The sequence below is a fragment of the Hyperoodon ampullatus genome (assembly GCF_949752795.1).
Source record: "Hyperoodon ampullatus genome assembly, chromosome: X".
In the NCBI taxonomy this organism is placed as follows: domain Eukaryota; kingdom Metazoa; phylum Chordata; class Mammalia; order Artiodactyla; family Ziphiidae; genus Hyperoodon; species Hyperoodon ampullatus.
Window position 1 is genome coordinate 136,054,196 of NC_136913.1, and position 72,089 is coordinate 136,126,284.

The window sequence follows — 72,089 nt, forward strand, 5'->3', positions numbered from 1 at the left end:
CCGCTTGCTTGCTTGGCCAAAAAGGGCATATGCATTTTCTCCTGAATATATTCAGGAGAAAACGCATATGCCCTTTTTAACCAAGAGCATCATTGTCGAACTTGTGCCACTCTTCCTGTGCTTTAAAGGCGATTCCAATGTACCTCTTGAAATCTGGTTCCTGCTTTCTGGCCGAAATTCAAGTCCGCCTGTTTTCCTTCCCTCAACAGATTTTTGGACGATAGTTGTCCTTTATTACTCTGCCAGTTTGTGAATTGTTGTGCCCCTGAGCTCCATTTTTCAACTCGTTTTTTGTGAGCTGACCGCAAGTCCAAAATTGTGGTTCAGGACATATACTGGTTGCCGGCGGCTGGCTGATACTTTTGTTAATTCTTCTTCCTGCCGGGAAATTAGAGTGACATGTGCCCGTCCAAATGCCTAACAGCTACTGTCTCATTGGTTCTCCCTATTCCCTTTCATCCTCTGCCAAATTGGCAACCTGTGCGAACCAGGAGGTTAAAGGGGCTGTCTCTCCAAGTTGGGAGATTGATAGTAAAGCAGTTGGAAAGTCAAACCAGAGCAGCAGGAGAGGGACTATTAGTTGAGTTTTAGAAGCCTTTCGTATTCACAGTGTGTCCATTCTCTAGGTTTCCCGTACATGTTATAGCTGTAATAATATTCACTTCAACCTGGAGAGTTGGGACCCTTGGAATGTGTGCCATGCATTATTGCTTTAAATGGTCTGCATTTGCTCACCGAATATCACCAATCCTCTCAGTCCCAAGTGTCTCTCCTTATGCCACATCCAACTGTCATTGTAGATAGGGTCATTCCGGGTTTCATCAGAGACCCTGAAGGAATTGTAAAGGATTTCCCTGATTTTTTGTTTTGTTTGTGAAATTCCTTTTTAGAATGGGTTTGAGCTGATTCTCACTGCCATGTTTATGCGTGTCTAGACACACTTGATTCCCTTACGGAGACATATCAATACATAGGTTTTAAGATTTTTACTAGTCAGATATTTTCCTCTGCAGGAAGTATGGGGTTTTGAGTCCCTATCCCTTAGGAAGTTGTAGGTCTTTTCTACTCCGTAGTTGGTTTTTGGAACGGTACATGTACTAATATCAAACTCTGGTTTTATGCATCAACCCACCTCTTCTTCCCCCTTAAGCAGGCATAAGAGTTTTTTCTCAATGTGAGAGTCTGTTGTCTTTCCTAACTCACTTCATGTGTAGCCATGTTTACAGGACCTTCATAAGTGATATCTTATGATAAGTTTCTTTTTCTCTGTGACTTATTTCACTTAGAATCATCGTACCTGAATCCAGTCATTTTGCTGCTAGTGGCCTTATGACATTGATTTCATGGCTGAGGGATATTCCATCATACGTAAATACCACAATTTCTTAAACCATTTTTGTCTTTCCTGGGATATTTCAGGTGTACCCAAGTTGAGGTTCTTGTAAGCAGTGCAGCCCTAAATTTTGGGGTGGCTCTGTCTTATTGACTTTCAGTTTTCCCAAGGTATATTCCGCAGACTGGAAGTGCCCTTGGCTCTGTAGCTCTGTTTTTTACTTGTTTCAGGGAACACAATGCACTCCTCCAGAGAGGCAGTTGGCAATTTACATCCCGCCCATCAGCATAACTAGGCTCCCTTTTCTCCAGGGCCTGTGTTGCCTTTCTAGTTTTTACACATTTTGCGGATGTCCCTTTTGACCGGAGTGAAGTGATACTGCTTTGTAGTGCAGATTTGCATTGCCAGATTGCTTGCTCGGCCAAAAAGGGCGTATGCGTTTTCTCCTGAATATATTCAGGAGAAAACACATTCGCCCTTTTTGGCCCATTGCATCATTGACGAAGTTGTGCCCCTCTTCCTGTGCTTTAAAGGCAATTCCAATGTACCTCTTGAAATCTGTTTCCTGCTATACTGGCTCGATTTCAAGTCCGCCTCGTTGCCTTCCCTCAACAAATTTTTGGACGATAGTTTTCCTTTATTAGTCTGCCCGTTTGTGAATTGCTGTGCCCCTGAGCTTCATTTTTCAATTCGTTTTTTGTGAGCTGACCGCATGTCCAAAATTTTGTTTCAGGACCTATACTGGTTCCCAGCGGATTACTCAAACTTTGAATAATTCTTAATCCTGCCGGGAAATTAGAGTGACATGTGCCCGTCCAAATGTCTAACAGCTACTCTCTCATTGGTTCTCCATCTTACCTTTCATCCTCTGCCAATTGGCAACATGTGAGAACCAGGAGGTTAAAGGGTTTGTCTCTCCAAGTTGGGTGATTGATAGTAAAGCAGTTGGAAATTCAAACCGTAGCACCAAGAGATAGACTATTAGTTGAGTTTTAAAAACCTTTTGTATTGACAGTGTGTCCATTCTCTAGGTTTCCCGTACATGTTATAGCTGTAGTACTATTCCCTTCAACCTGGTGAGTTGGAACACTTGGAATGTGTGCCACACATTATTGCTTTAAATGGTCTGCATTTGCTCACCGAATCTCACCAATCCTCTCAGTCCCAAGTGTCCTGCCTTATGCCACATCCAGCTGTTGTTGTAGATAGGGTCATTCCAAGTTTCATCAGAGCCCCTGAAGGAATTGTAAAGAATTTCTCTGTTTGAGCTGATTCTCAGTGCCATGATTCTGCTAGTGTAGACACACTTGATTCCCTGATGGAGACATATCAATACATAGGTTTTAAGATTCTTACTAGTCATATATATTCCTCTGTGGGAAATATGGGGTTTTGAGACCCTTTCACTGAGGAAGGTGTAGGGCTTGTCTCTTCCGTAGTTGGTTTTTGGAACGGTACCTGTACTAATATCAAACTCTGGTTTTATGCATCACCCCACCTCTCCTTCCCCCTTAAGCGGGCATAAGAGTATTTTCTAAATGTGAGACTGTGTTCTCTTTCCTAACTCAGTTCATGTGTAGCCATGTTTACAGGACCTTCATAAGTGATATCTTATGATAAGTTTCTATTTCTCTGTGACTTATTTCACTTAGAATCATCGTATATGAATCCACTCCTTTTGCTGCTACTGGCCTTATGACACTGATTTCATGGCTGAGGGATATTCCATCGTATGTAATAACACAATTTCTTCAACCATTTTTGTCTTTCCAGGGATATTTTAGGTGTACCCAAGTTGAGGTTCTTGTAAGCAGTGCAGCCCTAAATTTGGGGTGGCTCTGTCTTATTGATTTTCAGTTTTCCCAAGGTATATTCCCTAGACTGGATGTGCACTTTGCTCTGTAGCTCTGTTGGTTACTTGTTTTAGGGAACACAATGCACTCCTCCAGAGAGGCAGTTGGCAATTTACATCCCGCCCATCAGCATAACTATGCTCCCAGTTCTAAAGGGCCTGTGTTGCCTTTCTAGGTTTTACACATTTTGTGGATGTCTTTTTTTTCTGGTGGGAAGTGATACTGCTTTGTAGTGCAGATTTGCATTGCCCGCTTGCTTGCTCGGCCAAAAAGGGGGTATGCGTTTTCTCCTGAATATATTCAGGAGAAAACGCATACCCCCTTTTTGGCCCATTGCATCATTGTCGAAGTTGTGCCCCTCTTCCTGTGCTTTAAAGGCAATTCCAATGTACCTCTTGAAATCTGATTCATGCTATTCTGGTTCCCTTTCAAGTCCACCCCGTTGCCTTCCCTCAACCGATTTTTGGATGATTGTTGTCCGTTGTTACTCTGCCAGTTTGTGAATTGCTGTGCCCCTGAGCTCCATTTTTCAACTCGTTTTTGTGAGCTGACCGCAGGTCCAAAATTTTGGTTCAGGACCTATACTGGTTCCCGGCGGGTGGCTGAGACTTGGGTTAATTCTTCTTCCTGCCGGGAAATTAGAGTGACATGTGCCCGTCCAGATGCCTAACAGCTACTCTCTCGTTGATTCTCCCTCTTCCCTTTCATCCTCTGCCAAATTGGCAACCTGTGCGAACCAGGAGTTTAAAGGGGCTGTCTCTCCAAGTTGGGAGAATGATAGTAAAGCAGTTGGAAAGTCAAACCGGAGCACCAGGAGAGGGATTATTAGTTGAGATTTAGAAACATTTCGTATTCACAGTGTGTCCATTCTCTAGGTTTCCTGTACATGTTATAACTGTAGTGATATTCCCTTTTACCTGGGGAGTTGGGACCCATGGAATTGTTGGAATGCATTATTGCTTTAAACAGTCTGCATTTTCTCGTTCAATCTCATCAATCCTCTCAGTCAAAAGTGTCCAGCCTTATGTCTCATCCAGCTGTCATTGTAGATAGGGTCATTCCAGGTTTCATCAGAGCCCCTGAATGAATTGTATAGAATCTCCCAGTTTTTTTGTTTTGTTTTTGAAAATCATTTATATAATGAGGTTGAGCTGATTTTCACTGACGTGTTTATGCCGGTCTAGACACACTTGATTCCCTTACAGATACATATCAATACATAGGTATTAAGATTCTTACTAGTCAGATATATTCCTCTGCGGGAATAGGGCTGTTGATTCCCGTTCACTGAGGAAGGAGTAGCTCTTGTCTATTCTGTATTTGGATTATGCAACAGTACCTGTGCTAATATCAAACTCTGGTTTTGTGCATCTCCCCACCTCTCCTTTCCCCTTAAGCAGGCATATGTATGATTTCTAAATGTGAGACTCTGTTCTCTTTCCTAATTCAGTTCATGTGTAGCCATGTTTACATTTCCTTCATAAGTGATATCTTATGTCAGAATGCTCCATGGCTCTTGTCATCATAATGCTCCATGATGCTCGTCATCACAATTATCCATGGCCATCTCATCACAATGCTCCACCGTCTTGCCATCACATTGCTCCATGTCCTGATCATCACAATGCTCCATGTACCTTGTCATCACAATTCTCCACCTCTTTGTCATCACAATGCTCCCTGACACTTCTCATCACAAAGTTACATGCTCTTGTCATCACAATTCTCCATTCAATTGTCATCACAATGCTCGCTGACCCATGTCATAGCAAGCTCCATTTGCTTGTCATCACAATGCTTCATGACATTGTTATAAAAATTCTCAATGTCCCTTGTCATGACAGTGCTCCATGCCAATGTCATCACAATGCTCCATGACACTTGTCATCACAATGCTCCAGGCCGTTGTCATCACAATGCTCCAGGCCCTTGTCATCACAATGCTCCATGACCTCTGTCATCACAATGTTCCCTGACAACTGTCATCACAATGCTCCATGCCCCTTGTCAGTACAGTGCTCCATGATTCTCGTCATCACAATTACCCAAGGTCTTCTCATCACAATGCTTCAGGGTTTTACCATCACAATGCTCCCTGCCCTGGTCATCTCAATGCTCCATGACCCTTGTCATCACAATTCTCCACATCCTTGTCATCACAATGCTCCTTGACACTTCTCCTCACAATGTGATATGCTCTTGTCATCACAATTCTGCATGCACTTGTCATCACAATGCTCCAGGACCCCTGTCATAGCAAGCTCCATGCACTTGTCATCACAATGTTTCAAGACCTGGTCATTAAAATTCTCTATGGCCCTTGTCATCACAATGATCCATGATCTTGTCATCACAATGTTCCTTTACCTTTGTCATCACAATCCTCCATGACACTTGGCATCACAATGCTCCATGTCATTTGCATCACAATGGAACATGAAATATGTCATCACAATGCTCCCTGACACCTGTCTTAACAATAATCCATGATGTTTTCATCACAATGCTCCATGCCATTGTCATCACAATGCTCCATGACACTTGTCATCACAGTGCTCCAAGTCCTTGTCATCACAATGCTCCATGCCCTTGTCATCACAATGATCCATGACCTCTGTCATCACAATGTTCCCTGACACCTGTCATCACAGTGCTCCATGCCACTTGTCAGTACAGTGCTCCATGATGCTCGTCATCACAATTACCCAAGGTCTTCTCATCACAATGCTTCAGGGATTTACCATCAAAATGCTCCATGCCCCTGTCATCACAATGCTCCATGCCCTTGACATCCCAATGCTCCATGACCGCTGTCATCACAATGCTCCGTGACTCCATTCATCACAATGCTTCATGATCTTTGTCATCACAATGGTCAATGTCCTCATCATCACAAAGCTCTGTGACCTCTGTCACCACAATGCTCCATGAACTTTGCATCACAATTCTCCATGACCCTTGTCATCACAATGCTCCATGTCTTTCTCAGCACAATACGCAAAGACACTTGTCATCACAATGCTCCATGCGCTTGTCAACACAATGCTCCACCAGCTTGTCATCACAATGCTCCATGCACTTCTCATCAAAATGCTCTGTCGCCACTGATATCACAATGTTCCATAACTACTCATCACAATAGTCCCTCACCCTTCTCATCACAATGTTCCATGACCCCTGTCATCACAATACTACATGCCCTTATCATCACAGTGCTACATGACCCCTGACCTCACAATGCTCCATAACACATGTCATCAAAATGCTCCATAACTTTTGTCATCACAAAGCTCAATGACCCTTGGCATCACAATGATCCATGTCATTGTCATCTCAATGCTCCAGGAACCTTCTCATCACATTGCTCCATGCCCTTGTCATCACAAATGTCCATGACGCTTGTCATCAAATTGCTCGATGCCCTTCTCATAACAATGCTCCATGCCCTTGTCATTACAGTCCCCCATGAACCCTGTACCACAGTGTTCCAGGCCCTTGTCATCCCAATGCTCCAGGCCCACTCTCATCACAATAATCCATGAAACTTTTCAGACCAATGCCCCATGGCCTTGTCATCACAATGCTCCATTACCCCTGTCATAACAATGCTCCATGATCGCAGTCATCACAATGTTCCACAGCCTTGTCATCACAAGGCTCCATGACCCTTGTCATCACAAGGCTCCATACACATGAAATCACAATGCTCCATGCCCTTGTCATCACAAAGCTCCATGATGCATGTCTTCAGAATGCTCCATCGCCTTCTCATCACAATGCACCATTCCCTTGTCATCAGAATGCTCCACGACCCCTGTAATCACAAGGCTCCATGCCCATTTTCATTAGAATGCTCCATGAGAATGTCATCACAACGCTCCATGGTTTTCTCATCACAATGCTCCAGGACCTTGTTATCACAATGCTCCTTTCTCTTGTCATCACAATGCTCCATGACTCCTGTCATCACAATACTCCATGAACATTTTCAGCCCAGTGTTCCATGACATTCTCATCACAATACCCCATGACACCTGTCATCACAATGCTCCATGACCAATGTCATCACAACCCTCCATGACCCCCGACAACACAATGATCCGGGACTCTTGTCATCAAAATGCTCCATGCCCTTGTAATCACAATGATCCATGCTCTTGTCATCCCAATGCTCCATGACCCCGTAATCACAATGCTCCGTGACGCTTGTCATCACAGTGCTCCATGACACTTGTCATTACAATGCTCCATGCCTTTGTCATCAAAATGCTCCATGGCCTTGTCATCACAATGCTCCATGCCCTTCTCATCACAATGCACCACAACCTTGTCATCAAAATGCTCCATGACCTTTGTCATCACAAAGCTCCATGACCCCTCTCATCACAATGCTCCAAACCTTTGTGATCACAATGTTCCATAACACTTGTCATCAAAACGCTCCATGATGCCTGTCATCACAATACACCATGCCCATGTCATCACAATGCTCCACGTCCTTGTCATCACAATGCTCCATTACCCCTGTCATAATAATGCTCCATGACACTTACCATCACAAGGTTCCATGGCCTTGTCATCACAAGCCTCCATGACCCTTGTCATCACAATGCTCCAAGACCCCTCTAATCACAATGCTCCATTTCTTTGTCATCACAAAGCTCCATGATGCATGTCATCAGAATGCTCCATGGCCTTCTCAACACAATGCTCCATGCCCTTGTCATCACAATGCTCCAACACCCCTGTAATCACAATGCTCCATGCCCCTATTCATCTCAATGCTCCATGAACCCTGTCATCACAATGCACCATGCCCATCATCATAATGCTTCATGCTATTGTCATCACAATGAAATCAAAATGCTCCATGACCTCTGTCATCACAATGCTCCAAACCCTTGTGATCACAATGTTCCATAACACTTGTCATCACAATTCCCCATGACGCTGGTCATTACAATTATCCATGGCCGTTTCATCACAATGCTCCATGCCCTTGTCATCACAATGCTCCAACACCCCTGTAATCACAATGCTCCATGTCCCTTTTCATCACAATGCTCCATGAACACTGTATCACAATGCACCATGCCCATCACCATAATATTTCATGCTATGGTCATCACAATGAAATCAAAATGCTCAATGACCTCTGTCATCACAATGCACCAAACCCTTCTGATCACAATGTTCCATAACACTTGTCATCACAATGCCCCATGACGCTGCTCATCACAATTATCCATGGTCTTCTCATCACAATGCTCCATGAACTTTGTCATCACAATGCTCAATACACTTATCACAATGCTCCCTGACAGTTGTCATCAGTATGCTCCTTGAACCCTGTCATGACAAGGCTCCATGAATTTTTCCTCACAATGATCCATTCCCTTTTCATCACAATGCTCCATGTCCTTGTCATCACAAAGCTCCATGACGCATGTCATCAGAATGCTCCATTGTCTTCTCATCACAATGCTCCATGCCCTTGTAATCACATTGCTTCAAAACCCCTGTAATCTCCATGCTCCATGCACGTTTTCATCAGAATGCTCCATGCCCTTGTCATCACAATTCTCCATGACCCTTGTCATCGCAATGTTCCAAGCCCTTGTCATCAAAATGCTCCATTACCTTTGTCATCACAATCCTCCATGACACTTGGTATCACAATGCTCCATGCCATTGTCATCACAATGGACAATGACATATGTCATCACAATGCTCCCTGACACCTGTCTTCTGAATATTCCATGACCTTGTCATCACAATGTTCCATGCCCTTGTCATCAAAATGAGCCATGCCCACTGTCATCACAGTATTCCATGAAACATGTCAGACCAATGTTCCATGCCCCTCTCATCACAATGCTCCATGCCCTTGTCATCACAATGCTCCATGACCCCTGTCATCACAATGCTCCATGACTACAGTCATCACAATGCTTCATGACCTTTTTCCTCACAATGGTCCATGCCCTCGTCACACAAGGCTCTGTGACCTTTGTCACCACAATGCTCCCTGCCCTTGTCATCTCAATGCTCGATGCCCACTGTCATCACAATAATCCATGAAACTTGTCAGACCAATGTTCCATGCCCCTGTCATCACGTTGCTCCATTCCCTTGTCGTCACAAAGCTCCATGACCCCTGCCATCACAATGCTCCGTGACTCCAGTCATCACAATGATTCATGACCTTTGTCCTCACAATGGTCCATGCTCTCGTCACACAAGGCTCTGTGATATTTGTCACCACATTGCTCCATGAAATTTTCATCACAATGCTCTGTGTCCCTTGTCATCACAATGCTCCATGCCTTTGTCAGCACAATGCTCCATGACACTTGTCATCAAAATGCTCCATGTGCTTGTCAGCACAATGCTCCATGACACATGTCATCACAATGTGCCATGCTCTTTTCATCACAATGCTCCACATCCTTTTCATCGCTATGCTCCATAAAACTTGTCATCACAATGCTCCATGCACTTCTCATCAAAATGCTCTCTCACCACATATATCACAATGTTCCATCACTAGTCATCACAATACTCGCTCACCCCTGTCATCTCAATGTTCCATGACCACTGTCATCACAGTGCTACATGCCCTTATCATCACAATGCTCCATGACCCCTGACATCACCATGTTCCATAAACCTTGTCACAAAATGCTCCATGACCCATTTCATCACAATGCTTCATGACCCCTGACATCACAATATTCCATAACCACTGTCATCAAAATATTCCATGACACTTCTATTCACATTGCTCAATGACCCTGTCATCGCAATGCTCCCTGCCCTTCTCATCACAATGCACCACACCCTTGTCATCAAAATGCCCCATGACATTTGTCATCACAAAACTCCATGACCCTTGGCCTCACAATGCTCCATGCCATTGTCATCACAATGCTCAATGAAATCTCTCATCACATTGCTCCATGCCCTTGTCATCACAATGCTGCATTACACCTGTCATAACCGTGTTCCATGACGCCTGCCATCACAATGTTCCACGGCCTTGTCATCACAAGGCTCCATGACCCTTGTCATCACAATGCTCCAAGACCTCTGTAATCACAATTCTCCATGCCACTTTTCATCTCAATGCTCCATGAACACTATCATCAAAATGCACCATGCCCATCATCATAATGATTCATGCTTTTGTCATCACAATGAAATCAAACTGCTCCATGTCCTCTGTCATCACAATGCCCAAACCCTTCTGATCACAATGTTCCATAACACTTGTCATCACATGCCCCATGACGCTCGTCATCACAATGATGCAAGGCCTTCTCATCACAATGATCCATGACCTTTGTCACCACAATGCTCATTACACTTGGCATCACAACGCTCGCTGACACTTGTCATCAGTATGCTCCTTGAACATTGTCATGACAATGCTCCATGCCTTTTTCATCACAATGATCCATTCCCTTTTCATCACAATGCTCCAAGACCCCTGTTATCACAATGCTCCGTGACTCCAGTCATCACAATGCTTCATGACATTTGTCATCACAGTGGTCAATGACCTCGTCACACAAAGCTCTGTGACCTTTGTCACCACAATGCTCCATGAAATTTTTATCACAATGCTCTGTGACCCTTGTCATCACAAAGCTCCATGCCTTGTCAGCACAATGCTCCATGACCCTTGTCATCACAATGCTCGATGCGCGTGTCAGCACAATGCTCCATAACCCATGTCATCAAAATGCACCATGCACTTGTCATCACAATCCTCCACATCCTTGTCATCAAAATGCTCCATAAAACTTGTCATCACAATGCTCCATGCACTTCTCCTTAAAATGCTTTCTCACCACTGATATCACAATGTTCCATCACTAGTCATCACAATACTCCCTCACCCCTGTCATCACAATATTCCATGACCCCTGTAATCACAATTCTCCATGCCGTTGTCATCAAAAAGCTCCATGACGCATGTCATCAGAATGCTCCATGGCCTTCTCATCACAATGCTCCATGCCCTTGTCCTCACAATGCTCCAACACCCCTGTAATCACAATGCTCCGTGTCATTTTTATCTCAATGCTCCATGAACCCTCTCATCACAATGCACCGTGCCCATCACCATAATATTTCATGCTATTGTCATCGCAATGAAATCAAAATGCTCAATGACCTCTGTCATCACAATGCACCAAACCCTTCTGATCTCAATGTACCAGAACACTTGTCATCACAATGCCCCATGACGCTGGTCATCACAATTATCCATGGTCTTCTCATCACAATGCTCCATGATCTTTGTCATCACAATGCTCAATACACTAATCATCACAATGCTCCCTGACAGTTGTCATCAGTATGCTCCTTGAACCCTGTCATGACAAGGCTCCATGCATTTTTCATCACAATGATCCATTCCCTTTTCATCATAAAGCTCCAAGACCCCTGTAATCACAATGCTCCATGACCTTGTCATCACAAAGGTCCATTACACATGTCATCAGAATGCTCCATTGCCTTCTCATCACAATGCTCCATGCCCTTGTAATCACATTGCTTCAAAACCCCTGTAATCTCAATGCTCCATGCACATTTTCATCAGAATGCTCCATGCCCTTGTCATCACAATGCTCCATGACCCTTGTCATCGCAATGTTCCAAGCCCTTGTCATCAAAATGCTCCATTACCTTTGTCATCACAATCCTCCATGACACTTGGTATCACAATGATCCATGCCATTGTCATCACAATGGACAATGACATATGTCATCACAATGCTCCCTGACACCTGTCTTCACAATACTCCATGACCGTGTCATCACAATGTTCCATGCCCTTATCATCACAATGCGCCATGCCCACTGTCATCACAATAATCCATGAAACATGTCAGACCAATGTTCCATGCCCCTGTCATCACAATGCTCCATGCCGTTTTCATCACAATGCTCCATGCACTTGTCTTCACAATGCTCCATGGCTCCTGTCATCACAATGCTCCGTGACTCCAGTCATCACAATGCTTCATGACCTTTGTCCTCACAATGGTCCATGCCCTCGTCACACAAGGGTCTGTGACCTTTGTCACCATAATGCTCCATGCCCTTGTCATCTCAATGCTCCATGCCCACTGTCATCACAATAATCCATGAAACTTGTCAGACCAATGTTCCATGCCTCTGTCATCACATTGCTCCATGCCCTTGTCACCACAATGCTCCATGACACTTGTCACCACTATGCTCGATACTCTTCTCATCACAATGCTCCATGCCCTTGTCATTACAATCCTCCATGACACATGTATCACAGTGTTCCGTTCCCTAGTCATCACAATGTTCCATGCCGAATCTCATCACAATAATGCATGAAATTTTCAGAACAACGTTCCATGCCCTTGTCATCACAATGCTCCATGACCCCTTTCATCCCAATGCTCCATGACTCTAGTCATCACAATGCTTCATGACCTATCTCATCACTATGGTCCATGCCCTCCTCACACAAGGCTCTGTGATCTATTTAACCACAATGCTCCATGAATATTTCATCACAATGCTCTGTGTCCCTTGTCATCAAAATGCTCCATGCCTTTGTCAGCACAATGCTCCATGACACATGTCATCAAAATGCTCCATGTGCTTGTCAGCACAGTGCTCCATGACCACTGTCATCACAATGCTCTGTGACTCCAGTCATCACAATGCTTCATGACTTTTGTCCTCACAATGATCCATGCCCTCGTCACACAAGGCTCTGTGACCTTTGTCACCACAATGCTCCATGCCCTTGTCATCACAATGTGCCATGCCCACTGTCATCACAATAATCCATGAAACATGTCAGACCAATGTTCCATGCCCCTGTCATCACATTGCTCCATGCCCTTGTCATCACAATGCTCCATGACCCCTGTCATCACAATGCACCGTGACTCCAGTCATCACAAAATTTCATGACCTTTGTCCTCGCAGTGGTCCATGCCCTCGTCACACAAGGCTCTGTGATCTTTGTCACCACAATGCTCCATGAAATTTTCATCACAATGCTCTGTGTCCCTTGTCATCACAATGCTCCAAAACCTCTGTAATCACAATTCTCCATGCCACTTTTCATCTCAATGCTCCATGAACACTGTCATCACAATGTACCATGCCCATCATCATAATGATTCATGCTATTGTCATCACAATGAAAACAAAATGCTCCATGTCCTCTGTCATCACAATGCTCCAAACCCTTCTGATCACAATGTTCCATAACACTTGTCATCACATGCCCCATGACGCTCGTCATCACAAAAATGCAAGGTCTTCTCATCAAGACCCCTGTTATTCACAATGCTCCGTGACTCCAGTCATCACAATGCTTCGTGACATTTGTCATCACAATGGTCCATGACCTCATCACACAAAGCTCTGTGACCTTTGTCACCACAATGCTCCATGAAATTGTTATCACAATGCTCTGTGACCCTTGTCATCACAAACCTCCATGCCTTTTTCAGCACAATGCTCCATGACCCTTGTCATCACAATGCTCGTTACGTGTGTCAGCACAATGCTCCATAACCCATGTCATCACAATGAACCATGCACTTGTCATCACAATGCTCCAAATCCTTGTCATCAAAATGCTCCATAAACCTTGTCATCTCAATGCTCCATGCACTTCTCACCACTGATGACAAGGGCTTGGAATGCCTTCTCACCACTGATATCACAATATTCCATCAATAGTCATCACAATACTCCCTCACCCCTGTCATCACAATATTCCATGACCCCTGTAATCACAATTCTCCATGCCCTTGTCATCACAAAGCTCCATGACGCATGTCATCAGAATGCTCCATGGCCTTCTCATCACAATGCTCCAAGTCCTTGTCATCACAATGCTCCAACACCCCTGTAATCACAGTGCTCCATGCCCCTTTTCATCTCAATGCTCCATGAACCCTCTCATCACAATGCACCGTGCCCATCACCATAATATTTCATGCTATTGTCATCACAATGAAATCAAAATGCTCAATGACCTCTGTCATCACAATGCACCAAACCCTTCTGATCACAATGTCCAATAACACTTGTCATCACAATGCCCCATGACGCTGGTCATCACAATTTTCCATGGTCTTCTCATCACAATGCTCCATGATCTTTGTCATCACAATGCTCAATACACTTATCATCACAATGCTCCCTGACTGTTGTCATCAGTATGCTCCTTGAACCCTGTCATGACAAGGCTCCATGCATTTTTCATCACAATGATCCATTCCCTTTTCATCACAATGCTCCAAGACCCCTGTAATCACAATGCTCCATGTCCTTGTCATCACAAAGCTCCATGACGCATGTCATCAGAATGATCCATTGCCTTCTCATCACAATGCTCCATGCCCTTGTAATCACATTGCTTCAAAACCCCTGTAATCTCAATGCTCCATGCACCTTTTCATCAGAATGCTCCATGACCCTTTTCATCAAAATGCTCCATGACTCCTGACATCGCAATGTTCCATAACCCCTGTCATCAAAATGTTCCATCACACTTTTCATCAATTTGCTCCATGACCCTGTCATAACAATGCTCACTGCCCTTCTCATCACAATGCACCACGACATTGTCATCAAAATGCTCCATGACCTTTGTCATCACAAAGCTCCATGACCCTTGGCATCACAATGCTCCATGCCATTTCATCACAATGCTACATGAAACCTCTCATCATATTGCTCCATGCCCTTGTCACCACAATGCTCCATGACACTTGTCATCACAATGCTCCATGCCTTGTCATTACAATCCTCCATGACACATGTATCACAGTGTTCCGTTCCCTAGTCATCACAATGTTCCATGCCGAATCTCATCACAATAATGCTTGAAATTTTCAGAACAACGTTCCATGCCCTTGTCATCACAATGCTCCATTACCCCTGTCATAACAATGCTCCATGACCCCTGCCATCACAATGTTCCACCGCCTTGGCATCCAAGGCTCCATGACCCTTGTCATCATAATGCTCCAAGACCCCTGTAATCATAATGCTCCATGCCCCTGTCATCACAAAGATCCATGACACATGTCATCAGAATGCTCCATGGCCTTGTCATCACAATGCTCCATGACCTTGTCATCACAATGCTCCAAGACCCCTGTAATCACAATGCTCCATGCCCCTATTCATCAGAATGCTACATTAGACTTGTCATCACAAGGCTCCATGGGCTTCTCATCACACTGCTCCAGGACCTTGTCATCAAAATGCTCCATTCCCTTGTCATCACTATGCTCCTTGACCACTGTCATCACAATACTCCATGAACATTTTCAGGCCAATGCTCCATGACCTTCTCATCACAATGCTCCATTACCCATGTCATCACATTGCTCCATGACCCCTCTCATCACAATGCTCCATGACACCTGTCATCACAATGCTCCATGCCCCTTGTCATTTCAGTGATCCATGACGCTCTTCATCATAATTATCCATGGTCTTTTCATCACAATGCTCCACGGTCTTGCTATCACAATTCTCCATGCCCTGTTCATCACAATGCTCCATGTCCCAAGTCAGTACAATTCTCCACGTCCTTGTCATCACAATGCTTCGTGACACTTCTCATCACAATGTTACATGATCTTGTCATCACAATTCTCCATGCACTTGTCATCGCAATGCTGTATGACCACTGTCCTAGCAAGCTCCATGCGCTTGTCATCACAATGCTTCACGACGTTGTCATCAAAATTCTCAATGGCCCTTGTCATCACAATGCTCCATGCCCTTGTCATCAAAATGCTGCATGAACCTAGTCATCACAATGTTCCAAGCCCTTGTCATCAAAATGCTCCATTACCTTTGTCATCACAATCATCCATGACACTTGGTATCACAATGCTCCATGCCATTGTCATCACAATGGACAATGACATATGTCATCACAATGCTCCCTGACACCTGTCTTCACAGTACTCCATGACCTTGTCATCACAATGTTCCATGCCCTTGTCATAACAATGCGCCATGCCCACTCTCATCACAATAATCCATCATCTTGTCAGAGCAATGCTCCATGACCCCTGTCATCACAATGCTCCGTGACTCCAGTCATCACAATGTTTCATGACCTTTGTCATCACAGTGGTCCATGTCCTCTTCAAACAAGGCTCTGTGATCTTTTACACCACAATGCTCCATGAATATTTCATCACAGTGCTCTGTGTCCCTTGTCATCAAAATGCTCCATGCCTTTGTCACCACAATGCTCCATGCCCTTGTCATGTCAATGTTCCATGCCAAATGTCATCACAATAATCCATGAAATTCGTCAGACCAATGTTCCATGCCCCTGTCATCACAATGCTCCATGCCCTTGTCATCACAATGCTCCATGACCACTTTCATCACAATGCTCCGTGGCTCAAGTCATCACAATGCTTTATGACCTATCTCATCACTATGGTACATGCCCTCGTCACACAAGGCTCTGTGGTCATTTTCACCACAATGCTCCATGAATATTTCATCACAATGCTCTGTGTCCCTTGTCATCACAATGCTCCATGCCTTTGTCAGCACAATGCTCCATGACACGTGTCATCAAAATGCTCCATGTGCTTTTCAGCACAATGCTCCATGACACATGTCATCACAATGCGCCCTGTGCTTGTCATACAATACTCCACATCCTTATCATTGCTATGCTCCATAACACTTGTCATCACAATGCTCCATGCACTTCTCATCAAAATGCTCTCTCACCACTGATATTACAATTTTCCATCACTAGTCATCACAATACTCCCTCACCCCAGTCATCACAGTGTTCCATGACCAGTGTCATCACAGTGCTACATGCCCTTATCATCACAATGCTCCATGAACCCTGACATCACAATGTTCCATAACCCCTGTCCCAAAATGCTCCATGACCCATTTCATCACAATGCTTCATGACCACTGACATCACAATGTTCCATAACCCCTGTCATCAAAATATTCCATGACCCTTTTCATCAACTTGCTACATGACCCTGTCATCACAATGCTCCCTGTCCTTCTCATCTCAATGCACCATGCCCTTGTCGTCAAAATGCCCCATGACCTTTGTCATCACAAAGCTCCATGACACTTGGCATCACAATGCTCCATGCCATTGTCATCACAATGCTCAATGAAATCTCTCATCACATTGCTCCATGCCCTTGTCATCACAGTGCTCCATTACACGTGTCATAACAATGCTCCATGACCCCTGCCATCACAATGTTCCACGGCCGTGTCATCACATGGCTCCATGACCCTTGTCATCGGAATGCACCAAGACCACTGTAATCACAATTCTCCATGCCCCTTTTCATCTCAATGCTCCATGAACCCTGTCATCACAATGCACCATGCCCATCATCATAATGATTCATGCTATTGTCATCACAATGAAATTAAAATGCTCCATCACCTCTGTCATCACAATGCTCCAAACCCTTCTGATCACAATGTTCCATAACACTTGTCATCACATGCCCCATGACGCTTGTCATCACAATGATGCAAGGTCTTCTCATCACAATGCTCCATGACATTTGTCACCAAAATGCTCAATACACTTGGCATCACAATGCTCGCTGACACTTGTCATCAGTATGCTCCTTGAACACTGTCATGACAAGGCTCCATGCCTTTTTCATCACAATGCTCCATTCCTTTTTCATCACAATGCCCCAAGACCCCTGTTATCACAATGCTCCGTGACTCCAGTCATCACGATGCTTCATGTCATTCGTCATCACAATGGTCCATGACCTCGTCATACAAAGCTCTGTGACCTTTGTCACCACAATGCTCCATGAAATTTTTATCACAATGCTCTGTGACCCTTGTCATCACAAAGCTCCATACATTTGTCAGCACAATGCTCCATTACCCTTGTCATCACAATGCTCGATGCGCGTGTCAGCACAATGCTCCATAACCCATGTCATCACAATGCACCATGCACTTGTCATCACAATGCTCCACATCCTTCTCATCAAAATGCTCCATAAACCTTGTCATCACAATGCTCCATGCACTTCTCCTCAAAATGCCTTCTCACCACTGATATCACAATGTTCCATCACTAGTCATCACAATACTCCCTCACCCCTGTCATCACAATATTCCATGACCCCTGTAATCACAATTCTCCATGCACTTGTCAGCACAAAGCTCCATGACGCATGTCATCAGAATGCTCCATGACCTTCTCATCACAATGCTCCATGCCGTTGTCATCACAATGATCCAACACCACTGTAATCACAATGCTCCATGCCCCTTTTCATCTCAATGCTCCATGAACCCTGTCATCACAATGCACCGTGCCCATCACCATAATATTTCATGCTATTGTCATCACAATGAAATCAAAATGCTCAATGACCTCTGTCATCACAATGCACCAAACCCTTCTGATCACAATGTTCCATAACACTTGTCATCACAATGCCCCATGAGGCTGGTCATCACAATTATCCATGGTCTTCTCATCACAGTGCTCCATGATCTTTGTCATCACTATGCTCAGTACACTTATCATCACAATGCTCCCTGACTGTTGTCATCAGTATGCTCCTTGAACCCTGTCATGACAAGACTCCATGCATTTTTCATCAGAATGATCCATTCCCTTTTCATCACAATGCTCCAAGTCCCCTGTAATCACAGTGCTCCATGTCCTTGTCATCACAATGCACCACGACCTTGTCATCAAAATGCTCCATGACCTTTGTCATCACAAAGCTCCATGACCCTTTGCTTCACAATGCTCCATGCCATTTCATCACAATGCTACATGAAACCTCTCATCATATTGCTCCATGCCCTTGTCACCACAATGCTCCATGACACTTGTCATCACAAAGCTCGAGACTCTTCTCATCACAATGCTCCATGCCCTTGTCATTACAATCCTCCATGACACAAGTATCACAGTGTTCTGTACCCTATACATCACAATGTTCCATGCCGAATCTCATCACAATAATCCATGAAATTTTCAGACTAATGTTTCATGCCCTTGTTATCACAATGCTCAATTACCCCTGTCATAACAATGCTCCATGACCCCTGCCATCACAATGTTCCACCGCCTTGGCATCCAAGGCTCCATGACCCTTGTCATCACAATGCTCCAAGACCCCTGTAATCACAATTTTCCATGCTCTTGTCGTCACAAAGATTCATGACGCATGTCATCAGAACTCTCCGAGGCCTTCTCAATACAATGCTCCATTCCCTTGTCGTCACAATGCTTCCAGAACCCTGTAATCACAATGCTCCATGCCCCTTGTCACTACAGGTCTCCATGACGCTCGTCATCATAATTATCCGTGATCTTCTCATCACAATGCTCCACGGACTTGCCATCACACTGCTCCATGCCCTGGTCATCAGAATGCTCCATGTCCCATGTCATCACAATACTCCAAGTCCTTGTCATCACAATGGTCCTTGACACTTCTTATCACAATGTTACATGATATTTTCATCACAATTCTCCATGCACTTGTCATCGCAATGCTCTATGACCCCTGTAATCACAATGCTCCATGTCCTTCTCATCACAAAGCTCCATGACGCATGTCATCAGAATGCTCCTTTGCCTCATCACAATACTCCATGCCCTTGTCATCACAATGTTCCATAACCCCTCTTATCAAAATGTTCCATGACACTTTTCATCAATTTGCTCCAAGACCCTCTCATCACAATGCTCCCTGAACTTCTCATCACAATGCACAACGACCTTGTCATCAAAATGCTCCATGACATTTGTCATCACAATGCACCACACGTTTGTCATCAAAATGCCCCAAGACCTTTGTCATCAGAAAGCTCCATTACGCCTGTCATAACAATGATCCATGACCCCTGCCATCAGAAGGTTCCACGGCCTTGTCATCACAATGCTCCAAGACCCCTGTAATCACAATGCTCCATGCCTTTGTCATCACAAAGCTCCATGACGCATGTCATCAGAATGCTCCATGGCCTTTTCTTCACCATGCTCCATGCCCTTGTCATCACAATGCTCCAACACCCCTGTAATTACAATGCTCCATGCCCCTTTTCATCTCAATGCTCCATGACCCCTGTCATCACAATGCACCGTGTCCATCACCATAATATTTCATGCTATTGTTATCACAATGAAATCAAAACGCTCAATGACCACTGTCATCACAATGCACCAAACCCTTCTGATCACAATGTTCCATAACAACTTGTCATCACAATGCCCCATGAGGGTGGTCATCACAATTATCCATGGATTTCTCATCACAATGCTCCATGATCTTTGTCATCACAATGCTCAATACACTTATCATCACAATGCTCCCTGACAGTTGTCATCAGTATGCTCCTTGAACCCTGTCATGACAAGGCTCCATGCATTTTTCATCACAATGATCCATTCCCTTATCATCACAATGCTCCAAGACACCTGTAATCACAATGCTCCATGTCCTTGCCATCACAAAGCACCATGACACATATCATCAGAATGCTCCATTGCTTTCTCATCACAATACTCCATGGTCTTCTCATCACAATGCTTCAAAACCCCTGCAATCTCAATGCTCCATGCACCATTTCATCAGTATGCTCCATGACCCTTGGCATCACAAGGCTCCATGGCCCTCTCATCACAATGCTCCAGGACTTTCTCATAACATTGCTCCATTCCCTTCTCATGACAATGCTCCATGACCCCTGTCATCACAGTACTCCATGAATAATTTCAGCCAAATGCTCCATGACCTTCTCATCACAAAGCTCCATGACCTATGTCATCACAATGCTACATGACCACAGTCATCAAAATGATCCATGCCACTTGTCATCAGAATGTTCCATGTGCTTGTCATCCCAATGCTCCATGACCCCTGTAATCAAAATGCTCCTTGACGCTTGTCGTCACAGAGCTCCATGACACTTGTCATCACAATTCTCCATGCCTTTGTCAGCAAAATGCTACATGACCTTGTCATCACAATGCTCCATGCAATTGTCATCACAATTCTCCTTTACCAGTGTCATCACAATCCTCCGTGACCCTTGGGATCACATTGTTTCATGCCCTTGTCATCACAATGCTCCGTGATTCTTGAAATCAAAATGATCCATGACCTGTGTCATCACAATGCTCCAAACTCTTGTGATCACATTGTTCCATAACAATTGTCATCACAACGCTCCATGATGCCTGTCATCACAGTACTCCATGCCCTTGTATCAAAATGCTCCATGAACTTTGTCATCACAGTGCTCAATACACTTGTCATCACAATGCTCCCTGACACTTTTCGTCAGAATGCTCCTTGAACACTGTCATGAAAAGGCTCCATGCCTTTTTCATCACAATGCTCCATGCCCTTTTCCTCACAATGCTCCATGCCATTGTCATCACAATACTCCACAAGCTTGTCATCAGAATGCTCCATGACCCTTGTCATCACAATGCTCCATGATCCCTGTCACCACAATGCTCCATGACACCTGTCATCACAATGCTCCATGCCCCTTGTCATTACAGTGCTCCCTGACGCTCGTCATCAAAATTATCCATGGTCTTCTCATCACAATGCTCCACGGTCTTACCATCACGATGCCCCAAGACACTTCTCATCACAATGTTACATGCTCTTGTTATCACAGTTCTCCATGCACTTGTCATCGCAATGCTCCATGACCCCTGTCATAGCAAGCTCCATGTGCTTTTCATCACAATGCTTCAGGAACTTGTCATCAAAATTCTCAATGGCCCTTGTCATCACAATCCTCCATGCCCTTGTCATCAAAATGCTCCATGACCCTTGCCATCACAATGCTCCAAACCCCTGTCATCACAATGCTCCATTAACTTTGTCATCACATTCCTCCATGACACTTGGCATCACAATACTCCATGCCATTGTCATCACAATGGACCATGACATATGTCATCACATGCCCCCAGACCCCTGTCTTCACAGTACTCCATGACCTTCTCATTACAATGCTGCATGCCCTGGTCATCACAATGCGCCATTCCCACTGTCATCTCAATAATCCATGAAACTTGTCAGACCAATGCTCCATGCCCCTGTCATCACAATGCTCCATGCCCTTGTCATTACAATGCTCTGTGATTCCAGTCATCACAATGCTTCATGACCTTTGGCATCAAAATGTTCCACGCCCTCGTCATCACAGGGCTCTGTGAAATTTGTCACCATAATGCTCCATGAACTTTTCATTCACAATGCTCTGTGACCCTTGCCGTCACAATGCTCCATGCCTTTGTCAGCAGAGTGCTCCATGACCCTTGTTATCACAATGCTCCATGCGCTTGTTATCAAAATTTTCCACAAACTTGTCATCAGAATGCTCCATAAAACTTGTCATCACAATGCTCCATGTACTTCTCATCAAAATGCTCTCTCACCACTGATATCAAAATGTTCCATCATTAGTCATCAGAATACTCCCTCACCCCTGTCATGACAATGTTCCACGGCCTTGTCATCACAAGGCTCCATGACCCTTGTCATCACAATGCTCCAAGACCCCTGTAATCACAATGCTCCGTGCTATTGTCATGACAAAGCTCCATGACGCATGTCATCAATCTGCTCCATGGCCTTCTCATCACAATGCTCCATGCCCTTGTCGTCACAATGCTCCAAGACAACTGTAATCAAAATGCTCCATGCCACTTTTCATCTCAATGCTCCATGAACTCTGTAATCACAATGAACCATGCCCATCATCATAATGCTTGATGCTATTGTCATCACAATGAAATCAGAATGCTCCATAACCTCTGTCAACACAATGCTCCAAACCCTTGTGATCACAATGTTCCATAACACTTGTCATCACAACGCCCCATGATGCTCATCATCACAATTATCCATGGTCTTCTCATCACAATGCTCCATGACCTTTGTCTTCACAATGCTCAATACACTTGTCATTATAATGCTCCCTGACACTTGTCGTCAGTATGCTCCTTGAACCCTGTCATGACAAGGCTCCATGCCCTTTGCATCACAATCACCCATGCCATTTTCATCACAATGCTCCAAGACCCATGTAATCACAATGCTCCACACTCCTTTTCATCAGAATGCTCCATGACACTTGTCATCAGAATGCTCCATGGTCTTCTCCTCACAATGCTCCAGGACTTTGTCATCACAATGCTCCATTCCATTGTCATCGCAATGCTCCATGACCACTTCCATCACAATACTCAATGAATATTTTCATCCCAGTGCTCCATGAACTTCTCATCTCAGTGCTCCATGACCCCTGTCATCACAATGATCCATGCCCCTTGTCATTACAGTGCTGCATGACGCTCGACATCACAATTATCCATGGTCTTCTCATCACAGTGCTCCACGGTCTTGCCATCACAATGCTCCATGACACTTCTCATCACAATGTTACATGATCTTGTCATCACAATTCTCCATGCACTTGTCATCACAATGCTCCATGAACCCTGTCATAGCAAGCTCCAAGTGCTTTTCATCACAGTGCTTCACGACATTGTCATCAAAATTCTCAATGGCCATTGTCATCACAGTGCTCCATGCCCTTTTCATCACAGTGCTCCATGACCATTGTCATCAAAAAGCTCCAAGCCCTTGTCATCACAATGCTCCATTACCTTTGTCATCACAATCCTCCATGACACTTGGCTTCACAATGCTCCATGCCATTGTCATCACAATGCACCAAGACATATGTCATCACAGTGCTCCCTGACACCTGTCTGCACAGTACTCCATGACCTTCTCATAACAATGCTGCATGCCCTTTTCATCACAATGTGCCATGCCCACTGTCATCTAAATAATCCATGAAACTTGTCAGACCAATGCTCCATGCCCCTGTCATCACAATGCTCCATGCCCTTGTCATCACAATGCTCCGTGATTCCAGTCATCACAATGCTTCATGACCTTTGGCATCAAAATGGTCCATGCCCTCGTCATCACAGGGCTCTGTGAAATTTGTCACCATAATGCTCCATGAACTTTTCATTCACAATGCTCTGTGACCCTTGCCATCACAATGCTCCATGCCTTTGTCAGCGGAGTGCTCTATGACCCCTGTTATCACAATGCTCCATGCGCTTGTTATCAAAATTTTCCACAAACTTGTCATCAGAATGCTCCATAAAACTTGTCATCACAATGCTCCATGTTCTTCTCATCAAAATGCTCTCTCACCACTGATATCAAAATGTTCCATCACTAGTCATCAGAATACTCCTTCACCCCTGTCATGACAATGTTCCACGGCCTTGTCATCACAAGGCTTCATGACCCTTGTCATCATAATGCTCCAAGACCCCTGTAATCACAATGCTCCATGCTATTGTCATCACAAAGCTCCATGACGCATGTCATCAATCTGCTCCATGGCCTTCTCATCACAATGCTCCATGCCCTTGTCATCACAATGCTCCAAGACAACTGTAATCAAAATGCTCCATGCCACTTTTCATCTCAATGCTCCATGAACTCTGTAATCACAATGAACCATGCCCATCATCATGGAGACATATCAATACATAGGTTTTAAGATTCTTACTAGTCAGATATATTCCTCTGCGAGAAATATGGGGTTTTGAGTCCATTTCACTGAGGAAAGTGTAGGTCTTGTCTATTCAGTATTTGGGTTTTTGAACGGTAACTGTACGAATATCAAACTCTGGTTTTATGCATCACCCCACCATTCCTTCCCCGTTAAGCAGGCATAAGAGTGTTTTCTAAATGTGAGACTCTGTTCTCTTTCCTAACTCAGTTCATGTGTAGCCATGTTTACAGGACCTTCATAAGTGATATCTTATGATAAGTTTCTTTTTCTCTGTGACGTATTCCACTTAGAATCATCGTACCTGAATCCACTCATTTTGCTGCTACTGGCCTTATAACATTGATTTCATGGCTGAGGGATATTCCATCGTACGTAAGTAACACAATTTCTTGAACCATTTTTGTCTTTCCTAGGATATTTAAGGTGTACCCAAGTTGAGGTTCTTGTAAGCAGTGCAGCACTATATTTTGAGGTGGCTCTTATTGATTTTCAGTATTCCCAAGGTATATTCCCTAGAATGGAAGTGCCCATGGCTCTGTTGTTCTGTTGTTTCCTTGCTTTAGGGAACACAATGCACTCCTCCAGAGAGGCAGTTGGCAATTTACATCCTGCCCATCAGCATAACTAGGCTCCCTGTTCTCCAGGGCCTGTCTTGCCTTTCTGGTTTTTACACATTTTGCGGATGTCCCTTTTGACAGGTGGGAAGTGATACTTCATTGTAGTTCAGATTTGCGTTGCCCGCTTGCTTGCTTGGCCAAAAAGGACGTATGCGTTTTCTCCTTAATATATTCAGGAGAAAACACATACGCCCTTTCTGGCCAAGTGCATCATTGTCGAAGTTGTGCCCCTCTTCCTGTGCTTTAAAGGTGATTGCAATGTACCTCTTGAAATATGTTTCCTGCTATTCTGGCTCGCTTTCAAGTCCACCTCGTTGCATTCCCTCAACAGATTTTTGGACGATTGTTGTCCTTTACTTCTCTGACAGTTTGTGCATTGCTGTGCCCCTAAGCTCCATTTTTCAACTCGTTTTTTGTGAGTTGACCGCAAGTCCAAATTTTGGTTCAAGACCTCTACTGGTTCCCGGCGGGTGGCTGAGACTTTGGTTAATTCTTCTTCCTTCCGGGAAAGTAGAGTGACATATGCCCGTCCAAATGCCTAACAGCTACTCTCTCATTGGTTCTCCCTCTTCCCTTTAATCCTCTGCCAAATTGGCAACATGTGCGACCCAGGAGGTTAAAGGGGCTGTCTTTCCAAGTTGGGAGATTGGTAGTAAGTCTGTTGGAAAGTCAAACCGGAGAACCAGGAGAGGGCTTATTAGTTGAGTTTTAGAAATCTTTCATATTCACATTGTGTACATTCTCTAGGGTTCCCGTACATGTTATTGCTGTAATAATATTCCCTTCAACATGGAGAATTGGGACCCTTGAAATGTGGGCCACTCGTTATTGCTTTAAAGGGTCTGCATTTGCTCACTGAATCTCACCCATCCTCTCAGTCCCAAGTGTCCAGCCTTATGCCACATCCAGCTGTCATTTTAGATAGGGTCATTCCAGGTTTCATCAGAGCCCCTGAAGGATTGTAAAGAATTTCCCTGTTTTTTGTTTTCTTTTTGAAATTCGTTTTTATAATGGGTTTTAGCTGATTCTCACTGCCATGTTTATTCCAGTCTAGACACACTTGATTCCCTTACGGAGACATATCAATACATAGATTTTAAGATTCTTACCAGTCAGATGTATTCCTCTGCGGGAAGTATGGCGTTTTGAGTCCCTTTCACTGAGGAAAGTGTAGGTCTTTTCTATTCCGTATTTGGTTTTTGGAACGGTACTTGTACTAATATCAAACTCTGGTTTTATGCATCACCCCACCTCTCCTTCCCCCTTAAGCAGGCACAAGAGTGTTTTCTAAATGTGAGGCTCTGTTCTCTTTCCTAACTCAGTTCATGTGTAGCCATGTTTAGAGGACCTTCATAAGTGATATCTTATGATAAATTTATTTTTCTCTGTGACTTATTTCACTTAGAATCATCGTACCTGAATCCACTCATTTTGCTGCTACTGGCCTTATGACATTGATTTCATGGCTGAGGGATATTACATCGTTTGTAAATACCACAATTTTTTGAACCATTTTTGTCTTTCCTGGGATATTTAAGGTGTACCCAAGTTGAGGTTCTTGTAGGTAGTGCAGCCCACAATTTTGGGGTGGCTCTATCTTATTGATTTTCAGTTTTCCCAAGATATATTCCCTAGACTGGAAGTGCCCTTGGCTCTGTAGCTCTGTTGTTTCCTTGTTTTAGGGAACACAATGCACTCCTCCAGAGAGGCAGTTGGCAATTTACATCCTGCCCATCAGCATAACTAGGCTCCCAGTTCTCCATTGCCTGTCTTGCCTTTCTGGCTTTTACACATTTTGCGGATGTCCCTTTTGACCGCTGGGAAATGATACTTCATTGTAGTTGAGATTTGCATTGCCCGCTTGCTTGCTTCGCCAAAAAGGGCGTATGCGTTTTCTCCTGAATATGTTCAGCGGAAAATGCATACGCCCTTTTTGGCCACGTGCATCATTGTCTAAATTGTGCCCCTCTTCCGGTTCTTTAAAGGCAATTCCAATGTACCTCTTGAAATCTGTTTCCTGCTATTCTGGCTCGCTTTGAAGTCTGCCTCGTTGCCTTCCCTCAAAAGATATTTGGACGATTGTTGTCCTTTACTTCTCTGACAGTTTGTGCATTGTTGTGCCCCTAAGATCCATTTTTCAACTCGTTTTTTGTGAGCTGACCGCAAGTCCAAAATTTTGGTTCAGGACCTATACTGGTTCCCGGCAGGTGGCTGAGACTTTGGTTAATACTTCTTCCTGCCGGGAAATTAGAGTGACATGTGCCCGTCCAAATGCCTAACAGCTACTCTCTCATTGGTTCTCCCTCTTCCCTTTCATCCTCTGCCAAATTGGCAACCTGTGCGAACCAGGACGTTAAAGGGGCTGTCTTTCCAAGTTGGGAGATTGATAGTAAAGCAGTTGGAAAGTCAAACCGGAGCAGCAGCAGAGGGACTATTAGTTGAGTTAAAAAAACTTTCATATTCACAGTGTGTCAATTCTCTATGTTTCCCGTACACGTTATAGCTGTAGTAATATTCCCTGCAACCTGGAGAGTTGGGACCCTTGGAATGTGTGCCACACATTATTGCTTTAAATGGTCGGCATTTGCTCACCGAATCTCACCAATCCTCTCAGTCCCAAGTGTCCAGCCTTATGCCACATCCAGCTCTCATTGTAGATAGGGTCATTCCAGGTTTCATCAGAGCCCCTGAAGGAATTGTAAAGAATTTGTCTGTTTTATTGTTTTGTTTTTGAAATTCCTTTTTATAGTGTGTTTGAACTGATTCTCACTGCCATGTTTATGGCAGTCAAGACACACTTCATTCCCTTACGGAGACATATCAATACATAGGTTTTAAGTTTCTTACTAGTCAGATATATACCTGTGCGGGAAATATGGGGTTTTGAGTCCCTTTCACTGAGGAAAGTATAGGTCTTTTCTATTCCATAGATGGTTTTTGGAACGGTACATGTACTGATATCAAAGTCTGGTTTTATGCATCACCCCTCCTCTCCTTCCCCCTTAAGCAGGTATAAGAGTGTTTTCTAAATGTGAGACACTGTTCTCTTTCCTAACTCAGTTCATGTGTAGCCATGTTTACAGGTCCTTCATAAGTGATATCTTATGATAAGTTTCTTTTTCTCTGTGACTTATTTCACTTAGAATCATCGTATCTGAATCCACTCATTTTGCTGCTACTGTCCTTATAACATTGATTTCATGGCTGACGGATATTCCATCGTACGTAAGTAACAAAATATCTTGAACCATTTTTGTCTTTCTTGGGATATTTAAGGTGTACCCAAGTTGAGGTTCTTGTAAGCAGTGCAGCCCTAAATTTTGGGGTGGCTCTGTCTTATTGATTTTCAATTTTACCAAGGTATATTCCCTAGACTGGAAGTACCCTTGGCTCTGTAGCTCTGTTGTTTACTTGTTTTAGGGAACACAATGCAGTCCTCCAGAGAGGCAGTTGGCAGTGTACATCCTGCCCACCAGCATAACTAGGCTCCCTTTTCTCCAGGGCCTGTCTTGCCTTTCTGGTTTTTACACATTTGCAGATGTCCCTTTTGTCCGGGGGAAGTGATACTTCATTGTAGTGTAGATTTGCATTGCCCGCTTGCTTGCTTGGCCAAAAAGGGCGTATGCGTTTTCTCCTGAATATATTCAGGAGAAAACGCATACGCCCTTTCTGGCCAAGTACATCATTGTCAAAGTTGTGCCCCTCCTCCTGTGCTTTAAAGGCGATTCCAATGTACCTCTTGAAATCTGTTTCCTGCTATTCTGGCTCGCTTTGAAGTCTCCCTCGTTGCCTTCCCTCAACAGATTTTTGGACCATTTTTGTCCTTTATTACTCTGACAGTTTGTGCTTTGTTGTGCCCCTAAGCTCCATTTTTCAACTCGTTTTTGGTGAGCTGACCGCAAGTCCAAAATTTTGGTTCAGGACCTATACTGGTTCCCGGCGGGTGGCTGAGACTTTGGTTAATTCTTCTTCCTCCCGGGAAATTAGAGTGATATATGCCCGTCCAAATGCCTAACAGCTACTCTCTCATTGGTTCTCCCTCTTCCCTTTCATCCTCTGCCAAATTGGCAACCTGTGCGAACCAGGACGTTAAAGGGGCTGTCTTTTCAAGTTGGGAGATTGAGAGTAAAGCAGTTGGAAAGTCAAACCGGAGCACCAGGAGAGGGACTATTATTTGAGTTTTAGAAACCTTTCGTATTCACAGTGAGTCCATTTTCTAGGTTTCCCGTACATGTTACAGCTGTAGTAATATTCCCTTCAACCTGGATAGTTTGGAACCTTGGAATGTGTGCCACGCGTTATTGCTTTAAAGGGTCTGCATTTGCTCACCGAATCTCACCCATCCTCTCAGTCCCAAGTGTCCAGCCTTATGCCATATCCAGCTGTCATTGTAGATAGGGTCATTCCAGGTTTCATCAGAGCCCCTGAAGGAATTGTAAAGAATTACCCTGTTTTTTTGTTTTGTTTTTGAAATTCCTTTTTATAGTGGTTTTGAGCTGATTCTCACTGCCATGTTTATGCAAGTCTACACACACTTGATTCCCTTTCAGAGACATATCGATACATAGGTTTTAAGATTCTTACTACTCTGATATATTCCTCTGCGGGGAATATGTGTGTTCAGTCCCGTTCACTGAGGAAGGAGTAGGTCTTGTCTATTCTGTATTTGGATTATGGAACGGTACCTGTGCTAATATCAAACTCTGGTTTTGTACATATCCCCACCTCTCTTTCCCCTTAAGCAGGCATATGTATGTTTTCTAAATGTGTGACACTGTTCTCTTTCCTAATTCAGTTCATATGTAGCCATGTTTACATTTCCTTCATAAGTGATATCTTATGTCAGAATGCTCCATGGCTCTTGTCATCATAATGCTCTATGATGCTCTTCATCACAATTATCCATGGTCTTCTCATCACAATGCTCCACAGTCTTGCCATCACATTGCTCCATGCCCTGATCATCACAATGCTCCTTTACCTTTGTCATCACAATCGTCCATGAGACGTGTCATCACAATGCTCCATGTTATTGGAATCACAATGGACCATGTCATATGTCATCACAATGCTCCCTGACACCTGTCTTCACTATAGTCCATGACGTTGTCATCACAATGTTCCATGCTCTTTTCATCACAATGAACCATGCCCACTGTCATCACAATAATCCATGAAATTTGTGAGACCAATGCTCCATGCCCCTGTCATCACAATGCTCCGTGACTCCATTCATCACAATGCTTCATGATATTTGTCATCACAATGGTCAATGCCCTCGTCATCACAAGGTTCTGTGACCTGTGTAACCACAATGCACCATGAACTTTTCATCACCATGCTCCATGCCTTTCTCAGCACAACACTCAATGACACTTGTCATCACAATGCTCCATGCCTTTGTCAGCACAATGCTCCATGACATTTGTCATCACAATGCTACATGCCCTTGTCAGCACAATGCTCCATGACCCATGTCATCACAGTGTGCCATGCGCTTGTCATCACAGTGCTCCCCAACCTTGTCATCACAATGCTCCGTAAAACTTGTCATCACAAAGCTCCATGAATTTCACATCAAAATGCTGTCTCACCACTAATATCATAATTTTCCAACACTAGTCATCACAATATTCCCTCTCTCCTGTCATCACAATGTTTCACGGCATTGTCATCACAAGGCTCCATGACCCAAGTAATAACAATGTTCCATGCCAATTTTCATCTCAATGCTCCATGAACCTTGTCATCACAACGAACCATGCCCATCAGCATAATGCTTCACGCTATTGTCATCACAATGAAATCAAAATGCTACATGACCTCTGTCATCACAATGCTCCAAACCCTTGTGATCACAATGCTCCATAACACTTGTCATCACAATGCCCCATGACGATCGTTATCACAATTATCCATGCACTTCTCATCACAATGTTACATGACCTTTTTCATCACAATGTTCAATACACTTGTCATCACAATGCTCCCTGACACTTGTCGTCAGTATGCTCCTTGAACCCTGTCATGACAAGGCTCCATGCCTTTTTCATCACAATGATCCATGTCCTTTTCTTCACAATGCTCTAAGACCCCTGTGATCACAATGCTGCATGCACCTTTTCATCAGAATTCTCCATGAGACTTCTCATCACAAGGCTCATTGGGCTTCTCATCACAATGCTCCAGGACTTTCTCATCACAATGCTCCAGGACCTTGTCATCACAATGTTCCATTCCCTTGTCAACACAATGCTCCATGACCCCTGCCATCACAAAACTCCATGAACATTTTCAGCCCAATGATCTATGACCTTCTCATCACAATGTTCCATGACCACTGTCATCACAACGCTCCATGGCCACTGACAACACAATGATCCTGGACTCTTTTCATCAAACTGCTCCATGACCCTTGTCATCACAATGATCCATTCCCTTGCCATCCCAATGCTCCATGACACCTGTAATCACAATGCTCCGTGACGCTTTTCATCACAGTGCTCCATTACACTTATCATCAAAATGCTCCATGCATTTGTCAGCAAAATGCTACATGACCTTGTCATCACAATGCTCCATGCGCTTGTCATCAAAATACTCTATTCCCATTGTCATCAAAATCCTCCATGAACCTTGGGTTCACATTGCTTCATGCCATGTCATGACAACGCTCCATGCTACTTGTAATGAAAATGATCCATGACCTCTGTCATCACAATGCTCCAAACCCTTGTGATCACAATGTTCTATAACACTTGTCATCACAACGCTCCATGATGCCTGTCATCACAATGCTCCATGACCATTGTCATCACAATGCTCAATACACTTGTCATGACAATGCTCCCTGACACTTGACGTCAGAATGCTCCTTGAAACCTGTCATGAAAAGGTTCCATGCCTTTTTCATCACAATGCACCATGCCTTTTTCATCACAATGCTCCATGCTATTGTCATCACAATACTCCAGAAACTTGTCATCAGAATTCTCCATGACCCTTGTTATCACAATGATCCATGACACTTGTCATCACTATTCTCCATGCCCCGTGTCATTACAGTGCTCGATGACACTCGTCATCAAAATGCTCCATGGTCTTGCCATCATAATGCTCCACGGACATGCCATCACAATGCTCCATGCCCTGGACATCACAATGCTCCATTTCCCTTGTCATCACAATGTTCCATGACACTTCTGATCACCATGATACATGCTCTTCTCATCACAATCCTCCATGACACTTGGCATCACAATGCTCCATGCCATTGTCATCACAATGGACCATGACATATGCCATCACAATGCTCCCTGACACCTGTCTTCACAATAAGCTATGAACATGTCATAACAATGCTCCATGCCCTTGTCATCACAATGCTCCATGCCGTTGTCGTCACAATGCACCATGAACTCTGTCATCACGATGCTCCGTGACTCCAGTCATCACAATGCTTCATGACCTTTGTCATCACAATGGTCCATGCCCTTGTCATCACAAGTCTCTCTGACCTTTTTCAGCACAATACTCCATGAACTTTTCATCACAATGCTCCGTGACCCTTGTCATCACAATGCTCCATGCCTTTGTCAGCACAATGCTACATGGCCTTGTCATCACAATCCTCCATGACCCCTGGGATCACATTGCAACATGCTCTTGTCATCTCTGTCTTTATTTTCTGGTTTTTACAGATTTTCGGATGTCCCTTTTGACCGGTGGGAAGTGACAATTCTTTGTACTGTGGATTTGTATTGCGGGGTTGCTTGATTGGCCAGAAAGGGCGTATGCCTTTTCTCCTGAATATATTCAGCAGAAAATGCATACGCCCTTTTTGGCCAAGTGCGTCATTGTCGAAGTTGTTACGCTTTTCCTATGCTTTAAAGGTGATTCCAGTTTAACTCTTGAAATATGTTTTCTGCAATTCGGCCTCATTTTCAAGTCTGCTTCATTGCCTTCCCTCAACAGATTTTTGGAAGAGAGTTGTCCTTTATAACTCTGCAGGTTTGTGAATTGCTGTGCCCCTGAGCTCCAATTTTCAACTCGTGTTTTTGTGAGCTGACCGCAAATCTACAATTTTGCTACAGGAGCTATACTGGTTCCGGGGGTGCAGGCTGACAGTTTGGTTAATTCTTCCTTCCGGACGGGAAATTAGAGTGACATGTGTCCGTCCAAATGCCTACAGCTACTCTCTGATTTGTTCTCCCTCTTTCCTTTCATCCACTGCACAATTTGCAAACTGTGCGAACCAGTAGCTTATAGGGGCTGACTCTCCAAGTTGGGAGATTGATAGTAAAGCAGTTGGAATGCCAAACTGGAGCACAAGGAGAGGAAAAATTAGGAGCCTTTTACAAATCTTTTGCCATCACAGGGTGTCCATTCTCTAGGTTTCCCATACATGTTATAACTGTATTGATATTCCCTTCTACCTGGAGAGTTGGGACCCATGGAATGGGTGGCATGCATTACTGCTTTAAAGGACCTGCATTTTGTCACCCAATCTCACAAGTCCTCTCAGCCCCAAGTGTCCAGCCTTATGTCTCATCTAGCTGTCTTTGCAGATAGGGTCGTTCCAGGTTTCATCAGAACCCCTGAAGGAATTGTGTAAGAATTTCGCTGTTTTTTTTTTGGTTTGTTTTTGAAATTCATTTTTATAATGGGGTTGAGCTGATTTTCACCGACGGGTTTATGCCTCTCTAGACACACTTGATTCCCTTATGGAGACATATCAATATATAGGTTTTAAGATTCTTACTAGTCAGATATATTCCTCTGTGTGGAATAGGGGTGTTGAGTCCCGTTCACAGAGGAAGGTGTAGGATTTGTCTATTCTGTATTTGCTTCATGGAATGGTACCAGTGCTAATATCAAAGTCTGGTTTTATGCATCACCCCACCTCTCCTTTCCCCTTATCAGGCATAAGAGTGTTTTCTCAATGTGAGACTCTGTTCTCTTTCCTAACTCAGTTCATGTGTAGCCATGTTTACAGGACCTTCATAAGTGATATCTTATTATAAGTTTCTTTTTCTGTGTGACTTATTTCACTTAGAATCATCGTACCTAAATCCACTCATTATGGTGTTACTGGCTTTATGACATTGATTTCATGTCTGAGTGTTATTCCGTTCTACAAAATTACCACAAGTTCTTTACGCAATTTTCTCTTTCCTGGAATAATTAAGTTGTACTGAAGTTGAGGTTCTTGTATGCAGAGCAGCCTTAAATTTTGGGGTGCCTGTGTCTTGTTGATATTTAGTCTTCCCAAGTTATATGCCCATGAGTGGAAGTGCCCTATGCTCGGTAGCTTTGTATTTTAGATGTTATAGGAAACAGCATACACTTCTTCAGAGTGGGTCTTGGATATTTATACCACACCCATCAGCGTGACTAGCTCCCTGTTCTCCATGGCCTCTCCTGCATTTCTGGTTTGTACACATTTTTTGGATGGCCTTTCTGAGCAGTGGAAATTGAGACTTCTTTGTTGTGTGGATTTGCATTTCCCGCTTGCTTGGTTGGCCAAAAACTCTGTATGTGTTTTTTTCCTGAAGATATTCACGAAAAAACGCATACACCCTTTTGCCCAACTGCATCATGTTAGAAATTCTGCTGCTTTTCATATGCTTTAAATGTGAGTCCAATCTACGTTTTGAAATCTGTTTCCTGCAATTCTGCCTCTCATTCAGATCCTCTCCGTTGCCTTACCTGAATATATTTTTGGACGTTGGTTATCATTTTTATCTTTGCAGGTCTTTGAATTGTTTGCTCCTGAGCCCCATTTTGCAACTCGCATTTTTTGTGAGCTGGCCGCCAAACCATTGTATTGCTTCCGGCCCTATTCTGGTTCTGGGGAGGCAGGCTGAGCCTTTGGTTAATTCTTCTTCCTAATGGGAAATTAGAGTGGCATGTGCCTGTCAAAACTCCTACAGCTAGTCTCTCATTGGTTCACCCTCTTCCCGTTTATCCTCTGCACAAATTGCAAACTGTGTGAAACAGGAGGTTAAAGGTGCTGATTCTCCAAGTGGGGAGATTGTTAGTAATTTGGCTGGAATGGCGAACCCCAGCACCAGGAGATCAAAAATGAGGTGTATTTTAGACACCTTTCCTGGTCACACGGTGTACATTCGTCTCGGTTTCCCAGGCATGTTTTCGCTGTCGGAAGATTCCCTTGAACCTGCAGAATTGGGACCCAAGGAATGGGAATCAGGCAGTATTACTTTAAAAGGTCTGCCTTTACTCACCCATACTCTCTAACATCTCTTAGCGTGCAAAGCTTCCTGCCTTATATATCATCCTGCTGTGGGTCTACATGTGTTCAATCCATGTTATATCGTAGCCCTTCAACAAAAGTTGTAAGAAGTTTTGTCTGTCTCACTGTTTTTATAAATATTTTTAAATTTATTTTTATATTGGTTACAGCTGATTTTCAAAGCTCTGTTTTTTGCTGCTGTACATCCACTTGATTCGTGTACTGTGAGAAAACAATAAATTCTTTTTCAGATGCTTACCAGTCATTTATATTATTTTCCAGTGACTTGAGTGCGCTGAGTGCAGTTCTTTGAGGTACCATGTAGGCCTTGTCAGTTATTCAATTTGGTACTTGGAATGGTGTCTTTGCTAATTTCAACCTCCTGGATAATACCTCACCCTTCCCCACCTTTTCCATTTAGCAGCCTTATGTCTATTTTCTACATATTTGACTATGTTTCTGTTTTGTAATTTATTTCATGTGTAGCCATTTTGGATTCCACCTTTAAGTGACATCTTATGGTATGTGTCTTTTTCTTTCTGTCATATGTCACTTAGAATGATCGTATGTAACTCCTCCAGAGTTGTTACAACTGGCCTTATTTCATTGATTTCTGGATGAGTAATATTCCACTCTACATAAGTACCCCAACTCTTTTATCCATTTTATCCTTCCAGGGACATTTAGGTTATATCCAAGTTGAGGCCCTTTTTAACAGAGAGGTGGAAAACGTTGGGGTGCCTGTTTTCTGTCGATTTTTGTTTTTCCCAAGGTATACGCCCATGAGTGCAAGTGCCCTATGCTCTGTAGCTCATTTTTTAGATGTTTTAGCAAACACAATACACTTCTCCAGAGTGGCCGTTGGCAAATTACATTTGCACTATCAGCCTCACAGGGCTCCCTTTTCTCCTCACCCTGTCCTACATTTCTGGTGTTTACACTTTATGTGGATGGCCCTTCTGACTGATGTGAAGTGATACATTTTGTAGTATTGATTTCCAGTGCCCACCTGTTTGGTTGGATAATATGTGTGTATGGCCTTTACTTGAATATATTCAGAAAAAATGCATACGCCCTTTTTGGCCAACTGCATCATTGGCGATGTTCAGCCCCTTTTCTTTTGCTTTAATGGGGAGTCCTTTCCACCTCTTCAAATCTGTTTCCTGACAATCTCCCTTGCTTACAAGTCCTTTTCTGTGACTTACCTCAAGACATTTTTTGACGATAGATATTTTCAACTCTGCAGTTTCATGAATTTTAGTGCACCTGAGTTCCATTTTCCAACTTGTGTTATTGGAAACTGGACAGAAAACAGTGGGATTTCCTCTAGCCCTATTCTGTTTCCGTTGGCAATTCTAGCCTTTGATGAATTTTTCTTCCGTATTGGAAATTAGAGTGGCATGTGCCTGTCTGAACACCTAGGACTTGTCTCTAAATATTTCTCATCCTTCCACTTCATCCTCCAGAGAAATTCCAAACTGTGTGCAACAGGATGTTGACGGTGCTGATATCCCCAAGTGAGGAGATTGTTAGGAAAGATGCTGGAGGGGTGAACCCGAGCACCAGGCGATGAGGAGATGAGGTGCCTTTTCCAAAGTGTTTCCGATCAAACGGTGTACCATCCTCTAGGTGTGACAGGCATGTTTTAGCCGTAGCAATGGTCCCGTGCATGTAAGGAGAACACCAGGAATTTTTCCAAATCAGTGCCTCCCCGAACCCCAAACTGGGGAATTTTTAAGCTACAGCTACACATATGTCCATTAAGGGCCTTGGGAAATAGGCAGAGTCCAAACTTTAGATGATTGAAATCTTTGGGATCAGAAGTGCTCACCAACGGCCTTGCTTAGTTTACATTTTATCTGTCATTGATAGATGATGTCAATAAAAATATCTATTCTTTTTCAGATTATTTCCCCTTATAGGTTATTGCAAAATATTCAGTGTAGTTCCCTGTGCTATACAGTAGTTCCTTGTTGATGATCTGTTTTATACATAGCAGTGTGTATGTGTTAATCCCAAACTGTTAATTTATCCCTTCTCCTACCTTTCCCCTTTGGTAATAATAAATTATAAGATTTTATACTTCTCAGAAATGGGGAAGCTGAAAGAGAGGTATCATTTTCAATGGAAAAGCATTCAAAACAAGATTGAAGCTTCAGCCAAGAGTATTCGATGTACATCCTTGGGAATAAATCACTTCATTTCTCTAATGTTGACCTGACAAATAAGACAGACGTCTTCACTGAACTTGCTTATAATAAAGTGATGGAAATATCAAATGTAAGTCTTAGAAACATCTTATTTTACCCGAGCCTTATACACTGCTCTATGTTAACTACAGTTTGGCTCACACATCTGTTCATTGAAGTTACAATGTTCTCAATTTCTGTTACTGATCCTCAGAGTGGACCCCAACAGGAGTCCCTGTGCCTAGTGTCATTGGAGCCAACAGATCAAGACTGAGTTTGGTTCAGAAGCAAAGGAAACTTTATATTTTGAAAACAGAATGGAGAGGTGAGAGCCTGCACTCCCCCGCGGGCTGTGGGCTGGGCTGCTGTGTAGGGATCCCGGCAGCGTCAGCAGGAGGGAGGGGATGGAGCTCTCGAGGGCTGGGTTGGCTGCAGCTCAGGCTCTATGTCGCGGAGTCTGCATGAGACCCCAGTAGCTGAGGTGTCAGCCCAGCCATTCTGCACTAGGAAATCGGGTCTGAAGTGCCGCGTGTGGGACCTCTGCATGTGGAACCCTAGGAGCACGTGAAATTAGACAAAGCACAAAGGAAAAACAGGTTAGACTTTATTTTATTGCCCAGATTCTCTTTTTATCTCCCAGGAATTTTTAATGAACGTTGCCGGTGATGAACACCTCCTCTGCTTTTTGTCCCGTTCCTCATTCTTGGGGTGCTGAGGGTGCAGACCCCTCTTTTGTAACTGCTTCATGCTGAGGTGGGAGCCCTCATACACGGGGGGAGGGGCAAAACTTCTCCCCAGCAGCCTCCAGGTGAGGTTGATTGTCCCAAGGCTTCCTGCCTCACTGCTCATCCACCTGAGCACCAGCATTGGAAGTGTTATAGATTCTAATGACCTTTAAGGGTCCAGGAAAGACATGCACAGAGATGCTGCGGTGGCAGGTTTCACCCCACCCCACATTTGTTCAGCGACCTTAGGCTGACGGTTTTTGCCAGCCTAGATGCTCTGACCAGTAGTCTGTGCTTTCTTTAATTAGGTCCCTGAATTAATGTATAAACAGCACCATGTGTCAGAGCCCTGCCCCCTCAACTCCCAGACAGTCCAGGGTCAGTGGTGATCCAGGACCATGACGTCCACTGAGTCAACGGCCTTTTGAAGTAGCCAGCAGTCCAGCCGGTCATATTGGCCACCATCACCGTGGTTTCTGTAGGGTTTTCTATGGTGAAAGCGTGATATACGTTTCCCCCGCCAAGCTTATTAGCTCCCGTCTGGGTGCAGTAAGTCCTGCAAGCAGTAGTCTGCTCTTTTGGGGCACAGACTTGTTTTCTGAGAGAAACTCCAGGTCAAGTGATGGTCACATGTGTCTTCTTGGGGGCCCATTGCCCCCGTTTGTCTCTCTGGAGTTTGGAGTTGGAGGGCCTCCTCACTCGAGGTCAGTGTGTCCACAGAGCGACCCCTGCAACTTCAGGACATGATGGGTGGTTAGGATCACCGCATAGGGTCCTTTTCCCTTAGCAGGGAGCTGGCCTTGCGGGCTGCTGATTTCCAGCTTTTTACATACCCCAGTATTCTGGCCTGATGGAGCGGTGGGCAAAGCCCTTGTTGACCATAGTTTATCATACCTGAAGGGCATTCTTGTGTTGCCCCATTTCAATTGTTCCCAGTTTTTGCACTAAGGCTCCAAGGGTGATTAACCTTGACCGGGTATGTAAAGGTCAAAGTGTTTAGATAAATTAGGGAGTTCCTGGGCAAGGGCCTGAATTGACTGCTCTTTCCATTCTTGAAAGGCTGTTTCTGGATTCTATTCTAAAGGATCATCATCTTTTCGTGTCAGTGTTTCATGTAGAGGCCCAGCTATTAGACTGTACTTAGGGATCCAGATGCAGAAAACCTTGGCCTCCCCAGGAACCCCTAAGCTGTCTTCTAGTTTTAGAAGAGGTAAGGCTGCAAATGGCTTCTTCCCTATCCTTGGATGCGTTTCTCCTAATATCTGTGAGAATGAAGCCCAGGCATGTCACCTTAGCCTGGGATATTTGAGCCTTTTTCTTGGACACCTTCTATCCTTTCTTGGCTAGGTAGTTCAGAGTCGTCTTTAGTAGACCTGACAATCAGAATGTCATCTGCATATTGAAGGAGGGTTCCCTTTTACAGAGGTAGAACTTTTAGGTCTTTAGAGGACATTTCCCCAATGATGGTGTGAGGATTTTTGAACCATTGGGGCAGGATGGTCCAGGATTATTGCTTTTGTTGCATGTTGTGTCCTGCCACTCACAAGCCAAAAATTCTTGTGACTCTGAGATGAATGGAATACAGAAGAAGGCATCATTGAAGTCTAATACAGAATGCCATGGCCTGGTGGATGGTAGAATGACCAGCAGGGTGTAGGAAATAGGAGCTACTGGATGCATATCCTCGGTGGCTTCACTGACTGTCCTGATATCTTTTACCAGTTCTCCAGCAGCCCATGGGGCTCTCGTGGTCAGGGCAATCCCAGGATATGGAACTCACCTGGGCTGCACACCCCACCCCACAGCCCACCGGGATCTTGTGGTCAACTCTCTCCCAGAGTATGGAGCTCAAATGTGCAGCTACACAGCAGCCCATGCGGCTCTCAGAGTCAGGCCCTTCCCAGGATACGGAGCTCCCCTGGGCATGTACCCCAGCAGGGCTGGACCAACAGGAACCATGCACATAGCCCACCTTGCAGAGAACCCCCAGCTCACCTGTCGCTCACAGCTGACACAGAACACCTCAGAGCAGGACTTCAACTAACAAACAACAGCTCTGACAGTTCTGTGTCCCTGGGTATCACTGTGTGTGACCTCTCTCTGCCTGCTCTTCCAGACACTTCCACTGCAGCCAGGGCACCAGAACTCTGTCTCCACACATCATCACTCCTCTCCCTGACTCCTGGGTTCCTCTCATTAGGATACGGTCTTCTTGAAGTTGTTTTCCACTCATGGACCAGATAAAATGATAAGAAAACAAGCCGCAGCTGCAGCCCCTTGTCTATCCTGACTCTCAAGAGCCCACACCTGTTCCTTGGGCCTGGCCCGTTTAGCAAGGTTCATTTTCTGCAACTGTGAGCCCCTGAGCGGTGAGGATTGGCTGATTTGGGCAGCCTGACAATGCCTGCCAGCCCTCCCCAGGTGTGCCTGGGTTGAGGTCAATATAAAGACCTCTCCAGTCAGCAAGAGCTCCTGTAGCTGTGCCTGACGCCATATTCTCTGCCCCGTCAGCAGTGTCGGGGCTGGGGTCGTGGGAGGGAGTGAGGGGCCGTGGCTTTGTGGGTGGCCCAGTGTGAGTGGGGCTCTGCTGGACTTTCTGCAGGAGTTGCCAGGCTGCCACCTGCTAAAGAAGAGGATGTGTCACCCATACCTGCTGCTGGATTTTCTTCCCAGGCAGAGGTGAGGAAGTAAAAAAGCAGTGGGGGCAGTGGCAGGAGGGGTATCTCAGGCAGGGAAATGGAAAGCTTCCAGGAGAGCATCTGGGTCCAGGACCATCCTGGCTGGCCTACAGGCACCAAGTCGTCCTGCGTGCAGTCGCTGGTGTGGCCCCACAGCCCTTCCTCTAGGCTTGCAAGTTCTTGTACATATTCAGGTGTTTTACCTGGAAATGGTGGGAAGAGTTCAGCTGCAGCAGGACTCGGGCTCAGCTCACATTTACTTACAGACGCCTCGACACAGTCCCCCAGCTTTGTAATAAGGATGCTCCTTTTGGGGGGGTAGCGCTGCTGACTGCATGGGAGATTATTTCCCACGTCTGATCAACTTAAGAATTTTTTACCACTGGAGAAACTGCCCTGATACGATTTTCCTGTTTATAACTGGTGGTTTCTGTTTTTTTTTTTTTTTTCCTTTTTTCTTTTTGGTTCAACGTAGATTTTATTTATTCCTCTTTTTTATAATTTAGATATATAAACATAGAAATAATGCATTAATATAACGACGTCTATATGAAGGGAAAAAGTTTTTTTCTGTTTTATTTTATTAAATCTTATTTATTTATTTTTATTTTTTTAAATTTATTTATTTCTTTTATACAGCAGGTTCTTATTGGATATCTATTTTATACATATAAGTGTGCACATGTGAATCCCAGTCTCCCAATTCATCCCACCACCACCCTCACATGACGTTCCCCCCTTGGTGTCCATATGTTTGTTCTCTACATCTGTGTCTCTATCTCTGCCCTGCAAACCGGTTCATCTGTACCATTTTTCTAGGTTCCACATATATGCATTAATATACAATATTTGTTTTTCTCTTTCTGACTTACTTCACTCTGTATGACAGTCTCTAGATCCATCAAGGTCTCTACAAATGACCTAATTTCATTCCTATGAATAGCTGAGTAATATTCCATTGTATGTATGTACCACATATTTATCCATTCGTCTGTCTGTGGGCACTTAGGTTGCTTTCATTACCTGGCTATTGTAAATAGTGCTGCAATGAACATTGTGGTGAATATGTCTTTTTGATTTATGGTTTTCTCTGGGTATATGTCCAGTAGTGGGATTGCTGGATTATATGGTAATTCTATTTTTAGAATTTAAGGAACCTCCATACTGTTATCCATAGAGACTGTATCGATTTACATTCCCAACAATAGTGGAAGAAGGTTCCTTTTCTCCACACCCTCTCCAGCATTTGTTGTTTGTAGATTTTCTTATGATGCCCATTCTAACAGGTGTGACGTGATAACTCATTGTAGTTTCGATTTCCATTTCTCTAATAATTAGTGATGTTGAGCAGATTTTCATGTGCGTCTTGGCCATCTCTATGTCTTCTTGGAAGAAATGTCTATTTAGATCTTCCGTTTTTGCATTGGGTTGTTTGTTTTATTAATATTGAGCTGCATGAGCTGTTTATATATATTGGAGATTAATCATTTGTCCATTGATTCATTTGCAAATATATTCTGCCATTCTGAGGGTGGTCTTTTCCTCTTGTTTGTAGTTTCCTTTGCTTTGCAAAAGCTTTTACGTTTCACTAGGTCCCATCTGTTTCGTTTCTTTTTCTTATTTCATTACTATAGGAGGTGGATCAAAAAAGATTTTGCTGTGATTTACGTCAGAGTATTCTTCGTAAGTTTTCCTTCAGAGTTTTATACTGTCCAGTCTTACATTAAGGTCTCTAATCCATTTTGAATATATTTTTATGTACGGTGTTGGGGAGTGTTCTAATTTCATTCTTTTACATGTAGCTGTCCATATTTCCCAGCACCACTGATTGAAGAGACTCTCTTTTCTCCATTGTAAAGTCTTGCCTCCTTTGTCATAGATTAGTTGAGCATAGGTTTGTAGGTTTATCCCTGGGCTTTCTTTTTTGTTTTTTCCTTTTACACGTTTATTGGAGTATATTTCCATTACAATGGAGTGTTAGTTTCTGCTGTCTAACAAAGTGAATCAGCTATGCATATACAGATATCACCAGATCACCTCTCTCTTGCATCTCCCTCCCACACTCCATATCCCACCCCTTTAGGTGTTCACAAAGTACCGAGCTGATCTCCCTCTTCTATGTGGCTGCTTCCCAGTAGCTATCGGTATTACATTTGGTAATGTATTTATGTCCATGCCACTCTCTCACTTCTTCCCATCTTACCCATCCCCCTTCTGTTGTCCTCAAATCCTTTCTATATGTCTGTGTCCTTAATCCTGTCCTGCCACTAGGTTCTTCAAAACTTATTTTTTTCTTCGTTAGATTCCATATATCTCTGTTAACATACAGTATTTGTTTTTCCCTTTCTGACTTACTTCACTGTGTAGGACAGATTCTAAGTCCATCCACCTCAGTACATATAACTCAGTTTTGCTTCTTTTTATGGCTGAGTAATATTCCATTGTATATATATGCCAGATCTTCTTTATCCATTCATCTGTCGATGGACACTTAGGTTGCTTCCATGTCCTGGCTGTTGTAAATAGAGCGGCAATGAACATTTTTGTACATAACTCTTTTTGAATTATGGTTTTCGCAAGGCAAATGCCCAGTAGTTGGATTGTTGTGTCGTATGGTACTTCTATTGTTAGGTATTTAAAGGAACCTCTGTAGTGTTCTCCCTAGCGGCCATATCAATTTACATTCCCACCCAGAGTGCAAGTGTGTTCCCTTTTCTCCAATAAAGGCCTCTCCAGCATTTATTGTTTTGTAGATTTTTTTGATGATTGCCACTCTGACTGCTGTGAGGAGATACCTCACGGTAGTTTTGATTTGCATTTCTCTAATGATTAGTGATGTTCAGCATCCTTTCATGTGTTTCATGGCAATCTGTATATCTCCTCTGTAGAAATGTCTATTTAGGTCTTCTGCCCGTTTTTGGATTGGGTTGTTTGTTTTTGTGATATTGAGCTACATGAGGTGCTTGTAAAGTTTGGAGATTAATCCTTTGCCAATTGCTTCATTTGAAAATATTTTCTCACATTCTGAGGGTTGTTTTTCCATCTTGTTTATGTTTTCCTGTACTGTGTAAAAGCTTTTAAGTTTCTTTAGGTCTCATTTGTTGATTTCTGTTTTTATTTCCATTTCTCTAGGAGGTGGGTCAAAAAGGATTTTGCTGTGATTTATGTCATAGAGTGTTCTGCCTATGGTTTCCTCTAAGTGTTTTATAGTGTCTGGTCCTATATTTAGATCTCTAATCAATTTAGAGATTATTTTTGTGTATGGTGTTATGGAGTGTCCTAATTTCATTCTTTTATGTGTAGGGGTCCAGTTTTCCCAGCACCAATTACTGAAGAGTCTGTCTTTTCTACATTGTATATCCTTAGCTCCTTTGTCATAGATGAGATAGCCATAGGTATGTAGGTTTAGCTCTGGGCTTTCTGTCCTATTCCATTGATCTGTTTTTATTCCAATCTACATACACTTGATTCCATTATGGAGACATATAAATACATAGGTTTCAAGATTATTACCAGTCAGATATATTCTTCTTCAGTGAATAGGGTGTTTTGTGTCCAGTACATTGAGAAAGGAGTAGGTCTTGTCTATTACATATTTGGTATATGGTACGGTATCTGTGCTAATTTCAAACTCTGCTTTTACACATCACCCCACGTCACCATTCCCCTTAAGGAGGCATAAGAGTGTTTTCTAAATGTGAGACTCTGTTCTCTTTCCTAACTCAGTTCAGGTGTAGCCATGTTTACAGGACATTCATAAGTGATATCTTATGATAAGATTCTTTTTCTCTGGGACTTATTTCACTTAGAATCATCGTACCTGAATCCACTCATTTTGCTTCTACTGGCCTTATGACTTTGATTTCATGGCTGAGGGATATTCCATCGTACGTAACTAACACAATTTCTTGAACCATTTTTGTCTTTCCTGGGATATTTCAGGTGGACCAAACATGAGGTTCTTGTAAGCAGTGCAGCCCTAAATTTTGCTGTGGCTCTGTCTTATTGATTTTCAGTTTTCCCAAGGTATGTTCCCTAGACTGGAAGGGCATTTGACTCTGTAGCTCTGTTGTTTACTTGTTTTAGGGAACACAGTGCACTCTTCCAGAGAGGCAGTTGGCAATTTACATCCCACCCATCAGCATAACTAGGCTCCCTTTTCTCCAGGAACTGTGTTGCCTTTCTAGTTTTTACACATTTTGCGGATGACCCTTTTTTCTGGTGGGAAGTGATACTGCTTTGTAGTGCAGATTTGAATTGCCCGCTTGCTTGGTCGGCCAAATAGGGCATATGCGTTTTCTCCTGAATATATTCAGGTGAAAATGCATACCGCCTATTTGGCCCATTGTATCATTGTCGAAGTTGTGCCCCTCTTCCTGTGCTTTAAGGCAATTCCAATGTACCACTTGAAATCTGTTTCCTGCTATTCTGGCTCGCTTTCAAGTCCACCTGGATTCCTTCCCTCAACAGATTTTTGGGCGATAGTTGTCTTTATTACTCTGCCATTTTGTGAATAGCTGTGCCCCTGAGCTCCATTTTTCAACTCGTTTTTTGTGAGCTGACCGCAAGTCCAAAATTTTGGTTCAGGACCTATACTGGTTCCCGGCGGGTGGCTGAGACTTTGGTTAATTCTTCTTCCTGACGGGAAATTAGAGTGACAAGTGCCCGTCCAAATGCCTAACAGCTAATCTCTCATTGGTTCTCCCTCTTTCCTTTCATCCTCTGCCAAATTGGCAACCTGTGCGTGCCAGGAGTTTAAAGGGGCTGTCTCTCCAAGTTGGGAGATTGATAGTAAAGCAGTTGGAAAGTCAAACCAGAACACCAGGAGAGGGACTATTAGTTGAGTTATAGAAACCTTTCGTATTCACAGTGTGTCCATTCTCTAGATTTCCCGTACATTTAATAGCTGTAGTAATATTCACTTCAACCTGGAGAGTTGTGACCCTTGGAATGTGTGCCACGCATTATCGCTTTAAATAGTCTTCATTTGCTCACCGAATATCACCAATCCTCTCAGTTCCAAGTGTCCTGCCTTATGCCACATCCAGCTGTCGTTGTAGATAGTGTCATTCCGGGTTTCAACAGAGCCCCTGAAGGAATTGTAAAGAATTTCCCTGTTTTTTTGTTTTGTTTTTGAAATTCCTTTTTATACTGGGTTTGAGCTGATTGTCACTGCCATGATTCTGCCAGTGTAGGCACACTTGATTCCCTGATGGAGACATATCAATACATAGGTTTTAAGTTTCTTACTAGTCAGATATATTCCTCTGCGGGAAATATGGGGTTTTGAGTCCCTTTCAGTGAGGAAGGTGTAGGGCTTGTCTCTTCCGTAGTTGGTTTTTGGAACGGTACCTGTACTAATATCAAACTCTGGTTTTATGCATCACCCCACCTCTCCTTCCCCCTTAAGCAGGCATAAGAGTGTTTTCTAACTGTGAAACTCTGTTCTCTTTCCTAACTCAGTTCATGTGTAGCCATGTTTACAGGACCTTCATAAGTGATTTCTTATGATAAGTTTCTTTTTCTCTGTGACTTATTTCACTTAGAATCATCGTACCTTAATCCACTCATTTTGCTTCTACTATCCTTATGACATTGATTTCATGGCTGAGGGATATTCCATCATACGTAAGTAACACAATTTCTTGAACCATTTTTTTGTTTCCTGGGATATTTAAGGTGTACCCAAGTTGAGGTTCTTGTAAGCAGTGCAGCCCTAAATTTTCTGGTGGCTCTGTCTTATTGATTTTCAGTTTTCCCAAGGTATATTCCCTAGACTGGAAGTGCCCTTGGCTCTGTACCTCTGTTGTTTACTTGTTTTAGGGAACACAGTGCACTCCTCCAGAGAGGTAGTTGGCAATTTACATCCTGCCCATCAGCATAGCTAGGTTCCCTGTTCTCCAGGGCCTGTCTTGCCTTTCTGTTTTTTACACATTTGCGGATGTCCCTTTTGACAGGTGGGAAGTGATACTGCTTTGTAGTGCAGATTTGCATTGTCCCCTTGCTTGCTTGGCCAAAACGGGCGTATTCGTTTTTTCCTGAATATATTCAGGAGAAAACGCATACGCCCTTTTTGGCCAAGTGCATCATTGTCGAAGTTGTGCCCCTCTTCCTGTGCTTTAAAGATGATTCCAATGTACCTCTTGAAATCTGATTCCTGCTATTCTGGCTCCCATTCAAGTCTGCCCCTTAGCCTTCCCTGAATAGATTTTTGGACGATTGTTGTCCTTTATTACTCTGCCATTTTGTGAATTGCTGTGCCCTGAGCTCCAGATTTCAACTCGTTTTTTGTGAGCTGACGTCAAGTCCAAAATTTTGGTTCAGGACCTATACTGGTTCCCGGTGGGTGGCTGAGACTTTGGTTAATTATTCTTCCTGCCGGGAAATTAGAGTGACATGTGACCGTCCAAATGCCTAACAGCTACTGTCTCATTGGTTCTCCCTTTTCCCTTTCATCCTCTGCCAAATTGGCAACCTGTGCGAACCAGGAGGTTCAAGGTGCTGTCTCTCCAAGTTGGGAGATTGATAGTAAAGCAGTTGGAAACTCAAACCGGAGCACCAGCAGAGGGACTATTAGTTGAGTTTTAGAATCCTTTCGTATTCACAGTGTGTGCATTCTCTACGTTTCCCATACATGTTATAACTGTAGTGATATTCCCTTTTACCTGTCGACTTGGGACCCATGGAATTGGTGGCATGCATTATTGCTTTAAACGGTCTGCATTTTCTCGTCCAATCTCAACAATCCTCTCAGTCCCAAGTGTCCAGCCTTATGTCTCATTCAGCTGTCGTTTTAGATAGGGTCATTCCACGTTTCATCAGAACACCTGAAGGAATTGTGTTAGAATTTCATTGTTTTATTGTTTTGTTTTTGAAATTCATGTATATAATGAGGTTGAGCTGATTTTCACTGACGTGTTTATGCCGGTCTAGACACACTTGATTCCTTTACGGAGACATATCAATATATAGTTATTAAGATTCTTACTAGTCAGATATATTCCTCTGCGGGAATAGGGCTGTTGAGTCCCGTTCACTGAGATATGAGTAGCTCTTTTCTATTCTGTATTTGGATTATGCAAAGGTACCTGTGCTAATATCAAACTCTGGTTTTGTGCATCTCCCCACCTCTCCTTTCCCCTTAAGCAGGCATAAGTATGTTTTCTAAATGTGAGACTCTGTTCTCTTTCCTAATTCAGTTCATGTGTAGCCATGTTTACATTTCCTTCATAAGTGATATTTTATGTCAGAATGCTCCACGGCTCTTGTGATCATAATGCTCCATGATGCTCGTCATCACAATTATCCATGGCCTTCTCATCACAATGCTCCACCGTCTTGCCATCACATTACTCCATAACCTGGTCATCACAAAGCTCCATGTCCATTGTCATCACAATTGTCCACCTCTTTGTCATCACAATGCTCGATGACACTTCTCATCACAATGTTACATGCTCTTGTCATCACAATTCTCCATGCACTTGTCATCGCAATGCTCCCTGACACATATAGTAGCAAGCGCCATATGCTTGTCATCACAATGCTTCATGACATTGTTATAAAAATTCTCAATGTCCCTTGTCATGACAGTGCTGCATGCCAATGTCATCACAATGCTCCATGACACTTGTCATCACAATGCTCCAGGCCCTTGTCATCACAATGCTCCATGCCCTTGTCATCACAAGGCTCCATGACCTCTGTCATCACAATGTTCCCTGACACCTGTCATCACAATGCTCCATGCCCCTTGTCAGTACAGTGCTCCATGATGCTCGTCATCACAATTACCCAAGGTCTTCTCATCACAATGCTTCAGGGTTTTACCATCACAATGCTCCGTGCCCAGGTCATCTCAATGCTCCATGACCCTTGTCATCACAATTCTCCTCATCCTTGTCATCACAATGCTCCTTGACACTTCTCCTCACAGTGTTATATGCTCTTGTCATCACAATTCTGCATGCACTTGTCATCACAATGCTCCAGGACACCTGTCATAGAAAGCTCCATGTGCTTGTCATCACAATGTTTCAAGACCTTGTCATTAAAATTCTCAATGGCCCTTGTCATCACAATGATCCATGCCCTTGTCATCACAATGCTCTTTTACCTTTGTCATCACAATCCTCCATGACACTTGGCATCACAATGCTCCATGTCATTGGCATCACAATGGAACATGACATATGTCATCACAATGCTCCCTGACACCTGCCTTAACAATAATCCATGACGTTGTCATCACAATGCTCCATGGCATTGTCATCACAATGCTCCATGACACTTGTCATCACAATGCTCCAAGCCCTTGTCATCACAATGCTCCATGACCTCTGTCATCACAATGTTCCCTGACACCTGTCATCACAATGCTCCATGCCCCTTGTCAGTACAGTGCTCCATGATGATCCTCATCACAATTACGCTAGGTCTTCTCATCACAATGCTTCATGGTTTTACCATCAAAATGCTCCATGCCCCTGTCATCACAATGCTCCATGCCCTTGACATCCCAATGCTCCATGACGGCTGTCATCACAATGCTCCGTGACTCCATTCATCACAATGCTACATGATCTTTGTCATCACAATGGTCAATGCCCTCGTCATCACAAGACTCTGTGACCTCTGTCACCACAATGCTCCATGAACTTTTCATCACAATGGTCCCTGACTCTTGTCATCACAATGCTCCATTCCTTTCTCAGCACAATACGCAAAGACACTTGTCATCACAATGCTCCATGAGCTTGTCAACACAGTGCTCTACCAGCTTGTCATCACAATGCTCCATGCACTTCTCATCAGAATGCTCTGTCACCACTGATATCACAATGTTCCATAACTAGTCATCACAATAGTCCCTCACCCTTCTCATCACAATGTTCCATGACCCCTGTCATCACAATACTACATGCCCTTATCATCACAGTGCTCCATGACCCCTGACCTCACAATATTCCTTAACACATGTCATCAAAATGCTCCATAACTTTTGTCATCACAAAGCTCAGTGACTCTTGGCATCACAATGCTCCATGTCATTGTCATCACAATGCCTCAGGAACCTTCTCATCACATTGCTCCATGCCCTTGTCATCACAAATCTCCATGACCTTTGTCATCACAATGCTCAATACACTTGTCATCACAATGCTCCCTGACACTTGTCGTCAGTATGCTCCTTGAACTTTGTCATGACAAGGCTCCATGCATTTTTCATCACAATGATCCATGCCTTTTTCATCACAATCCTCCAAGACCCCTCTAATCACAATGCTCCATGTCCATTTCATCACAAAGCTCCATGACGCATGTCATCAAAATGCTCCATGGCCTTCTCATCACAATGCTCCATGCCCTGGTCTTCACAATGCTACAAAACCCATGTAATCACAGTGCTCCATGAACCTTTTTATCTGTATGCTCCATGACAATTGTCATCACAAGGCGCCATGGCCCTCTCATCACAATGCTCCAGGATCTTCTCATCGCATTGCTCCATTCCCTTCTCATCACAATGCTCCATGACCCCTGTCATCACAGTACTCCATGAATATTTTCAGCCCAATGCTCCATGACCTTCTCATCACAATGCTCCATGACCCATGTCATCACAATGCTACATGACCACAGTCATCAAAATGATCCATGCCACTTGTCATCAGAATATTCCATGTGCATGTCATCCCCATGCTCCATGACCCCTGTAATCACAATGGTCCTTGATGATTGTCGTCACAGAGCTCCATGACACTTCTCATCACAATGCTCCAAGCGCTGGTCATCACAATGCTCCATTACCTTTGTCATCACAATCCTCCATGACACTTGGCTTCACAATGCTCCATGACATTGCATCACAATGCACCAGGACATATGTCATCACAATACTCCCTGATACCTGTCTTCACAATAATCCATGACCTGATCATAACAATGCTCCATGCCCTTGTCATCACAATGCACCATGCACACTTTCATCACAATAATCCATGATATTTCTGAGACCAATGCTCCATAAACCTTGTCATCGCAAAGCTCCATGCACTTCTCATTAAAATGCTCTTTCACCACAGATATCAAAATGTTCCGTCACTAGTCATTAAAATACCTCCACACCCCTGTCATGACAATGTTCCACGGCCTTGTCATCACAAGCCTCCATTACCGTTGTCATCACAATGCCCCAAGACCCCTGTAATCACACTGCTCCATGCTCTTGTCATCACAAAGCACCATGACTCATGTCATCAGACAGCTCCATGGCCTTCTCATCACAATGCTCCATGCCCTTTTCATCACAATGCTCCATGAACTCTGTCATCACAATGAACCATGCCCATCATCATAATGCTTCATGCTATTGTCATCACAATGAAATCAAAATGCACCATAACCTCTGTCATCACAGTGCTCCAAACCATTGAGTTCACAATGTTCCATAACACTTGTCATCACAACTCCCCATGACGCTCAACATCACAATTATCCATGGTCTTCTCATCACAATGCTCCATGACCTTTGTCATCACAGTGCTCAATACACTTGTCATCACAATGCTCCCTGACACTTGTCGTTAGTATACTCCTTGAACCCTCTCATGACAAGGCTCCATGCTCTTTCATCACAATCATCCATGCCCTATTCTTCACAATGCTCCAAGACCCATGTAATCACAATACTCCACGCCCCTTTTCATCAGAATGCTCCATGATACTTGTCATCACAAGGCTCCATGGCCTTCTCCTCACAATGCTCCAGGACCTTGTCATCACAATGCTCCATTCCATTATCATCACAATGCTCCATGACCCATGCCATCACAATACTCAATGAATACTGTCAGTCCAATGCTCCATGAACTTCTGATCACAATGCTCCATGACCCCTGTCATCACAATGCTCCATGACCCCTGTCATCACAACGCTCCATGACACCAGACAACAAAATGATCCGGGACACTTGTCATCAAAAGGCTCCATGACACTTGTCATCATAATGATCCATGCCCTTGACATCACAATGCTCCATGAGCCCTGTCATCACAATGCTCCATGACTCCAGTCATCACAATGCTTCATGACCTTTGTAATCACAATGGGCCATGCCCTCGTTTTCACAAGGCTCTCTGACATTTGTCACCACAATGCTCCATGAAATTTTCATCATAATGGTCTGTGACCGTTGTCATCACAATGCTCCAAGCTTTTCTCAGTACAATGCTCCATGACATTTGTCATCACAATGCTCCATGCCATTGTCAGCACAGTGCGCTATGAACCTTGTCATCACAAGGCTCCAAGCCCTTATCATCACAATGCTCCATTACCTTTGTCATCACAAACCTCCATGACACTTGGCATCACAACGCTCCATGGCATTGTCATCACAATGGGCCATGACTTATGTCTTCAAAATGCTCCCAGACACCTGTCTTCAAATACTGCATGACCTTTTCATTACAATGCTCCATGCCCTTGTCATCACAATGCGCCATTCCCAATGTCATCGCAATAATCCATGAAACTTGTAAGACCAATGCTCCATGCCCCTGTCATCACAATGCTCCATGCCCTTGTCATCACAATACTCCATGACCCGTCATCACAATGCTCCGTGACTGCTGTCATCACAATGCTTCATGAACTTTCTCATCAAAATGGTCCATGCCCTCGTCATCACAAGTCTCTGTGAAATGTGTCACCACAATGCTCCATGTACTTTTCATCACAATTCTCCATGACCCTTGTCATCACAATGCTCCATGTGCTTTTCAGCACAATGCTGCATGACCCATGCCATCACAATGCACCATGTACTTGTCATCACAATGCTCCACATCCTTGTCATCACAATGCACCCTGTACTTGTCATCACAATGCTCCACATCCTTGTCATCACAATGCTCCTTAAAATTGTCATCACAGTGCTCCATGCACTTCTCATCAAAATGATCTCTCACCACTGATATCACAATTTTCCATCACTAGTCATCCCAATACTCCATCACCCCTGTCATCACAATGTTCCACAACCCCTGTCATCAAAATGCTACATGCACTTATCATCACAATGTTCGATGACCCCTGACATCACAATGTTCCATAACCCCTGTCATCAAAATGCTCCATGACCCTTTTCATCACACTGCTCCATGACCCCTGACATCACAGTATTCTATAACCCCTCTAATCAAAATGTTCCATGACACTTTTCATCAAATTTCTCCATGACCATATCATCACAATGCTCCCTGCCCTTCTAATCACAATGCTACATGCCCTTGTCATCAAATTGCTCCATGACATTTGTCATCACAAAGTTCCATAACCTTTGGCATCACAGTGCTCCCTGCATTGTCATCACAATGCTCCATGAACCCTCTCATCAAACTGCTCCATGCACTTGTCATCACAAAGTTCCATGACGCTTGTGATACCAATGCTCCATGCCCTTCTCATCGCAATGCTCCATGACCTTGTCATTACAATCCTCCATGACCCATGTAACACAGTGTTACATGACCTTGTCATCACAATGCTCCATGCCCACTCTCATCACAATAATCCATAAAACTCTTCAGACCAATTCTGATGCCCTTGTCATCACAATGTTCCATTACCCCTGTCATAACAATGCTCCATGACACCTGACATCACAAGGTTCCACGGCCTTGTCATCACAAGACTCCTTGACACTTGTGATCACAATGCTCCAAGACCCTGTAATCACAATGCTCCATGCACTTGTCATCACAAAGCTCCATGGCGCATATCATCAGAATGCTCCATGGCCTTCTCATTCACAATGCTCCATTCCCTTGTCATCACAATGCTTCAAGACACCTGTAATCACAATGCTCCATGCCCCTTTTCATCTCAATGCTCCATGAACCCTGTCATCACAATGCACCGTGCCCATCACCATAATGCTTCATGCTATTGTCATCACAATGAAATCAAAATGCTCAATGACCTCTGTCATCACAATGCACCCAACCCTTCTGATCACAATGTTCCATAACACTTGTCATCACAATGCCCCATGACGCTCCTCATCACAGTTATCCATGGTCTTCTCATCACAATGCTCCATGAACTTTTTTAAAACAATGCTTAATACACTTGTCATCACAATGCTCCCAGACACTTGTCATCAGTATGCTCCTTGAATCCTGTCATGACACGGCTCCATGCCGTATTCATCACAATGCTCCAAGACCCCTGTAATCAAAATGCTCCTTGCCCTTATCATCACAAACCTCCATGACGCATGTCATCAGAATGCACTATGGCCTTCTCATCACAATTCTCCATGCCCGTGTTATCACAATGCTCCAAGAACCATGTCATCACAATACTCCATGAATATTTTAAGCCCAATTCTCTATGATATTCTTATCACAATGCTCCATGACCCCTTTCATCACAATGCTCCATGATCCTTGAAATCAAAATGATCCCTGACCTCTATCATCACAATGCTCCAAACCCTTGTGATCACATTGTTCCACCACACTTGTCATTGCAACGCTCCATGATACCTGTCATCATAATACTCCATGCCCGTGTCATCACAATGCTCCATGAACTTTGTCATCACAATGCACAATACACTTGTTATCACAATTCTCCATGCACTTTTCATCGCAATGCACCATGTCCCCTGTCATAGCAAGCTCCGTGTGCTTGTCATCACAATGTTTCAAGACGTTGGCATCAAAATTCTCAATGGCCCTTTTCATCACAATGCTCCATGACGCTCGTCATCACAATTATCCATGGTCTTCTCATCACAGTGCTCCATGGTCTTGCCATCACAATGCTCCATGACACTTCTCATCACAATATTACATGCTCTTGTCATCACAATTCTCCATGCACTTGTCATCGCAATGCTCCATGACCCCTGTCATAGCAAGCTCCACGTGCTTTTCATCACAGTGCTTCACGAACTTGTCATCACAGTTCTCAATGGCCCTTGTCATCACAATGCTCCATTACCGTTGTCATCACAATCCTCCATGACACTTGGCTTCACAATGCTCCATGCCATTGTCATCACAATGCACCATGACATATGTCATCACAATGCTCCCTGACAACTGTCTTCACAGTACTCATGACCTGGTCATAACAATGCTCCATGCCCTTGTCATCACAATGTGCTATGCCCACTATCATCACAATAATCCATGAAACTTGTCAGACCAATGCTCCATGCCCCTATCATCACAATGCTCCATGCCTTTGTCATCACAGTGCTCCGTGACTCCAGTCATCACATTGCTTCATGACCTTTGTCATCACAATGGTCCATGGCCTCCTCATCACAGTGCTCTTTGAAATTTGTCACCATAATGCTCCATGAACTTTTCATCACAATGCTCTGTGACCCTTGTCATCACAATGCTCCATGCCTTTGTCAGCAGAGTGCTCCATGACCCTTGGCATCACAATTCTCCATGCGCTTGTCAGAAGAATGCTCCATGACCCATGTCATCACAATGTGCCATGCGCTTGTCATCACAATGTTCCACAACCTTATCATCACAATGCTCCGTAAACATTGTCATCACAAAGCTCCATGCACTTCTCATCAAAATGCTCTTTCACCAATGATATCAAAATGTTCCATCACTAGTCATTACAATACTCCCTCACCCCTGTCATGACAATGTTCCATGGCCTTGTCATCACAAGGCTCCATGACCCTTGTCATCACAATGCTCCAAGACCCCTGTAATCACAATGCTCCATGCCCCTTGTCATCTGTGTGCTCCATGAGACTTGTCATCACAAGGCTCCACGACCCCAGTAATCAAAATGCTCCATAAACCTTTTCATCTCAATGCTCCATGAACCCTGTCATCACAACGAACCATGCCCATCATCATAATGCTTCAGGCTATTGTCATCACAATGAAATCAAAATGCTCCATGACCTCTATCATCACAATCCTCCAAACACTTGTGATCACAGTGTTCCATAACACTTGTCATCACAATGCCCCATGACGCTCCTCATCACAGTTATCCATGGTCCTCTCAGCACAATGCTCCATGAACTTTGTCATCACAATGCTCAATACACTTGTCATCACAATGCTCCCTGACACTTGACGTCAGAATGCTCCTTGATCCCTGTCATGAAAAGGTTCCATGCCTTTTTCATCACAATGCTCCATGCATTTTTCATCACAATGATCCATGCCATTGTCATCACAATACTCCACATGCTTGTCATCAGAATGCTCCTTGACCCTTGTCATCACAATGATCCATGATACTTGTCAACACAATTTTCCATGCCCCGTGTCATTACAGTGCTCGATGACACTTGTCATTAAAATGCTCCATGGTCTTGCGATTACAATGCTCCACGGTCTTGCCATCACAAAGCTCCATGACCTGGACATCACAATGCTCCATGTCCCTTGTCATCACAATGCTCAATGCGCTTCTCAGCACAATGCTCAATGACCCATGACATCACAATGCGCCAAGCGCTTCTCATCACAATGCTCCACAACCTTGTCATCACAATGCTCCATAAACCTTGTTATCACAATGCACCATGCACTTCTCATCAAAATGCTCTCTCACCACTGATATCACAATGTTCCTTCACTAGTCATCACAATACTCCCTCACCCCTGTCATCACAATGATCCATGACCCCTGTAATCACAATGCTCCATGCCCTTGTCATCAGAAAGCTCCATATTGCATGTCATCAGAATGTTCCATGGCCTTCTCATCACTATGCTCCATGCCCTTGCCATCACAATGCTCCATTACACCTGTCATCACAATGCTCCATGACCACTGTCATCACAGCGCTCCATGACCGCAGACAACACAATTTTCTAGGACTCTTGTCATCAAAACGCTCCATGACACCTGTAATCAGAATGCTCCGTGACACTTGTCATCCCAGTGCTCCATGACCCTTGACATCACAATGTTCCATGCCATTGTCATCACAGTGCTCCAAGAACCCTCTCATCACATTGCTCCATGCCCCTGTCATCACAAAGCTCCATGACGCTTGTCATCACAATGCTCGATGCCCTTCTCATCACAGTGCTCCATGCCCTTGTCATTACAATCCTCCATGATCCATGTATCACCGTGTTCCTTGCTCTTGACATCACAATGCTCCATGCCCACTCTCATCACAATAATCCATGAAAATTTTCACACAAATGCTCCATGCCCTTGTCATCAAAAGGCTCCATTACCCGTGTCATAACAATGCTCCATGACACCTGCCATCACAATGTTCCACGACCTCGTCATCACAAGGCTCCATGACCCTTGTCATCACAATTCTCCAAGACCCCTGCAATCACAATGCTCCATGCCCTTTTCATCACGAAGCTCAATGACTTATGTCATCAGAATGCTCCATGGCCTTCTCATCACAATGCTCCATGCCCTTGTCATCACAGTGCTCCAAGACCCCTGTATTCACAATGCTCCATGCCCCTTTTCATCTCAATTCTCCATGAACTCTGTCATTCCAATGCACCATGCCCAACATCAAAATGCTTAATGCTATTGTCATCACAATGAAATCAAAATTCTACATGACCTCTGTCATCACAATCCTCCAAACCCTTGTGATCACAATGTTCCATAACACTTGTCATCACAATTCCCCATGATGCTCCTCATCACAATTATCCATGGTCTTCTCATCACAATGCTCCGTGATCTTTGTCATCACAATGCTCAATACACTTGTCATCTCAATGCTCCCTGTCACTTGTCGTCATTATGCTTCTTGAACCCTGTCATGACAAGGCTCCATGCCTTTTTCATCAAAATGATCCATGCGCTTTTCATCACAATGCTCCAAGACTCCAGTAATCACAGTGCTCCATGCCCCTGTCATCACAAAGCTCCATGACCCATATCATCAGAATGCGCCATGGCCTTCTCAACACCATGCTCCATGCACTTGTCATCACACTGCTCCCTGACACTTGTCTTCAGAATGCTCCATGAACACTGTCATGAAAAGGCTCCATGCATTTTTCATCACAATGCTCCATGACCTTTCATCACTATGCTCCATGCCATTGTCATCACAGTACTCCACAAGCTTGTCATCAGAATGCTCCATGACCCATGTCATCACAATGCTCCATGACCCCTGTCATCACAATGCTCCATGACACCTGTCATCACAATGCTCCATGCTCCTTGTCATTACAGTGCTCCATAATGATCGTCATCACAATTATCCATGGTCTTGTCATCACAATGCTGCACAGTCTTGCCATCACAATGCTCCCTGCTCTGGCCATCACAATGCCCCATGTACCTTGTTATCACAATTCTCCACGTCCTTGTCATCACAATACTCCATGACACTTCTCATCACAATGTTACATGCTCTTGTCTTCAGAATTCTCCATGCACTTTTCATTGCAATGCTCCATGTCCCATGTCATAGCAAGCTCCGTGTGCTTGTCATCACAATGCTTCACGACGTTGGCATCAAAATTCTCAATGGCCCTTGTCATCACAATCCTCCATGACACTTGGCATCACAATGCTCCATTACATTTGTCATCACAATCGTCCATGACACTTGGCATCACAATGCTCCACGCCATTGTCATCACAATGCACCATGACATATGTCATCACAATGCTCCCTGACACCTGTCTTCACAGTACTACATGACCTTGTCATAAAAATGTTCCATGCCCTTGTCATCACAATGTGCCATGCCCACCCTCATAGCAATAATCCATGAAAATTGTCAGACCAATTCTCCATGCCCCGGTCATCACAATGCTCCATGCCCTTGTAATCACAATGCTCCATGAAACCTCACATCATAATGCTCCGGGACTCCAGTCATCACAATGCTTTATGACCTTTGTCATCACAATGGTCCATTCCCTCGTCATGACAATGCTCTGTAACACTTGTCATCACAATGCTCCATGCCTTTGTCAGCACAATGCTCCATGTACCTTGTCATCACAATCCTACATGCGCTTCTCAGCACAATGCTCCAAGACACATTTCATCACAATGTGCCATGCACTTGTCATGACAATGCTCCACAACCTTGTCATCACAATGCTCCATAAAAGTTGTCATCACAATGCTCCATGCACTTCTCATCTAAATGCTCTCTCACCACTGATATCACAATGTTCCATCACTAGTCATCACAATACTCCCTCACCCCTGTCATCACAATATTCCATGACCCCTGTTATCAAAATGCTACATGCCCTTATCATCACAATGCTCCATGACCACTGACATCAAAATGTTCCATAACCGCTCTCGACAAAATGTTCCCTGACCCTTTTCATCAAATTGTTCCATGACCCTTTCATCACAATGCTCCCTGCCCTACTCATCACAATGCACCACACTCTTGTCATCAAAATGCTCCATGAACTTTGTCAACACCAATCTCCATGACCCTTGTCATCACAATGCTCCATGCCCTTGTCAGCACAGTGCTCCATGAACCTTGTCATCACAATGTTCCAAGTCCTTGTCATCACAATGCTCCATTACATTTGTCATCACAAACCTCCATGACAATTGGCATCACAGTGCTCCATGGCATTGTCATCACAATGGGCCATGACTTATGTCTTCACAATGCTCCCAGACACCTGTCTTCACAATACTGCATGACCTTGTCATCACAATGCTCCATGCCCTTGTCATCACAATGCGCCATTCCCACTCTCATCGCAATAATGCATGAAACTTGTAAGACCAATGCTCCATGCCCCTGTCATCACAATGCTCCTTGCCCTTGTCATCACAATGCTCCATGAGCCGTCATCACAATGCTCCGTGACTCCTGTCATCACAAGGCTTCATGACCTTTCTCATCACAATGGTCCATGCCCTCGTCATCAAAAGTCTCTGTGACTTTTGTCACCACAATGCTCCATGAACTTTTCATCACAATGCTCTGTGACCCTTGTCATCACAGTGCTCTAGGCGTTTCTCAGCACAATGTTCCATGACTCTTGTCATCACAATGCTCCATGAGTTTTTAGCACAATGCTCCATGACCCATGTCATCACAATTCACCATGTGCTTGTCATCACAATGCTCCACATCCTTGTCATCACAATACTGCATAAAATTTGTCATCACAGTGCTCCATGCACTTCTCATCAAAATGCTCTCTCACCACTGATATCACAATGTTCCATCACTAGTCATCCCAATACTCCATCACCCCTGTCATCACAATGTTGCATGACACCTGTCATCAAAATGCTACATGCACTTATCATCACAATGTTACATGCTCTTGTCATCACAATTCTCCATGCACTTGTCATCGCAATGCTGCATGACACCTGTCATAGCAAGCTCCATGTGCTTTTCATCACAGTGCTTCACAACCTTGTCATCTAAATTCTCAATGGCCCTTGTCATCACAATGCTCCATGCCCTTGTCATTTCAATGCTCCATGACAATTGTCATCAAAATGCTCCAAGCCCTTGTCATCACAATGCACAAAGACACCTGTAATCACAATGCTCCATGCCCTTGTCATCAGAAAGGTCCATGACGCATGTCATCAGAATGCTCAATGGCTTTCCCATCACAATGCTCCATGCACTTGTCATCACAATGCTCCAAGACACCTGTAATCACAATGCTCCATGCCCCTTTTCTTCTCAATGCTCCGTGAACCCTGTCATCACAATGCACCATACCCATCATCATACTGCTTCATGCTATTGTCATCACAATGATATCAAAATGCTCCATGACCTCTGTCACCACAATGCTCCAAACCGTTGTGATCACAATGTTCATAAAACTTGTCATCACAACGCCCCATGACTCCCGTCATCACAATTATCCATGGTCTTCTCATCACAATGCTCCATGAACTTTGTCATCACAATGCTAATACACTTGTCATCACAATACTCCCTGACACTTGTCATCAGTATGCTCCTTGAACCTTGACATGACAAGGCTCCATGCCTTTTTCATCACAATGATCCATGCCCTTTTCATCACAATGCTCCATGCCAATGTCATCACAATACTCCACAAGCTTATCATCGGAATGCTCCATGAAACTTGTCATCACAATGCTCCATGACGCCTGTCATCACATTGTTCCATGACCCCTGTCAACACAATGCTCTATGACACCTGTCTTCAGAATGCTCCATGACCCTTGTCATTACAGTGCTCCATGATGCTAGTCATCACAGTTATTCATGGTCTTCTCATCACAGTGCTCCACGGTCTTGCCATCACAATGCTCCATTCCCTCGTAATAACAATGCTCCATGTTCCTTGTCATCACAATTCTCCATGTCCTTGTCATCACAATGCTCCATGACACTTCTCATCACAATGTTACATGCTCTTCTCATCACAATTCTCCGTGAAATTGTCTTCACAATGCCCCATGACCCCTGTCATAGCAAGCTCCATGCCTTGGTCATCAAAATGCTTCATGACCTTGTCATAAAAATTCTCAATGTCTGTTGTCATCACAGTGCTCCATGCCCTTCTCATCACAATGTTCTATGACCCTTGTTATCACAATGCTGCAAGCCGTTGTCATCACAATGCTCCATTACATTTGTCATCACAATCCTCCATTACACTTGGCATCACAATGCTCAATGCCATTGTCATCTAAATGGACCATGACATATGTCATCACAATGCTCCCTGTCACCTGCCTTCACAGTATTCCATGACCTTGTCATCACAATGCTCCATGCCCTTGTCGTCACAATGCACCATGCCCACTGTCATCACAATAATCCATGAAACTTGTCAGTCTAATGTTCCATGCCACTGTCATCACAATGCAATATGCCCTTGTCATCACAAAGCTGCATGACGCATGTCTTCAGAATGCTCCATTGCATTCTCATCACAATGGTCCACGCCCTTGTCATCACAATGCTCCTAGACAACTTTAATCACAATGCTCCATGCCCCTTTTCATCTCAGTGCTCCATGAACCCTGTCATCACAATGCTCCAAACCCTTGTGATCACAATGTTCCATAACACTTGTCATCACAACGCCCCATGACGCTCGTCATCACAATTATCCATGGCTTTCTCATCACGATGCTCCATGACCTTTGTCATCACAATGCTCAATACAATTGTCATCACAATGCTCCCTGAAACTTGTGGTCACTATGCTCCTTGAACCCTGTCATGACAATGCTCCATGCATTTTCCGTCACAATGATCCATGTCCTTTTCATCACCATGCTCCATGACCCCTGAAATCACAATGCTGCATGCCCTTTATCATCACAAAGCTCCATGACGCATGTCATCAGAATGCTCCATGGCCTTCTCATCACAATGCTCCATGATGCCTGTCATCACAATGCTCCATGACCATTGTCATCACAATGCTCAATACACTTGTCATCACAATGCTCCCTGACACTTGACGTCAGAATGCTCCATGATCCCTGTCATGAAAAGGTTCCATGTTTTTTTCATCACAATGCTCCATGCCTTTTTCATCACAATGCTCCATGCCATTGTCATCACAATACTGCACAAGCTTGTCATCAGAATGCTCCATGACCCTTGTCATCACAATGATCCATGACACCTATCATCACAATTCTCCATGCCCCGTGTCACTACAGTGCTCGATGACACTCGTCAACAAAATGTTCCATGGTCTTGCGATCACAATGCTCCACGGTCTTGACATCACAATGCTCCATGCCCTGGACATCACAATGCTCCCTGTCCCTTGTCATCACAATGCTCCATGACACTTCTCATCACCATGTTACATGCTCTTGTCATCACAATCCTCCATGACACATGGCATCACAATGCTCCATGCCATTGTCATCAAAATGGACCATGACATATGTCATTACAATGCTCCCTGACACCTGTCTTCAAAATACTCCATGACCTTGTCATCACAATGCTCCATGCCCTTGTCATCACAATGCGCCATGCCCTCACTCATCACAATAATCATTGAAAGATGTCAGACCAGTTCTCCATGCACCTATCATCACAATGCTCCATGCCATTGTCATCACAATGCACCACGAACCCTGTCATCACAATGCTCCATGACTCCAGTCATCACAATGCTTCATGACCTTTGTCATCACAGTGGTCCATGCACTCGTCATCACACGTCGCTGTGACTTTGTCACCACAATGCTCCATGAACTTTTCATCAAAACGCTCCGTGACCCTTGTCATCACAATGCTCCATTCCTTTGTCAGCACAATGTTCCATGACCCTTGTCATCACAATGCTCCATGCGCTTCTCAGCACAATGCTCCATGACCCATGTCATCACAATGAGCCATGCACTTGTCATCACAATGCTCCACAAACTTGTCATCACAATGCTCCTTAAAACTTGTCATCACAATGCTCCATGCACTTCTCATCAAAATGCTCTCTAACAAGTGGTATCACAGTGTTCCATCACAAGTCATAACAATACTCCCTCACCCCTGTCATCACAATGTTCCATGACCCCTGTCATCAAAATGTTCCATGCCCTTGTCATCACAATGCTCCGTGATGCGTGTCATCAGAATGCTACATGCCCTTGCCATCACAATGATTCATTACCCCTGTAATCACAATGCTCCATGCCCTTGTCTTCACAATGTGCCATGCCCTCACTCATCACAATAATCCTTGAAAGTTGTCAGACCAGTTCTCAATGCACCTATCATCACAATGCTCCATGCCATTGTCATCACAATGCTACATGAACCCTCTCATCACATTGCTCCATGCACTTGTCATCACAAAGCTCCCTGACGCTTGTCATCACAATGCTCAGTGCCCTTCTCATCACAATAATCCATGAACCTTTTCACACCAATGCTCCATGCCCTTGTCATCGAAAGGCTCCATTACCCGTATCATAACAATGCTCCATGACCCCTGCCATCACAATGATCCACGGCCTCGTCATCACAAGGCTCCATGACCCTTGTCATCACAATTCTCCAAGACCCCTGTAATCACAATGCTCCATGCCCTTGTCATCACGAAGCTCCATGACTTATGTCATCAGAACGCTCCATGGCCTTCTCATCACAATGCTCCATGCCCTTGTCATCACAGTGCTCCAAGAACCCTGAAATCACAATTCTCCATGCCACTTTTCATCTCAATGCTCCATGAACACTGTCATCACAATGCACCATGCCCATCATCATAATGCTTCATGCTATTGTCACAACAATGAAATCAAAATGCTCCATGACCTCTGTCATCACAATCCTCCAAACCCTCGTGATCACAGTTTTCCATAACACTTGTCATGACAATTCCCAATGACGCTCCTCATCACAATTATCCATGGTCTTCTCATCACAATGCTCCGTGACTTTTGTCATCACAATGCTCAATACACTTGTCATCTCAATGCTCCCTGACACTTGTCGTCAGTATCCTCCTTGAACCCTGTCATGACAAGGCTCCATGCATTTTTCATCACAATGATCCATGCGATTTTCATCACAATGCTCCAAGACCACTGTAATCACAATGCTCCATGCCCTTGTCATCACAAAGCTCCATGACCCATATCATCAGAATGCTCCATGGCCTTCTCATCACCATGCTCGATGCCCTTGTCATCACACTGCTCGCTGACACTTGTCTTCAGAATGCTCCTTGAACCCTGTCATGAAAAGGGTCCATGCCTTTTTCATCACAATGCTCCCTGCTTTTTTCATCACTATGCTCCATGCCATTGTCATCACAATACTCCACAAGCTTGTGATCAGAATGCTCCATGACACATGTCATCACAATGCTCCATGACCCCTGTCATCACAATGCTCCATGCCCCTGGTCATTACAGTGCTCCATGACACTCGTCATAACAATTATCCATGGTCTTCTCAGCACAGTGCTCCACGGTCTTGCCGTCACAATGCTCCCTGCCCTGGTCATCACAATGCAACTTGTCCCTTGTCATCACAATTCTCCACGTCCTTGTCATCACAATACTCCATGACACTTCTCATCACAATGTTTCATGCTCTTGTCATCACAATTCTCCATGCACTTTTCATCGCAATGCTCCATGTCCCCTGTTATAGCAAGCTCCGTGCGCTTGTCATCACAATGCTTCACGACGTTGGCATCAAAATTCTCAATGGCCCTAGTCATCACAATGCTCCATGTCCTTGTCATCACAATGCTCCATGACCCTTTTCATCACAATTCTCGAAGCAGTTGTCATCACGACGCTCCATTACATTTGTCATCACAATCCGCCATGACACTTGGCATCACAATGCTCCATTACATTTGTCATCACAGTACTCCATGACACTTGGCATCACAATGCTCCACGTCATTGTCATCACAATGCACCATGACATATGTCATTACAGTGCTCCGTGACACCTCTCTTCACAATACTACATGACCTTGTCATAACAATGTTCCATTCCCTTGTCATCACATTGTGCCATGCCCACCCTTATAGCAATAATCCATGACACTTGTCAGACCAATTCTCCATGGCCCTGTCATCACAATGCTCCATGCCCTTGTAATCACAATGCTCCATGACCCCTCACATCAAAATGCTCCGTGAATCCAGTCATCACAATGCTTTATGAACTTTGTCATCACAATGGTCCATTCCCTCGTCATGACAATGCTCTGTAACACTTGTCATCACAATGCTCCATGCATTTGTCAGCAAAATGCTCAATACACTTGTCATCACAAAGCTCCATGATGCCTGTCATGACAATACTCCTTGCCCGTGTCATCAAAATGCTCAATGAACTTTTTCATCACAATGCTCAATACACTTGTCATCACAATGCTCCCTGACACTTGTCGTCAGAATGCTCCTTGAACCCTGTCATGAAAAGGCTCCATGCCTTTTTCATCACAATGCTCCATGCCCTTTTCATCACAATGCTCCATGCCATTGTCATCACAGTCCTCCACAAGCTTGTCATCAGAATGTTCCATGACCCTTGTCATCACAATGCTCCATGCCCCTTGTCATTACAGTGCTCCATGACGATCGTCATCACAATTATCCATGGTCTTCTAATCACAATGCTCCACCGTCTTGCCATCACAATGCTGCATGACACTTCAAGTCACAATGTTACATGCTCTTGTCATCACAATTCTCCATGCACTTGTCATCGCAATGCTCCATGACACCTGACATAGCAATCTCCATGTGCTTTTCATCACAGTGCTTCACGACCTTGTCATCAAAATTCTCAATGGCCCTTGTCATAACAATGCTCCATGCCGTTGTCATCACAATGTTCCATGACCATTGTCATCACAATGCTCCAAGACCTTATCATCACAATGCTCCATTACTTTTGTCATCAAAATCCTCCGTGACACTTGGCTTCACAATGCTCCATGCCGTTGTCATCACAATGCACCATGACTTATGTCATCACAATGCTCCCTGACACCTGTTTTCACAATACTCCATGACCTTGTCATAACAATGTTCCATGCCGTTGTCATCACAATGCGCCATGCCCCCTGTCATCACAATAATCCATGAAACTTGTCAGACCAATATTCCATGCCCCTGTCATCACAATGCTCCATGCCCTTCTCATCACAATGCTCGGTGACTCCAGTCATCACAGTGCTTCATGACCTTTGTCATCACAATGGTCCATGCCCTCGTCATCACAGGACTCTGTGAAATTTGTCACCATAATGCTTCATGAAGTTTTCATCACAATGCTCTGTGACCCTTGTCAACACAACGCTCCATGCCTTTGTCAGCAGAGTGCTCCATAACCCTTTTCATCACAATGCTCCATGCGCTTGTCAGCACAATGCTCCATGACCCATGTCATCACAATGTGCCATGCACTTGTCATCACAATGTTCCACAACTTTGTCATCACAATGCTCAATACACTTGTCATCACAATGCTCCCTGACACTTGTCGTCAGTATGCTCCTTGAACATTCTCATTACAAGGCTCCATGCTTTTTCATCACAATCACCCATGCCCTATTCATCACAATGCTCCAAGACCCCTGTAATCACAATGCTCCATGCCCCTTTTCATCAGAATGCTCCATGAGACTTCTCATCACAAGGCTCCATGGTCTTCTCATCAGAGTGCTCCAGGACCTTGCCATCCCAATGCTCATGACCCGTGAAATCACAATGCATCATGACGATTGTCATCACAGTGCTCCATGACACTTGTCATCAAAATGCTACATGCACTTGTCAGCAAAATGCTACATGACCTTGTCATCACAATGCTCCATGCGCTTGTCAGCACAATGCTCCAAGACACATGTCATCACAATATGCCATGCACTTGTCATCACAATGCTCCACAACATTGTCATCACAATGCTCCATAAACCTTGTCATCACAATGCTCCATGCACTTCTCATATAAATGCTCTCTCACCACTGATATCACAGTGTTCCATCACTATTCATCACAATACTCCCTCACCCCTTTCATCACAATGTTCCATGACCCATGTCATCAAAATGCTACATGCCCTTATCATCACAATGCTCCATGACCACTGACATCACAATGTTCCATAACCCCTGTCATCAAAATGTTCCCCGACACTTTTCATCTAATTGCTCCATGACCCTGTCATCACAATGCTCCCTGCCCTTCTCATCACAATGCACAATGCTCTTGTCATCAAAATGCTCCATGACATTTGTCATCACAAAGCTCCATGACCCTTGGCATCACAATGCTCCATGCCATGGTCATCACAATGCTCCATGAACCCTATCATCACATTGCTCCTTGCCCTTGTCATCACAAAGCTCCATGACGCTTGTCATCACAATGCTCAATGCCTTTCTCATCAGAATGGTCCATGACCTTGTCATTAAAATCCTCCATGACCCATGAATCACCGTGTTCTGTGACCTTGTTATCACAATGCTCCATGCCCACTCTCATCACAATAATCCATGAAACATTAAAAACCAATGCTCAATGCCCTTGTCATCACAATGCTCCATTACACCTGTCATAACAATGCTCCATGACCCCTGCCATCACAATAATCCATGGCGTTGTCATCACAATGCTCCATTACACCTGTCATAACAATGCTCCATTACCCCTGCCATCACAATATTCCACGGCGTTTTCATCACAAGGCTCCATGACCCTTGTCATAACAATGCTCCATGACCCCTGTAATCACAAGGCTCCATGCCACTTTTCATCTCAATACTCCATGATCACTGTCATTACAATGCACCATGCCCATCATCATAAAGCTTCATGCTATTGTCATCACAATGAAATAAAAATGCTCCATGACGTCTGTCATCACAACGCTCCAAACCCTTGTGATCACAATGTTGCATAACACTTGTCATCACAATGCCCCATGACGCTCCTCATCACAATTATCCATGGTCTTCACATCACAATGCTCCATGACCTTTGTCACCACAATGCTCCTTGACACTTGTCATCAGTATGCTACTTGAACCCTGTCATGACAAGGCTCCATGCCTTTTTCATCACAATGATCCATGGACATTTCATCACAATGCTCCAAGACCCCTGTAATAACAATTCTCCAAGCCTTTGTCATCACAAAGCTTCATGACGCATGTCATCAAAATGCTCCATGGCTTTCTCATCACAATGCTCCATGCCCTTGTCATCACAATGCTCCAAGGCTCCTGTAATCACAATGCTCCATGCCCCTTTTCATCAGAATGCTCCATGAGACTTGCCATCACAAGGCTCTATGGTCTTCTCATCACAATGCTCCATTACCTTTGTCATCACAATCCTCCATGACACTTGGCATCACAATGCTCCATGCCATTGTCATCAAAATGCACCACGACATATGTCATCACAATGCTCCCTGACACCTCTCTTCACAATATTATATGACCTAGTCATAACAATGCTCCATGCCCTTGTCATCACAATGCGCCATGCTCACTGTCATAGCAATAATCCATGAAACTTGTCAGACCAATGCTCCATGCCCCTGTCATCACAATGCACCATGCCCTTGTAATCACAATGCTCCATGACCCCTCACATCATAATGCTCCGTGAATCCAGTCATCACAATGCTTTATGACCTTTGTCATGAAAATGGTCCATTCCATCGTCATCACAATGCTCTGTAACACGTGTCATCACAATGCTCCATGCCTTTGTCAGCACAATGCTCCATGACCCTTGTCATCACAATGCTCCATGCGCTTGTCAGCACAATGCTCCAAGACACAGGTCATCACAATATGCCATGCAATTGTCTTCACAATGCTCCACAACCTTGTCATCACAATGTTCCATAAACCTTGTCATCACAATGCTCTATGGACTTCTAATCTAAATGCTCTAACACCCCTGATATCACAATGTTCCATCACTAGTCATCACAATACTCCCTCACCCCTTTCATCACAATGTTCCAGGACCCCTGTCATCAAAATGCTACATGCCCTTATCATCACAATGCTCCATGACCACTGACATAACACTGTTCCATAACCCCTTTCATCAAAATGTTTCCTGACACTATTCATCAAATTGCTCCATGATCCTGCAATCACAATGCTCCCTGCCCTTCTCATCACAATGCACAATGCTCTTGTCATCAAAATGCTCATTGACCTTTGTCCTCACATATCTCCATGACCCTTGGCATCACAATGCTCCATGCCATTGTCATCACAATGTTCCATGAACCCTATCATCACATTGCTCCTTGCCCTTGTCATCACAAAGCTCCATGACGCTTGTCATCACAATGTTCGATGCCTTTCTCATCACAATGATCCATCCCCTTGTCATTACAATCCTCCATAACCTATGTATCACCGTGTTCTGTGCCCTGGTCATCACAATGCTCCATGAACACTCTCGTCACAATAATCCATGAAACTTTTCAAACCAATGCTCCGTGCACTTGTCATCACAATGCTCCATTACCCCTGTCATAACAATGCTCCATGACCCCTGCCATCACAGTGTACCAGGGCGTTGTCATGACAAGGCTCCATGACCCTTGTCATAACAATGCTCCAAGACCCCTGTAATCACAAGGCTCTATGCCCCTTTTCATCTCAATTCTCCATGAACACTGTCATCACAATGCAACATGCCAATCATCATAAAGCTTCATGCTATTGTCATCACAATGAAATCAAAATGCTCCATGACCTCTGTCATCACAATGCTCCAAACCCTTGTGATCACAATGTTCCATAACACTTGTCATCACAATGCCCCATGACACTCCTCATCACAATTATCCATGGTCTTCTCATCACAATGCTTCATGACCTTTGTCATCACAATGCTCCCTGACACTTGTCTTCAGTATGCTCCTTGAACACTGTCATGACAAGGCTCCATGCTTTTTCCTCACAATGATCCATGGACTTTTCATCACAATGCTCCAAAACCCCTGTAATCACAATGCTCCATGCCCTTGTCATCAGAAATATCCATGACGCATGTCATCAGAATGCTCCTGGCATTGTCATCACCATGCTCCATGCCCTTGTCATCACAATGCTCCAAGACCCCTGTAATCAAAATGCTCAATGCCCTTTTTCATCAGAATTTTCCATGAGACTTGTCATCACAATGCTCCATGGTCTTCTCATCAAAATGCCCTAAGACTTTGTCATCACAATGCTCCATTCCCTTGTCATCACAATGCTCATTGACACCCGCCATAACAATACTCAATGAATATTGTCAGCCCAATACTCCATGAACTTCTCATCACAATGCTCGATGACCCCTGGCATCACAATGTTCCATGACCAATGTCATCACAACTCTCCATGACACCAGAGAACACAATGATCCGGGACTCTTGTCATCAAAATTCTCCATGACCCTTGTCATCACAATGATCCCTGTCTTTGCCATCCCAAAGCTCCATGACCCCTGTAATCACAATGCTCCATGATGCTTGTCATCACAGTGCTCCATGCATTTGTCAGCTAAATGCTACATGACCTTGTCATCACAAAGCTCCATGCGCTTGTCATCACAATACTCCGTTCCCATTGTCATCAAAATCCTCCATGAACCTTGGGTTCACATTGCTTCATTCCCTTGTCATCACAATGCTCTATGCTCCTTGAAATGAAAATGATACATGACTGCTGTCATCACAGTGCTCCAAATCCTTGTGATCACAATGTTACATAATACTTGTCATCACAATGCTCCATGATGCCTATCATCACAATGCTCCATGACCTTTGTCAGCACAATTCTCAATACACATGTCATCACAATGCTCCCTGACACTTGTCGTCAGAATGCTCCTGGAGCACTCTCATGAAATAGCTCCATGCCTTTTTCAGCACATTACTCCACAAGCTTGTCATCAGAATGCTCCATGACCCCTGTCATCACAATGATCCATGACACCTGTCATCACAATGCTCCATGCCCCTTGTCATTACAGTGATCCATGACGCTCATCATCACAATTATCCATGGTCTTCTCATCACAATGCTCCACGGTCCTGCCATCACAATGCTCCATGCCCTGGTCATCACAATTCTACATGTCCTTGACATCACAATGCTCCAAGACACTTCTCATCAAAATGTTACATGCTGTTGTCAATACAGTTCTCCATGCACTTTACATTGCAGTGCTCCATGACCCCTGTCATAGCAAGCTCCATGCACTTCTCATCACAATGCTTCACGAACGTCTCCTCAAAATTCTCAATGGCCCTTGTCAT